Source organism: Melitaea cinxia, chromosome 2 (genome assembly GCF_905220565.1).
Source record: "Melitaea cinxia chromosome 2, ilMelCinx1.1, whole genome shotgun sequence".
Taxonomy (NCBI): Eukaryota; Metazoa; Arthropoda; class Insecta; order Lepidoptera; family Nymphalidae; genus Melitaea; species Melitaea cinxia.
In genome coordinates, this window is record NC_059395.1 from 2624138 (window position 1) to 2696226 (window position 72089).

The following is a 72089-nucleotide window of genomic DNA, read 5'->3' on the forward strand; positions in this document are numbered from 1 at the left end:
ATGAATTCCCTATCGAAAGTGATTTTGGTAAATTAATGCTGTTTTTATCCAATCGAAAGTCATCAAAACGACGTGAAATAAGTGAACCTAGTGAAAAATGTAAAAAAGTAAATACTAATTAATAATCGCCTTTTGTACTTAACTCCTGTTTTTATTTTTGTATTTTTGCTCACTTTTGGTGTACAATAAAGAGTTATTATTATTATTATTATTAATCGTTTGCATACATTAAATACAAAAAAAAAATAGTACTTTAATTGATTTAGTTGTTCTGGGGGCAACTGGAGTTGTAAACGATTTTTAACTTCAAAATTCGCTCGAAGTTAATTGAAAGCTCTTACAAAAGAACCAATTCCATTTATTAGGTAAAACGAACGGTATATAACACGATTGCGAAGTGGGAATTTTTACTCTGAACAGAAAGAAGCCGCAGGCGTATCAGAGTTAATTAGGAAGTTACACAACCGCACCGTTTACTAATTACAGTTTGTAAGGAATTTAGATGAAGACTTAATGTTTCAATACACATATATCACATGATATTATGATATTACTGACAACTGTTTCGGTACAGTGATGTCGAAAACTTCGGTGACTGTGACAAAACTGTCATAATAGTTTTTAATTTCAAGATAGGTTTCATTAAGATCTCGACAATTTGTGGGTGGTGAATATTTGAATACACATCGTTGTTAGTAATATCATATATTATGATATTACTGACAACTTTTCTTGTATAGTGATGTCGAAAACTTTGTTAACTCTGACGATCTTAGATTAGAGCTCTTCTTGGAGTAAGTATTTTTTTCTTATTAAAAAGATGGCAAATAATTCCAGGTCAGGTCCAAAAGAGGTCCTGTAGCTGCGTAACACTTTATTTCACTCTCCTTCACGTAATATAACACCATTGCTGTTGGAACTCATTTATTCAAATAAAAATCCAACCTATATATCACAATCAAAATAAAACGCTCGCGCGATTTAATTACATACTAGCGACATCTGTGTGCTGTGTGGCTACGGCACTAAAGAATTTAGCCACCCCCTCTCTTCCCGTGGGTGTCGTAAGAGGCGACTAAGGGATAACAAGGTTCCACAACCACCTTGGAACTTAAGAAGCCGACCGATGGCGGGATAACCATCCAACTGCTGGCTTTGAAATACACAGGCCGAAGACGGGCAGCAGCGTCTTCGGTGCGACAAAGCCAGTACTGCGGTCACCAACCCGCCTGCCCAGCGTGGTGACTATGGGCAAAACACATGAGTTGACGTTATTTTTGGCGTAAACTTGTGGAGACCTATGTCCAGCAGTGGACTGTATAGGCTGTAATGATGATAGCGACATCTATTAACATTCACACATAAACATGATCTAATTATGTTAGTGACATCTATCGGCACAGTTAGGAACTTAAATCAATATTTTAATCAATTTTGTTTTGGTGGGTAGGATCCTGAATAACAAAATTCAACAAAGCTTATTTTCTGTGTTAAGCTCCTCAGGAGCTCCAACAACAAGCTCTGCCAACCTTAATCACCACGGGAACACAACACTACTTGAGAGAAACAGCTTGATAAATTAGTTGTTTAATTTTGATCTTCTATAAGTTAAAGGTACTTCCCCGGTTGAACTGCTTCAAATTTCAAGGAAGATATTTCTGGCTGTGTCCTATCTCGTTAAATTAAAATGAAGATGATAGACCTATAAGATTTTAAAACATTTTTTATGACAATTTCGTAAGGGTATTTTATTAACTATCTTATGAAATGTTTTTCAACTATTTCATAAAAAGTTCTATGATATATTTGTGACATATTCTCCAACATGTGGATCAAAGTGGCATATTAAACTTAAATTATTTGTTCTTATAAGACAAGGAACTCAAACTTACAGTTTCTGGATTTTTAGAAGACAGAACGTTCTAGTAGTTTAGACGTGACTCTTCAAGGAACGTTTCATTGAATCCTTACAAGTTAATCCTTACATCTACGTCATAAGTTTTAAGTTCTGTTATTACAATAAAAATAATAAATGTTTACTTTGGTCTTAAATGCAATTTGAATAGCCCACAACTTATACCCAAAACTTATTTACAAATTTATGGGTATATAGATAATTTGTAAACCCTTTTCTCGGTAAGTTATGGAAATCTGACGACTGAAATTGTTTTACAATCATAAGTAGATTAGTATGAAATGGTTCTAATATAGTTTACAAGCTTATCATCATGAGCTCGTCATCGTGAATAATGAAACTACAGAATCATCAAGAAGTATAATTTATGACAATCAAAGTGACGTTTAAATTATGCTTTTTTAATACTAGTTTGCGTCTTCGGTGCAACAAAGCCAGCCCTGCGGTCACCAACCCGTCTGCCCAGCGTGGTGACTATGAGCAACACACATGAGTTCACGCATTTTTGACGCGAACTTGTGGAGGCCTATGTCCAGCAGTGGACTGCAATAGGCTGAAATGATGAATACTAGTTTTGCTGTTATTAGACATTTATTTTAAACGGAGCTGCTTTAAAGCTTTTTTCAACGTGAAAATAAAGTAGTGATTATTATTACAAAAATGTTATATCTACTCCTTTTGGCGCTTTAGGGAAAAATGGTGAGAGTAAATTTTTACACACACCGTCACAAAAGACCGACACCCTGAAGTTAGCTAGTCAACGAATAAAAAGTTAGCAACGTCAAGTTAGCTAGTTAATGAAGTATAGCTTCTTACGTGCTTACATAAGTACACACACTTTTTTTGTTTAATCCAATTAAAAAATATATGTAAATTAAAATCATGAAAATAATGTTGTTTTTTTTATTTAAATTTAATTTTGATTTTAATTGTAATTTTTGTCCTTAATTTTTTTAAATTGAGATTTTTCAAACTTAGTTTTTTTTTTAAATTTTATGTAAATTGACTGTAAAAAAATTGACTGAAAAACATCGACGTGAGATTTTTTTACCTGACGTTGACGTCACAGGCGAAAACTTCTAATAGAATGAAGGAAAATTTTAAAGGCGTTTTATTCGTAAATAAGTGACCTTGCACCAAAACATGTTTTAAGGCTTAGGCATTCTAATGGAGTTCTACATCTACACAAAGTCTCATCTCAAAGTTCTCACTTCGTGCCCTTTCCTTCACGATTCAGCCCGTAGCGTCCCACTGCTGGGAATAGGCCTCTTTCTCTATGTAGGAGAAGGATTAAATTAATTAAATAATTTGAGCTACTTTATATATAAACCTTTTGTTAAATAAAACATATAAAAAAATCAACCCTAAAACGTAAACACGTTATTTGATACATTATCTGCGCTTGTTAAAGGACGTGCAATATACATAACTGACTGAGTTGCGTAATGAAAGGATGCGGCGGCTATTTAGATGCAAAAATAACAGACGGAAACAACAAATTTTATACGAGAAAATACTCTCATTTGCATATGTACACCAGTTTTTTACAATTGATAAATACTGTGCAAATTTTGGTTTCAATTCGGACGATTTTAATTACAATTTGGGAACGCTTATTATTATTATTTTGATGGAAATTTTTGCCTTGATTACAGACAGCAGTATAAAACAGACCAAGGTATAGGGCACGTGAATTATAAACAAGAATTTTTAGCTTTGTAGAATTTTACACTAAGCTGTGTTGTGGATACAATTTTGAAATATTTACTTAAATTCGGCAGCTCGTTTTATGTAGAGTGGTGGAATAAGATGCAAAAAGTATTTAAAAATCCTCTGCCCTTTGCCTCTGCCGGTTGCCTGGAAGAGATCGCTTTTTAGCGATAAGGCCGCCCTTTGTGCCTGATGATACTCTGTTTAAGTCCATAATATGTATTATTTCTGTTTTGGTGTACAATAAAGTGTATTGTTATGTTATGTTAAAAAATAACTGTGTGTGAGCAATTCACACACGGCAGAAGTGAAACTTCTAAAAAGTCGTAGGAAGTTAGGTTGCGGTTGGTTCTATCAACGATGATTACGGTCTCGTGAAAAAGGTCGTAAGCGCCATGCAAAACGTGTCGCTTACGCGTTGAACAGTAGTGTATTCTATCGCATTAACTTCAAAAACCTTCCTTGTAGAAGATATCTATGTCCAGCCGTGGGCTTTTCACGGCCGTCTTTAACTGAATACAGGTAACTAGAGTAAAATTTCTGATGTAAGAATCATTTAATCTTATTTGTATAATGCGTTGATTGAATATATCTTTGATTGATGTTTTGATATTCGTAATGTTCTTTTTAATTCGATTTTAATTTAATTTTAATTTTGACTTTAATTGTAATTTTGATCCTAAATTTTTTTAATTGTGATTTTTTAAACTTGTTTTTTTTTATTTGTTTCATAATGCCCGTATAGATTTATGTATTTCTTTGTTGATTACTTTTTTTCTCTCTTTCTGGCTGTTAATCAATTTGTGTTTTTAGTATTATTATTAAGTTTTTTATATGGTACTGTTATTGTAAAGCACCTCGTCTGAACTTTGTTATGTGTTCTTTTTTAATATCAGAAACTATTTTTGGTTAATTGATACTATTGTGTTTTGTATTTCTGTATATTGATCTAATACCGTTTTTTTCCAATAATAATAATAATAATAAAGTATTTATAGCTGTTTAGACGTTTAAAGTCATTAAAATTTTTGGGCAGTAAAATCGTAGCGTCTTGTATTCCCCGTGGAGACATAAAATTAAAATAAACAAAATATTTCACTCCCTAATTTTATAATTTAAATTAATACCTCTCAAGTGTGATATATCATTAAATAAGTCAAAGCCACACCCAACTTAGCTTTAACCCACAACGTGACAACAACGCGAGCTATTTAATATTAATACATATGACCCGTCTCGTGTTCCCGTGTATAATATACATGACAATTAATTGTTAGCCAAAATTACGTGTTAATCGTGAAGTCGATAATGTCACGTCACTGGAATTGATATTAAATGTAATTTGATTGTGGTTCAAATTTAATATATTTTTGGGGTCATGTACTCGTACGTGCTATTTTTTGAAAATCATTTTCCGAATTGCGATTTATATTACAAAAACATTTTATTTAAAATACAATTGTATATTTATAAATAGAGTCATTGATAATATTAATTTTGACGAAATGTCGTACATTTAAATCGAAATGAAAACACGTCGTTCTTCGAGAATTAATTTCTTAATTCATTCATGAACGTACGGATTTGACATACATACAGTAGAAAAAAATATGACAACCAGTGTTATCATTGAGGGAATTGTGAGTAGGGTCGTCAACGCACTTGCGATGCTTCTGGTGTTGCAAGACGTCTATAAGCTACGGTAATCGCTTACCATCAGGTGAGCCGTACGCTTGTTAACGACTTGGTTATTTTAACAAAACTGATAAAATATAATGATATGAATATTTAGTAATAATAATATTTATTCTAGACATAATTCAATTTAAATTCGAAATACACTCTATCTTCATGTTTCGGTATCACTATATCATTGTTGTATCACTTCTTTGTGAAACGTCACGCATTGCCAGTGTATCGATATCAAAGAGTCTTAACTCTTTCTTTTTTGTTTCTGTTCGTAATTCAGAATTGCTTGTATTGTATGCGATTTCAAGATCAATCGGTATTAAAACTATTAACGTTTACTTTGCTTTGAAATAAAAGACGACTCGTATAATAGAGATTTCGTGTATTGTCTGACCAAATAACAACGAATAATGAATAAGAAAATGATGAACGTTACAATTTTAAATATTTTGAATAAGAAAAAAAAACGTATGAAGTTAGGCGAGGTCCCCCCGCCCGTCGCCCTCTCATTGGCTGATAAGCGGCAACTTCACATTAGAAGCGTCACTGCCCACTAGATGTCGCTTGAACAGTTTCATTTAAAATTTTACAAAGAAAACCATCGTTGGCTGGTATTTTTCAAGAGTTTGTAAATATTTATCGTAAACTAGATAAGTTATTTTTAATCTTTGAAGTTACGCAATGATTATAATGAAAACACAACAACGAATAACAATATACTAACTTAAACATCAATATTGATGCAATTATTGTACTAACTTAATATTATAGAAGTACGATTTCAAGAAGAATTCTAGATTAATATGTTTAAAAACACACAGCACTTTTAACGTTATTGTATTACTATTTCAAATATAAAATTAAAACACGTTTCAGTTGGCGAGGGAAGATAGAAAATCAATTATGGGTGTCGCCACATTTCCACGAAGCGATGGATCTTATTCAAACGTCAATTTATATTCCATTTATACTGAGATTGTTCACGGCATCCGTTGATTTATTTGTCTTTGATAATTAGTCTTGACAGATTAGAGTTTGACAATGCTGTGTTTATATAAACGTCTAAATTACAATCGTTGATTCATATTTACACTTACACTCACACACACACACTCACACACACACACACACACACACACACAAATATAGACGCACGCATACACGCAAGCACACGCACACGCAGTCTCACACGCGGACACACGTGTGAGTACAAATTATTAATTTGAAATTAATGTGCGTACTAAATAATGTAACCCAATGTGATTTGGCACTTATGTGGCTTACGTAGCCACTTTTAACAAAATCCAACCATATTGATGACACGTTAAATTACTGTTTATATAGTTATTGGTTATATAATATATACATATAAATGAACAGTAGAGGTCAATAAAGTGATCAAAAGTATGTAAATAAAAAGGGCAAAAACTTAATGAATTCCAAGCATTACAAAGGTAAAAGGCCTGTTATTTTAAAGCCATTAGTGATATTGTTTATTTTGTATTGAAATATAAAGTTTTAGATACCCTTAAACTATTGGATGCGAAATCATTTAAACATAACTTTGCTGGAATTTTATACTACTTAATGAGAATACACAACAATATTTGACTCGGGTCGGTACGTTTAAATAATAATAATCAGAAAATATTAGCAACTTAGTCACGATTTTGTGGTTATAAATTTTTTGTTCTTGTAGTGGAAAAAGTTTGCGTGATTATCCGCTTGGATTGGCTCCGGTGAAAAGAAATTGCACGCGCAAACGGAAATTTGCTTGTTCCATTTCGTTCCGTTTTGTTTATAACTTATGTCACATACACATGTTCTTAGATTTGGTGAACATATAGAATATATAGTCTTTAGATATTTTTTTTTCTGAATTATTAAGGGTTTTGACCCTCAAACCTGTTGGAAATGGAACAAACTTACTTACAGCAAAAGTATTTTCGACTTTTGTGTAAATAGGTATTTAGTTACTTTTTAGTACAAATTAAATATAGTCTTTAAAGAATAAACATTTTTTTTTTACTATAACTATAAAAAAAATCTCAGCCGTCACGTGACAGGTGAGATGTGAAACATTTAATAAACATTTATGCTCTTTATATACAAAAAAAAATTAATTCAAAAATTTCTTTAAAATCGCTACAACTCAATTATTATAATATAGTATAGTACATATATTCCATCATATAGCGCGGCTATGCGTCGCCACGGCCTGTATCGCCACGTCAACAATCAGGTTTACCCTCGCCTATAGATCTTTCACATAAAAAAATCATCATAGCTATAAGAAAGCTAACATGTATTTTGAAATCAGTGTATACTTTTAGACTAGCGGCTACCTTGTTTTAGGGAATCATTGAGGTGATTGATAATCTTTTGTGATAATCTACAAAGTTATTGTAAAGGGAAAAGATTTTATTTCTATATATTTTAGAACATAGAAACCTATCTAGATAGTAATAACTTTCGCCATTACAAACTTACCTTAGATTTAAATAACAAAGAAATGACAAATAATTTGACAAATATTAAAATTTAAGGCTGATAAAATCGCAAAGAGCGTCTAGTAAATTACGTAATGTAAGCAATCGTGTAACTTTACTATATTTAAATTTAAATTAAACACAAACAACGTTCCACTTTCAAATTATCGATAAAAAAAGAACAACGCATCGAATTATTTGAATGCATTTGATTAGGTCGATTTTTTCCTCATCAACGTCCCTTCAAAGTAACCTTATTGATTTATCGGCAACAGTCCCCAGGAATATCGAATGAGCAATTCGTCATATTCGACATTTCAGATTTGGGGACTTTAAGTATTCTTTCTCTCGATTTTCCTCATCGTTAAATAAATGACGGCATCCACTGATTCGGATTGAATATGAAGTATGTTTCAATAAGAATATACGAATTTTACTACCTTATTATTGCCTCGAACAGTCTTTACGCAAATGGTAAACAAACGTTTTATTTTTCTTTATTTACTTCAGTTGATTCTTATGGCGTTTTTGTTTGTATGCAGATATGTTACATTACACTATGACTTTTTTATCCTGATATAACTAAATATAATTATAATGTAATTACGTGTGTAAGGTTATTTACAAATACGCACATAGTTTTTACTGGAATTAAATAGGCTTATATTATTATCTATTCCAAGCGAAAAACTTTCGTACAGCATCAAACATTAGAATAAAACTAGCTGACACCGCGAACGTTGTTTTGCCATATATGTAATTAACCCCCCCCCCCCCTCCTTATAACTTAGGGGTATGAAAAATAGACGTTGGCCGATTCTCAAACCTACCCGATTTGCACACAAAATTTCATAAAAATCGATCCAGCCGTGTCGGAGGAGTATGGTAACTAACATTAATGGCACGAGAATTTTATAGATAAAATTAAAAATAAAAGAAAAAATTCAAAAATTCAAAGAAGTAATTTTCTGAATTAAAATAAAATACATAATAGCTTTAACGATTCTTTTATAAAACAAAATGATTTAAATATAGAATAACAACTGTCCGAAAATTAATTATAATCGAACGACTCGAAAAAATGCAATTTATACTATAATATATTACGCAGAGATTTAAATTCGCTGACGTTACCGAAGGCTTACGAGTACGTTGAATCAGATCTGTCGGAAAAAAACCCGTAAATTAATGAAAGAAAAAGGTTTTCAATTTCATAACATATTAACTTTTGTAATTAAAAACGTATCGCCATTGTAATGCTTTCGCCGATATACGATTCTCGTTTTTATAAAAAAAAAATTATACAACTAGGTTGGCAAACAAGCGTACGACTCTCCTGATGGTATGTAATTACCGTAGCTTATAGACATCTGCACCACCAGAATATCGTTGCCAACCCTACCTCTAATCCCCCCAGGAGCCCTGGTCACCTAACTTACCACATGAACACGACACTACTTAAAAACGGTATTATCTAGTTGTGATCTTCTGTAAGGTCGAGGTACTGCTCCAGTCGGGCTGGTCCAGATTTCGAGCAGGCTATTTGCCTTGACGTGACCTACCTCAGTTTAGTCACTTCAACTAGTAATTAATTTGAATGAAATCCTACTTATGTTATATTCTACTTATATTATAATGGTTTTTTTTTTATGAATGTATTTTTGTTATTCATTCTGTATGAACATTTTCGAGAGTGAATGTATGAATGATTATCACTAGTTCATATAAAACAACTGGTCTGATTGCAATTAAACTGGATACATAGTATATTTGCGCTCCAAAAAGATTCGAAATTAAGTCGACCTCAGGGGATAAAACCATGCATTCCATTTCCATAGAACTATTTACATCCATCTTAATGATCCTAGCAGTAAAACCGAATAATTACGATTTTCTATATTATTTTAAAACATCACTGAAACTATTCGAGCAATCAATAAATAAGAATTTTTTTTCAAAAAAAAAAAATAGCAGTTATTTTTTATTTCATTTTGTCTCTAAAAGCATTGCATTGAGACTGAAATTGCATGCTTTTCTTTTCAAGCGACTTCAAAAAAGGATAAGGACATTGGAATGTGTTTTTTTTGGGCGTTAGCTCATCATAACTTTTTACCGATAGTGGACTGGTTAAAAAAAAACATTGAGGTTTTTTTTTAATCGAAAGGTGATGCTTGTCACGTGATTTCATTTAAATTTGCTTAAGATCTGACGAGTGCTTTTTGAGTTAATAGTTTGTATTTACTTGACTATTTTTTGTCTACCTAAGTTTTACTCGTATGTACTTGAAGTACGTACTTGAAGTTGTAGTAGTTGAATCGGTCGATGTACTTGACGTTTTTTTGGTTCCGTACCTCAAAGAAAAACGGAACCCTTATAGGATCATTTTGTTGTCCGTCTGTCTGTCAAGACCCTTTTTCTCAAGAGCACGTGCAGGTATCAAGCTAAAATTAATATCAAACTTGAAATTAATATTAGTCTACTGTCCCTTAGAGCTGTAAAAAATTAAACATCTAAGCCAACGCAATAAAAAAATATACAGCCATTTATGCTGCAAATTTTTGAACACTCGCAAGGGAATTGAAACCTACCTCCCCGTCTAACCTAACCTTCCCGTGACCTCAGAATTTTGAAATTTTTATATTATATATATATATATATTATTTTTAATTATAGCAATTCCTTTAGGAAAAATTGCGAGAAAGCATAATTTTTTGGTTAAAATAATATTTTTAATATTTTTTTTTTTGTACGGAGCGCGAGTCCGACTCGCACTCAGTCGACTTTTTCCTTTGCGAGCAAACGCAATATTATTTATTCTACAGTATGTAATAAAGTGTATCTAATTTCTATTCACTAAGTAAGTAGAAGGCTATTAGTAGAAAAGTGAAGATATTAGTTGAAATTTTTTTTAAAAAGAAAACAAAAAAATACTTTCAAATTTTAGGGTAAACAAGAAAATTTGAACATATTTATTGAAATAATTTCAGCGTTGAATATCCACGAAAAAGGTTTACGCATTTTTTAGTCATAATAAATTTACAGTAACGACAGTATAACCCCGAACGGTATATCCGGTTTTTTGAACCTTCCTCTTTAAAATTCACGCGTAAAATATCGCGAACAAAACAAGAATGTAAATTCTAAAAATCTTTTATTATGATTATATGATCACTTGTTTATATTATATACAATGGTATTGTGAGCTTAACTTGGGTATTAAATTTGTTATTCGTTACACGGTTACGTCTGCCTCTTCGTAGTGTATTTAAATTTTAGTAGAGTTTCATTTAAACACATTCACTCACAAATTAGATTAAATATTTTTTTTTTTGGGTGAAAAAGTTCTGGCAATTTCCGTCCAACTTCACAAAAGTAAAACTTTTTTTTGGTGAATGCGTGCCGAGAGCATTGCGAAAAGTGTGATCGGTCGAGGCAAACGGAAGTTGAGAGGGAGATAGAAGTTAGTGAAGATAGAAAGAGAGAGAGACGTTTTACTTCAGTCGTGTGGCCTAAACCACAGTCGTTTTTATTATTTTTATCTGGACTGTATTTTGCTTTACAGTTATTTGGACAAAATTTAAAATTTACTATTTATTCGATATCGTTTATGCGCATCTAACAATCTCAGTAACATTCTATCTAATAAACTATCTAAATAAATATGTTATCTAAATAACTTCGACATAAACTCGAACGATAAAAAAGTAGATAAAACTTCTTTCTAGTTCTGTCGTAAAATATGCGGCGACGAAGTCTACATTTCATTTCTTTCAACTACTTAGACTACTTAGATTTATTTTTTTACTAGCGACCCGCTCCGGCTTCGCACGGGTATAAAATATAATTATAGCCTATGTCATTCACTGAAAAAATGATTAAAATCGATCCAGTAGTTTTGATTTATTCATTACTGCCCGTGACCCGCACGCGTTAACTTAGAGTAAAAGCCGGCCGGAACCGCCGCAAACGCTACGTACCGCAATTTTTAAATCTGTAATATCTTCGAAAATATTCATTTAAATCATTTGCTGTAAAGGGCCATATAGATCTATATTAAATAAAAAATACATTTAAGGTATTTAATTGGATAAGGATTAATGCTGTATTGGTTAAAATCGCTTCGAAAATTAGCCATTATTTGTCGTAAAAAGTAAATGACAAAAAAATGTTATTGTGGGATATCCATAAGAGATAGGTATATACCATCGCGGAGTTTTCTGTAGACCTTTTCAATGTGTACAATACTTAGTACATTATTTTGATAAATCTCGTAGGGTTCAGCCTGCGTTTGCAATTTAAGCGAAAAAAAAATAATTATTTACGACATAACATTAGAAAACTCAAAAATAACAGTATTTCTCTACTATTTAATGGATGTTATTATACATATAAACCTTCCTCTTGAATCAATCTATCTATTAAAAGGAACCGCATCAAAATCCGTTGCGTAGTTTTAAAGATTTAAGCGTACATACATGTGCAGGGACAGAAAAAGCGACTTTGTTTTATACTATGTAGTGATCTATAATATATATAAAAGCGAAAGGTCACTCATTCATCACGAAATCTCCGAAACTATAACACCTACAAACTTGAAATTTGGCAGGTAGGCTCCTTATAGGACGTAGACATCCGCTAAGAACGGATTTTACGAAACTCGACCCCTAAGGGGGTAAAACGGGGGTTGCAAGTTTGTATGAAAATCCTATGTTTTTGAAGTAAGAGACATGAAATTTAAAATGTATGCTCTATAGATGATGAGAAGGCGTCTAAATAATGTATCTTTAGAAACCAACCCCCTTTTGGGGTTAAAACGGGGGATGGTAGGTTGACTCACTGATCACAAAATCTCCGAAACTATAACACCTACAAACTTGAAATTTGGCAGGAAGGTTCCTTATAGAGCGTAAACATCTGCTAAGAACGAATTATACGAAATTCGACCCCTAAAGGGGTAAAACGGGGGTTGGAATTTTGTGTGAAAGTCCCATGTTTTTGAAGTATGAGACTTGAAATTTAAAATGTGTGCCTTATAGATGATGAGAAGGTGTCCAAATAATATATCTTTAGAAATCAACTACCTTTTAGGGTTAAAATGGGGGATGGTAGGTTGACTCCCTTATCACGAAATCTCCGAAACTATAACAGCTACAAACTTGAAATTTGGCAGGTAGGTTCCTTATAGGGCGTAAACAAACTCGACCCCTAAGGGGATAAAACGGGGGTTGAAAGTTTGTATGAAAGTCCTATGTTTTTGAAGTAAGAGACTTGAAATATAAAATGTACGCTCTTTAGATGGTGAGAAGGTGTCCAAATAATGCATCGTTATCTATATATATAAAAGAGAAAGGTAAATAACTCACCCATCACGAGAACTCAAAAACCGCTGGATGGTCTATCCATCCAGGTTGGACAAAGATAAAATTTGGCAGGGAGGTAGATTATAGTTAGCAGACGTCCGCTAAGAACTGATTTTACGATATTCCACCGCTAAGGGGGTTTAATTGGGGTTGATAGTTTGTATGAAAGATATACAGCCTGAAAACAAAACTAAACATGTGGTGTATAGAGAGATTTTATAAAAATAACTATTAAATTATACTAAATTGTGCCTTTTAAAAAGTTACTCAGTTTGATAAGCATTTCAAGTGACTGAAATAAAAAAATAATTTGCGTTAAACTTCTTAATAGTAATGCATATCTTTATAACCGCGCGGACGTAGTCGCGGGCAACAGTTAGTGTATTATAAAATAAAGTCCCCAAAAGTGTATGTGATCGATTCGCTCAAAATCTACAGAACGGATTTTCATGCGGTTTCACCATTGGAGAGAGGGCTCCACCATTGGCAAGAGGAAGGTTTACGGAACGGCTAAGCCGATTTTGATGAGTGTTTCACTGAAATTTTGCCGGGAACCGGGAAAACTTTGTAACACACTAATTTCAACGCGGGCGAAGCCGCGGGCACAGCTAGTTATATATATGATTATGGGTAATTTCGTCGATTATGAACCGATTTTGATAAAAAAATTTTGTTGGAAAGGAGATATCCCAAGGGTGGTATCCTGATTATGAACCGATTTTGATAAAAAAAAATTGTTGGAAAGGAGATATCCCAAGGGTGGTGTCCTGATACGGAAACCCTAATGATCTAATCCCAGAGAAATCGAGAAGAACCCTCGAATCGTAGTGACGACTAGTGCGTTTGTTAATTTTTTTCGTCTACTTACGTTGTATTACTTGTCGATGTAATTGAAATCTTTTTTTTTAATTTGCTAGAAAACTCAATTATATTAAAAAAAAGAAAGTTGTACCTCACGCACTCACTAGTAAAGCTAAAAATATTTTTAATGAAATAATTTAGACAGAGTTCCTAAAGAAATTAATTTATTTTTTCAAATCTAAACGTAAGTAATAATTTGAGATATCTACAAAAATTGTAATTAAATACAAGGAATAAAAAAAACATGCATTTATTTGATAGCACTAGCTGGATTTAATGACATATGACGTCATTATTTACTAATATTTAGCAACCGGTTTAGTGGTAGCTGCACGCGCCTTAACACCGGCGATCACGGGTTCGATCGGGTTCGTTGTGAATGTTCTGACAATAACAAACACAAAAAAGTGCGCGTGAGCAATTCACACGCGGCAGAAGCGAAACTTCTGAAACGTCGTAGGAAAATGGTTTGTAGCGATTTGTTCTATCGACGATGTTCATGGTATCGTTAAAAAGGTCGTAAGTGGCATGCAAAACGACGCTTACGCGCTTTGAACAGACAGAATGAGATAGACTGCATTATCTATCTCATTCTCTTCTATACTTTTATGCGTTTCTTTCTTCTAAGTTTGATGTCGTGTAGTCGTTTGGAATTTATGCGCGATATACATTTCTGCGATTCTTATTTGTTTATGTAGATGTTGATATCAACAGCGTCATAAAATACGCGTATAAGGCGATGGCCGATATTCATAGGAACGTTTGTCCCATTTATTAAATATAGTGAGCACTGATAGTGTTGGAAAAGTATTTGATGTAAAAAAAAAAAAATCTGTCTGTGCAGTTTTGACACTAAAACCTCTTTAGGCACGTTTGACTTGGAGAGTGAGCTGGTGAATGCGTGACGATAGCGGTACAAAAAGTGTGATTAGGCGAGGTGAATGGAAGGGAAATATAAGTTAGATTGAGCTAAAGAAGTCTTTATCACACTAGTTTTTTTTTTTTTTTTTTTTTTTTTTATAATGCAAAATGACGTTCACAAAGTGCCATATGCTTGTTGAATTTTATAAAAGCATAAAAATGGAAACCCGTTTGTGTTTATATCCTATAACGACCTGTATACTGCTAGCTAAACTGAGCAAATAAAAACAACCTAACTATCTCGTTTACACCCGTATGTTTTTTTAATCATCTTTGTGACCATACCGTCGATGATAGTATTGTTTAATTAATAAAGGAGAAGCGATTTTTTTAATGAGTAGGGTAGACGCAAAACTTTTCTTAACGAAAAATTGTCTTAGTATAAATGTATTTATGTAACTATTGTAGTTGTAAATGTTATAGCAATATATATAAGTGTTAAATAATAAGTGTAAGATTGTTACTTGCGGACCAGCCAAAGGGCCTTTGCAAATAAATGTAGTGTATATATGCTTTTCTTGATGTTAAAAAAAAATTAAAAAATTAGAGCCTTCTGAAATGAGATAATCAGGTTTTGGATTTAAAAAAAAAGATTAAAGTGTAACTTAGTAACAAGCCAGTATTTGTATGTCTGATTAATTATAAATTTGTTCTCCTTACTTATATTTTATTATTTTAATGTTTTATGTCTTCGAAAAATTAGATTACTTGAAGTATGCAAAACGTCGCTCTGGAGTTACGTTCAATTTTTGTTTTATATTTATTTGTGAAGTTGTATTCGACCACTTTCTTTACAGGCTAGAAACTAAATTTAATAAATCAATTAACTTTAATTCTACCTGATTTTTAGGAAGCCTGCCACAATTTATTCTCATTATATAAAAGTTTGTTTACCTACAGTAAATTTCATTAATCCATTAACTTGTCAGTTAAGTTTCGAATAGAAACTCGAGCTTAGTGGACTTTATCTCGATACTCTTGACAGATTTAAATTAATTGGATTTGAATACAATTAGAACTATTCCCTTGTTTCAGGTACAGTTATGGACAACATTAAATCAACTGGACGACGAACTAACTTCTGACAGAATGATCGCGAAAACGATGCAATGAAAATTATAAATGTAACGGAAATATATAAATTATGAAATGTGTTCGCAAAGGTGATATACGAAGAAAATGGCCATCAATAAACTGCCATTACACATCTGCAATTCTATAAAGCAGTATTGGTCGACGAGAGTGAAAAATTTAATAAATATTGTAATAAAAATTCAACAGAGGATCACAGTGCAACGAAAATTCAAATTCCAAACTCAGGAGAGATGTACATTAGTGATACTATTAGTGTTACTGCTAAGTGTGAACTCGAGCGGAAATAATTTTAGTGGTGGTAGAAATTCAATGTTACGGACCAGAATTATAGGTACAAGATACGGTAAATTGCAAGGTGTGATACTACCGATGGATCAACATAAGTATTTAAAGCCAGTAGAAGCGTATTTAGGTGTTCCATACGCGACACCACCTACAGGATCAAATAGGTAAGATATACAGTTTTTATTAAAAATAGTGCTTAGAACTGAATATAGACAAAAATAAAGCAAGAACAACAAAAAAATGACAAGAAAATGTAGTTTAAGTATCTCATTAAAAAACAATTTGTTCCTGAAGATTAGCATTTCCATGTTACATTACGACAAAATGTTCTAAATAAAATATGACGTACAAAATTATATTATAAAGAAATTTATTATGAACGTAAATGATTTTGATAACTACATGAGGAATTTCCATAATTTGTTAACTCAACACCAACCAATTACGAGTAGAACTATTTATTTCCTTTATATCTATTGTCATTTAATAAAGTATATCGTATCCAGTTAATATTACTATCTTTCCTAGATTTTGAAAATTCAATTAGATCGAGAATAATTTATTGCTGAGGGTCTTGAAACTATTGAACGTGAATTGGAAATTTCCTTTGTACAATCAACGCCCACGTCTTTGTCCTTGTCGATTTCAGATTGACGATGAATGAAATAAAAATTTATTTCGTTTCCAATTTTAAGTAACAACCAACGTCACGCAGTCAGATTTTCAGTTAGTTATTTACAATAAAATCAAAAATAAAATCTGTGTGAAATAAAACTGAACAAAAATAACGTAAGGGAAACCATTTTTATTAATACATAAATAAAAATTCGATTTATGAAATATTTAAGTATTTGAAGCATTTGTATTTAATCCCTAACATAATATTATAAATGTGAATGTAATTTTATTTGTTACGCTTTTACGCAAAAACTGCTTAACCGATTATCATGAAACTTTGTAACATATTCTTGGAGGTAATATTAGAAGCAACAAAAGACATATTTTACTAAAAAAAAATCAATGTGAGCGAAGCCGTGGATAAAAGCTAGTAATAAATAAAATTAATTACCATTAAATATGGTAGATGTTTTTGAAAATATACTATAATTTAAGTCTAACTTTCCTTTAAGTCGACAGGTGGCAATAAATAAGCAAATAGGAATTTCAGGGAATACTGGACTGAGTATTTTTAAACCATTACTAAAACTTATAGCAATAAAGTGCTTCTTTAGAACGATTCTTAGAATCTAATCTAAGATGTTCTATTTTTCTGAGAATTTGACATATTTTTTTTTTATATTCTTATAAATAAACCTACCGAGTTGGGCGTGGAATTTAAATTAATACAAATAAAAGTATAAATATTAGTATGCCAATTCTAAAATGTCTGCTGTATAAGCTGTTATTAAAAATCGGTTTAACAAATTCCAAGATAACAGAAAAGAAGCTGAGCTTGACTGTGTATCAGGTGTGGTGTTGACACACTGTTCGGTAACTTTACGTGTAATACTTATTTTTTTTATTTTTTTATATTTTATAACAAATGTTTGTCCATAGATTTGCCCCAACTCGGGCGCCAGCACCGTGGGACGATGTAAAGACTGTCGACCAAATGGGACCAGTGTGTCCTCAACGATTGCCAGATATCTCGAATGAGACTATTACTCTTGAAAGAATGCCAAAAGGAAGACTCGAGTACTTGAGGCGATTATTGCCTAGATTAAAAAATCAAAGCGAAGACTGCCTATATATGAATATTTATACACCAGTTCAAGGTAATGAAATTTATCAAAGTAAAAAAAAATTAAGATCATATACAGAAACATTTAAAAGTTTCAATTAGGACTATATTAGGCTTAACAATTTTTTAATTTTTCGATCTAGCGGGTACATCGTTCCATAGCTTAATTGGCTAAAGCACCGACACGGTAAGTCAGAGATGCAGGTTCGATCCCCGCTGGAACGGTCGATTTTTGATATGATATTAAAAAAATTGTTTAGAATATCCTCATGTGGGTAACGCAAAAAACAATGTACGAATTATATTAGGCTTCGTATTTTCATATAGATAGAAATATAATTATCATTACCATTGGGGTATATCTGTTAAAATTATCGGTACAAACTTGACGATGTAAATAATTTTCTCTGTGAAGTGGTTTAGCACGAATAACTTACTTCACAGAAAAATAATTTTGTCAAATTTTCAATCGTAAATATAAGATAAGTCGATGTGCAACCACAAGTCATTCAGTCATCAGTGGTAATAAACTGAACTTAGTTAATAATCAATAGTTTCTCTTAGAATCACTATTAATTCTAAGATTCAATGGGGACACCATATCTGTCGATTGATGGATAGACTCCGTTTTGCAGTATACGTGGTTAAAAGAATACGGCTGATAACGGATGTCGATATAGCTAGACTAGATTATCTCAGTTTTTTCCACAGTATAATGTGCTATGGCATTTTGCTATGGGACAATGCTGCTGATATTGATGCTATTTTTATTCTGAAGAAAAGAGTTGTCCATCACGTATATAATAGGATGTAAAAATGACTGAGAGAGAAGTTTAAAAAGGTCAACATCCTGAATTTTGTATCGCCGTATATGAAAATATAATGTACATACGTAAAAATATGCATTAGTTTGTTACCCATAGTGATCGACATGCGTCTCATAATATAACACTCGGGAATGAACAAATTAACATTTCTTAAATGCCGGGTCAGAAAAAAAGTCGTTCATTTATAAGAATGTATATTTAATGTATAATAAGATTCCGGCTGCGCTTCAATCTCTGGCTTTACAAAAGTTTAACGAAATTTATTTAATAAAGCTCATTATAACATCTGTGAATACCTTAATGATAAAACGGCATGAGATTGAATAAAGCTTGACCAGTCTAGGTCTATGACTCGCCCCGTCAATCGATATAGTTATAAATATTTTGAGCAGTTGGCATGTGGTAATTTCAGCATACACGATTTGCTCTTTTTTTGACATAGTAGATAATTTTGTGACATTCGTTATGTGTGCATAATCATTTTATTTACGTCACTGTCAAAAAAAAACAATATCTAACTTTGAAAATTGTCAACCCAAACGCAGTAAACACTTAATCTTCAAGAAGACGGTTCGATAAACAAATCCACAAATAGGAACAGTTCCAAATAGGGTAAGATCATAAAATACAAAAGAAAATCTCTTACCATTCTGACTGAGACTTATCCAATTCTCACGTTCGACGTTTGTTGCACTTGCATGTTTATATTAAAGTATATTTTCGAACACTTGATATCGAGAAAACGCACAATTTTATTCAATATATTTCTACAAATGCGATAGAACGTTCTCACTCCACTGGGTTCGGATATTTGCTGTGGATTAAATGAGAAATACAACTTAGAATCAAAGGTAGAACAGGGAAAAGAAATGGTAAAAATAAATATCAGACTTAGGAATATTATCCTTATACATTACGATTTTTATACAGAACCTACAATGTAGAGCAATGACAAAAGAAAAAAAAATGGAGAAACAAAATTTAAAATTGTCGAATATATACTTGGGTTTAATTTAGTTTTGAAATATAGACACTAGACATAATATTTATTTTTGATACTAATCGCGCTGCAATATTATATTTAAATACATTTCATAGAAGTTAAATTAATTTTTTTAAACGAAAAACATATGAATACCACTAAATCTTTGTCATTTATTAACAAAATCAGGTTGTAAGTAAGCAGTTATATATATATATTCACTTAAACTTACCTATTAATTGTACTGACCATTAGTAGCTTCGGTTAAAGAATGAAATGAAATGAAAACATTTATTTCGTCATAAGGTGATATACACACTTAACGAAAGTCAAAATAATGTTATTTGCAAAAATAATAATACAAATTAATTTAAAAAAACTCGATAATAAAGAAAGTTTAGGTAGCAAGAAAATCAAACAATAAAATAAAAAAAATTGTATCTTAACATTGGGTACATTGCAGACTTAGTTAACCCAGAGTTATGTGCAACCTTACGACAGATCGATGATAACAAGCAAATGCTTGAATTTTGCATTAACCTAAATTACCCTTTAATTAGTGTAGAGTATCATTGTTTTGATTTGCATTGGATTATTTGATAATGGTCATTTAATGGTTATTAATAACGCACTTGGCCGTTGATCAAGTTGCATAACTACATGAAGTAAATTTGTCGACCTCGTTAAAGCTATGACAACGACACATTGTTATGTCCTTGTCTCACTTAGGAATAACATTATGTTTTGTCTCTTTTTTTCCTTAGATTATCTAGTAAAAATATCACAGATATTATACACACAAATTTTTGTGTTAAACTGTAAATTACGTAAGGAGAATCAATCTCATTTGGCTGTTACTTTTTTATCTTAATAACTTTTCACCTATAAATTTGTAACCCATTCATAATTGTTAAAATACAAGGAATAACACAAATTTTATAATATTTTATTCATGGAATGGTCGAATTCTCTTTCATAAATTACAAAATTCAACGACGATGCAATTCCGTAGCTTGAATTTCGATGTTATAATATTTCATTCTGCATGTTATGAGTTTATTTTATTTGTATTATATACACGTGAAACTGACACGGAAATATGTTTTACGTGTAATGTATGAAAGCAATGTATATTGTTTGTATTGCATTTTATACGTAAATGCCTTTAAATTGCTAAACATGAATCCTTCTTCCGAACAATTCACATACACCATTAAAACTTTCCGAGATATCCTCGATATTTATTTTATTCTGAGTGCTGTTTGTAAGAGTTCTCCTACTGCGAAGAGCGCTTAGAGATGTTTGTTTTTATTATTGGTTCGAGTTATCAATATCTTTGGTAATTCTGATGCTCTGGTACAAATTTTACGAAGACATTATTGATTCCAGAACATATAGGATACCATTTAATATTTTCTGAAGAATTTGAGGTATCAATCGTGTTGTTTATATCTTGATAAAAATATCAGGTAAAATTAAATTGTTTACAAAGTTCAAAAATTAACACTTAGATAACCAAAACAAGTTAATAAATACCCATTACACATTAGAAGGATTTGTAAGATTCCAGCCCAAACAAATCTTGTTAGGAATAAACGTCTTACTACACTGTTTCAGGATAACTCAATAATACTATCTCATTTGCGAAAGTTTAAATGAGTTTGTTTATCAAGATTTTATGCCCCCGAAATCGAGAATCTTGAAAACTAGGTTAGCCTGGAATGTAATTGAAAGATAAAGGGTTTACTGTCGTAACTGTCCAAATCTGCTACCGACCACCACAACTTATCAACTGGCTTTTCGACCATGTCACGAGTTCAAAACTTGTAAAAGGATTATACAGGTTAGAATTATTGCGGTTGTATGACTATTTATACATATATAATATGTATCTGAATCACGCGATTTTTAGTTAAAACGTTGAATCGGAGACTGATAAATGACTGAAACATCTTGGTAAGCAAAATAAAAATGTCCCATCATATGAAATTATACTAGAGGAATATTTGAAAATATAGAAGAAAAAAAACTTTAAGTCATGTAGTTGGTGAAACCAGTTATTTATGAAAAACAGAATAACATCCGGTCTGTATTTACTAAATACATAGAAGTTGGTAAGCATTGAGTACTCGTGTGGAATATATTTCAAATAAAACAATAGATTGAACCATATTTCTTGAACAAGCGAACTAATAAATGAATTTTGGTCTAATTTTAAATGAAAGGGGATTCCATTCTGATTTATCTGCACTAAATTTTAATACTTGATGTCAATAGACTATTGAAAAGCGCCATCGGTCGTTTTAAGACGAAAAATTTTAATCAGAGTTTACAATGGCTGCGACCTCTTCCGGTATCTGGTTTTATTAAGACTTCCTTTTATAGCAGTGAATGTGGAGATTGGAAAAAGTTGTCTTTTTTATGATTCCAGATCTAACGGTAAAGCAATTTTAGTTGATTGTTCGTCCAGGACGAAGATTAAGTAAGAGTTAAATTAAAACACCTGGATATTTGGCGTGAACTTGGGAAGGCCTATGTCCAGCAGTAGACTGCGATAGGCCAAAGCGGCATATTAATCAATCTTAATTTCATTACGACTCATAATATTTTATTAATATAACATTGCAAATTGTTTATACCTTTTATTTATTTTATTTTTATTTATGCCGTTTATACAGTCAAATAGACATTCGTATACAAATAGAAAGTCGTATGTGCTCGAAAGGAGGTTGTCTTTAACTGAAACTGAACCTGACTTGACATTTAAAATGAGTTCGGTCTCGTTCATATAATGATTTTAAAAAAAAAACATTCTTAATAATTATCGCAGTCTCTCAAAAAGAAATTAAAAAAACACTGTACTAATAAATTCTAGCAGCTTTTGCGTTTTTTTCAAATGTATTTTTTTATCAGGTATTGCATTAAAAATAATATTGAATCTTGTAACCTGGATTTTAATTTGACATATCACCGAGATGTTGGACATAACACACTTTCCGTAATTGGTTGTGTACAAAGGCACTCTAACTCAGGCGTGCAATGTGGGTCACGTGACGTTGGTTTGTTCCACATTTACATACAGATAATTCTGAGCGTCACACTCGTACTTTCCGTTCCCCGCACGTCACTTTATTAAATTTCACTGACTGACTCGTGTTGTGCTGACGGTACATTGTTCAGTTGAAACTTCGAGCTGCAACCGCGAGTCTTATTAGTTTTCTAGCGTAGACTTTGTTTATATATTGCTCAAAAAGTTGAATAGTATTTAACATTTACATTAATCGTAGCTAGAGATATAATAAGCATATATAAAAAAGTACCTTAAAGCATATCTTTATTAACCGATTTCCAAAAAAGGAGGAGGTTCTCAACTCTTTTTACTTGATGGACCGATATAAATGATTATTTCTTTAATCAAAATTTGGTACGTGGCACATAATTTCATTTAAATTTAATTGAGATCTAATAAGTACTTTTCAAGTTATATCTAAAAATGCGTATTTACTTTACTATTTTTTCGTCAAACTACGTTTGTGTTATATCTTATCATCGGGTATATCGATTTTGATGATTCTTATTTTAATCAAAAGCTGATTCTTGTATTGTACTCCCATATAAATTTGATTGAAATCATATGATTGCTTTTGTAATTAAAGTCAGTTTTTTTTCGTTTGCGAGCAAACACTAGTATTATGGAGTAAGAAACTTATAATTTTTGTACAAATGCTACAAAATGTTTTTAAAGTTATTAATTTTTTTATAATCATTTAGTTTACAGGCAAATACAGATAGCAAAAATAATTTATAGAAAACGAGCTAGCCCAACGAATTCTGTACCAATATATATTTTTTAAAGTTTAAAGTCGCTCAACGTGCAATGGAACGGGCTATGCTTGGGGTCTCTCTCAAAGATAGGATTAGAAATGAAACTATCCGCGAAAGAACGAAAGTAACCGACATAGCCCATAGAATTAGCAAGTTGAAGTGGCAGTGGGCTGGTCATCTGTGTCGCAGGACCGATGGCCGTTGGAGTAGTTAGGTCCTAGAGTGGAGACCGCGTCTTGGCAAACGCAGTGTGGGACGTCCTCCGGCCCGTTGGACCGACGATCTACGTAAGATTGCTGGTGTAGGCTGGATGAGGATTGCGGAAGACCGGGGTCTGGCGCGAACATGAGGAGGCCTATGTCCAGCAGTGGACTGCGATAGGCTGAAGTGTTAAATATTTTTTGTTTCGGAATTATGTATATCGTTTCTTTTTTTCAATCTCTTTTTAATAACTTGTCCTTATTACTATGAATATACAAAAACTACTGGTCAGTTATTATATAATCGTTCAGAAGCTATACGCGTACATAACATTAATCAATTTATTTCTTGTTTATATAGGTCGAATATAAACACATATTTAAAAGTTTACTGTATTTGTAAGGATATATAAATTCAAAAAAAGTAAAATAAAAATGTAAAATTTAATTTATTATATTATAATGAAACAACTTTTTCGGATTTTATTGCGGTTTATTAAATCTTTTAGATGTCCGTCGTTTCGGATACTTGACAGCAACTACGGTCACTTACAGCAGCCTTAGTCAAGGGTATTTTTTCTATCACAGTAATAATAGAAAGATGTTCCTTAGTTCCAATCTTCTAGCTTAATAATATTAGTATAGATTCGTTTAATATTTAGCTTGTATTAAACAATATCTGTTAAATTTTATTCAACTTTCATAGCAACCCCTGTATAAGCCAGAAATTTAATAAACCACTTGACGTTGAAGCTCGAAGTTTCCACTAAACAACGTAGCATCAGAATAATACGAATCCGTCAGTGAAATTGAATAAAGTGACGTGCGTGGAACGTAAAGTACGAGTTGACACTGAGACTTATCTGTATGCAAATGAGGAACATACCGAAATCACATGACCCATATTACACGTCTGAGTTAGAGTACCTTTGTACACAAACAGTTTTTGAAGATGTACGTTTTCACATTATCTGTAAATATACCTGTATATTATAATATCTTGTGTCATAAAAAGACAAAAGTTATTCCTTTAAACGAAATGGCCTCATAAATTCAATGGTATGACGGAAACTTTATTTCCTCCAGGGATAGGGTGTACCGCAATTTCGTATTTATATTTTAAGACGTATGGTAAGAAAAAAGATAGTTGGCTCCCGTGAATTATGTAAATGTTCTGTTAAAGAATGGGATATAATCTGTAATGGTTGGCACGGAAGTGGGAGACAATTTTATCGTTAACATTAGTTAGAGAGATATATTGCCACAATATGTTACTAATTCGCCTTTTAATGGCCGAGAATAAAAGTCAGTGAAATACGTGCAAGTAAATAAACCCTTGTATTTATTATTACATTAGGTAATAAAACCTCATAAAATTATATTATTATGAAATAAAGCTACTAACGTTTTCGCTCCAATTATCTCTTCAACGATATAATTCCCAAAATTATATCCATGGGTATTCTCGCATATATTTTTCCTTTCAAATCCGAGGTTAACCCTTAATTAGGCGCATGGGGTCACGGCCATTTCAAATTGAAAAATATATATCTTTGAGTGATTTGAGCGCGCCCACGCTCACTCTAGCTTCCTAACTTCCCTCAGGGTACGCAAATCAGTCGCTTCCAAAACATCTACGCATATGCACTGGTCGCTTTTCTCTAGAGCGCTGACCCCATGCGACCACTTACGTGATTTTTTTTGCGGAGGTAAGTTTTTATTTTTATGTTTTTACTTCGTTTATGTTCGTAAATTAGTAATTTTTTACATTAGTATATATGTATTTATATACCGGCTATTTAATTTACTTATTTTTGTGTTTATTTGCACAGACTTTTTCTTTTATTTTCAGTTTATTGATTTTTGAAGTGACTAATGATAAGCAGTTATAGGAATGGCTGGAGGTTTCCAACGATGAGCAAGATGTTGCTAGTTCTGCTTCGGAAGACAAATTAGTAAACGGCAACGCTGTGAATAGTTTCCATGATTCTGGTAGTGAAATTGAAGAGTTCGCAGATATTCAAGTTATATCATCTGAATCATCGGTGGCAAAAGCGATGTCGATTACAATGAACAACTTTGCACTAGTTATAATTTTGAAAGAGAAGTAGAAATCTGGTTATATTTTGTCATCTTCTGAAGTTATCTGGCATCAACGCATTTGTCATACTCAGATCGAATGCTAATAACAATATTACACAAACAAGATAGATTTTTTTTAATTGGCAGCAGCACTTGTAGAAAGTCACTAAAAGCATCGTATTAGCAGCTTTCTGCCCCTGTGTCAACAAAAAAAATGGCTCCGTGAAGCACATAATATAAAAAAGACGGTGCATCAGTCAATATCTAAGCGCGGACGTTGCTCATTGTGTCCTAGGAATAACGACAAAAAAGTACCAACCAAATGTCATATGTGTTGTAAATTTGTTTCTCAACAACACTTTAGAGTATACTGCGTCGATTGCAGATAAAAAAAATCGGCTAATGAGACTGATTATTTTTTGTTTAAATAAGCGAATCGGCTAAGCCAAAAATTATGTAGTTTTAGGAGTAGTTAGAAGTTTGTCATTTTTTGCTTAAATTGTAAGTCAGAGCTATATTTGTGTTTATGAAAGTTAAAGATAATAAAGAACACTAATATTTTATATAATCCAATTTTTGTTTTATTTATTTCATACACTCCTTTTTCAACCTTGTTTTTGGGGTCACCCGAGACCCCATGCGACTAATTGTGTGATTTTCTTCATGCGCCTAATTAAGGGTTAAACAACCTCGTAGAAAAGATTGTGAAAGTGGAACCACTTAAGATAAATAGTGAAGAAAATAAAGGATATTTTCAGAGAATAGAATTGGACAACCGCATAGCGACTGCGGAATTCACAATTTTACGTCCAAATGTTTTGTTTGAAAACGTCTTAAGTAGGGCAGGAGTCCCACACTGGCGATGCCAGAACAAATGTTTGTTCTACCTCACTATTGAGACCTAATTTTCTTTCATCCCGTGTTGTATTTAAAAAACGTTGTTCTTGTTACTACTTAACAAAATTTCACGTTTTTGATGAAGGTAATTTCCTGCTCAAAATATGGAGCAGCCCAACTGGGGTAGTACTTCAGCCTTACAGAAGATCATAGCTAAATAATAGTGCTTTAAAGCAGTGTTATGTTCCTGTTGGTGAGTAAGGTGACCAGGGCTCTTGGGGATAGGGTCGGCAACGTGCTTGTGATGTTGCTGGTGTTGCATCGTCTATAGGCTACGGTAATCGCTTACCATTAATTGAGCCGTACGCTTTCTGCCGACCTAGTTTTGTAAAAAAGTAATAATTTAAAAAAAAAATAAAGTTATTACGGCTTGATAGGCTATTTAGCCATTGTCAAGTCATTATAGAAAAGCTATCATGACATGGCTTTTGGTATAGGATACACCTACTCAAATGCAACAATTTAGCTTAGACTTTATTTGTAAAAAAAATATACTCTACTGCGCAATCGTACAAAAGTAAGAATCTCAATGAGACAATAAGTAGCTTCTCAACTGTTACAATCTTCCTTCAGGACATTTACTATGCAATAGTTTATATAAAAATGGAGTCACCTCAATAAACATATCGGATTTTCCATAAAAACCTATGAAAATACTTTCAAAAGCAAAATTACCTTTTTGACAGCGTTGTATTTTCATGCACCATATTGAATTTACTGATATTTTATATTCAGTAAACTGTGACTGGTTGTAATAAACATTTTTATTGACTTCAAAGCTTATACATATCGGATAGTGCATGCGGAAATATGTTTTGTATATGTATATTTTTTCGTTGGAAATGTCATCGGCGATACTACCACGTGATTTAGTATTTTCGATTTTACGTTACGCTTATCAGGAAACAGCAGTATTTACTTCTCGGCTACCGATATTTATTTTGTGAATACAATATTTTTTAAATTGATATAGGGTGTTTGTCAATTCTTTTTTTTTAGATTTTATTAACCTTTTATCAATATGAAAGTTGAAACTTTTTGCCGTGTTATACGTATTTTTTTATGTATATAATTGTGTCCAATAAAGATTATTATTATTATTATCTATAGACCTACTGTACAACAATTCAAAAAAAATAACAAAAAAAATAACAAAATTTTTATTTATATTCATTGTTTTTTCTAATGCATTTCTAATAAGACTTTCAAGATCAAAAACTTTTAACCAAATTAAGTAATAAGTATTGTTAAGTAGTCAAAGCAAAACATTAGAGCTTGATCGAATTAAGGTTACAAATTAGTCATGCTAGCATAACAACCACCATATAAATTAATATATAACAATTTATTAAGGGTAGTTATCTACATGTGCAAATACAACCGTTAGACTACACAAGATATAACTGTAGTAAAGCGTTTCTGTCGTAAAGAAAAATGTTTCCATAAACAGAATACAATAACACGTAACCTCCAACAAAGATTTCCCAGCACGTTGTCACATAATATTAATCCAGCCGTATTTTCGAAAACAATATGAGCTCTTTCATTTGTATTCAATGAGAAAAACATATTTCATCACCTTGGATTATGTCCAAAGGCGGAATTTATCTGAGCGCTTTGGAATCTGTCATCCGAAACACTGATAACGTAAACAAAGCCTACCATCTCTGAGAGACGCAAAGACATTGACATTTATCTGGGTCGCGTATTGCCTTAAAGTGTTATACTTTATCGGATGGTTGAATCTGTTTTATAAACTAGACGCAGTTTTCCATTTGAACTCAGGTAACTTATTGGACACAATTTGTAAACTGTTTCCCTGTTTATACTGCGGAAGATTAGGTTCTTTCTGATGGATGTTATTCAATTTTGAATGCTGTTTATTTTTTTGAGAAATAAATAATGTAGACGCATAATTTACAACAACGCATAAATATATTACAAAAATCGGCACGATACTTCTCGTTTTATCACTTCTTCTTGTTCAATGATGTTTGAAAAAATTCTTCGAAATTCTACTAACCTTGTATGCTGAGGCTTAAATTACATTCAAATGAGATTGAATTATCAAAATAATACAGAAAAAGACGCTGTTTTTTTGCTAACATTGATAATGCTATGACAAAATTTAATAGGTTTCGTATTATTTAAATATTAATTCGTGCTCATTACTTTAATTATAAACTTAAGTTTAATGTCTAAAATTATTAAAAATAACAAGCTATTATACAATTAAAAAATCATAATTAATATTATTTTAATTACAATTTCGTAATAAGAATCGAATAAGCTACAATATCAGTTAAAATTAATTTAAGAAGACAATGCATTAAAATTACCCTTTGCTGCCAAGAAACTTACAATATCGCCTTGCAGTTGGCCCGACTCTTCAAGCGAAATATCCAGTGGTGATATTCATCCACGGCGAATCGTTCGAGTGGAATTCGGGCAACGTGTACGATGGCGCCGTTCTGGCGAGCTATGCGGGCCTTGTGGTCATCACGATCAACTACCGCCTCGGGATATTGGGTATGTTAAACACACGCTCCAACTATACTTCGGTTATGGACGAATTTTTGTTTTCTTTTGATTTGTGTAAAGTTTTCAGTAAATTCATTGTGAATATACAGTTGTTTAAAAACAAGCTATCAAAATTGTTGTTTCAATTTGCTAGCGTTTCGTACTAGTCTTAAATTTATACTGTTTCTACTTTTGTGCATAAAGTATGCCTATTAGAATTTGATATAAAAGTCAATGCACAATTTTGCGTTCGGTCACGCTCGTTTATAGTATTTCTTGTTATAATATGAGAGTTAGGAGACGATCATTTTTGATCTTTCTTTCTAAAAAGTGATGACTTCATCCCTTAATTCAATCTAACTTATGAAATTACCGAGTAAAAAAATATTCTTAATTTATGCGTTTAGTTCGACCATATACTGTACTTTTTTTCAATATTTTATTGTAGGTAGTGGACGTACAGACAGACAAAGAAAATCACAGACAAATACGCTTTAACTGCAGACTTATATTTTTTTAAATAAATAATACAAAGCTGTAGTTAAACTATCAAAATGTAGTTACAATAATTAAGTTGATAAGCTCCAGTTCAATTTTAACCAAATTTCGTTTGTATCTGTGTGGGGTTAATTCGATGACATTTAAATTAACTGGTTGACATTTAAGCGTAATGAGATTATTAACGTATTTTATAGATGGACGTGATATTTAAATTTTATAGTAATCAGGTCATTTAGCATCCAAAGGATGTGACACCCTAAATGCACACGTTCTCTAAATTGCCACGAAAATGAATTCATTAAAATTGTAAAATATAATTCAACGTCGAACTAAAATGTACTCTATGAGCAGGAGATACAACAGTATATCCCATGTAGTGGGAGAAGTTTATTTTGCAATAGAAAAGCGCTACAAGAAATGTTTAATTAAGTAAAGTGAAACGTGACGAAGCTATGGCACAAGCGCTGTGCATAATTAGATTGGAACCAAAGAAAATAAATCTATGTAACAGTTCGTTTTTAATTTTTCTTCGTGGAGATCTTAACTGTTCTTTATAATGTAAATAGAAAAATATTGCGGTAAATAATAACTTCATTTTAAAATTACCAAAACATTTTCTGAAGATTAAATTGTCCAACACCACATTTGTAAATGTGCTAAATATATGCAATACATTCACAGGTTTCCTAAATGCAAATCCTATACCGCATTTGAAAGCAAGAGTAGCGAATTACGGTCTAATGGATCAAATAGCGGCCTTACATTGGGTTCAGCAGAACATTGCTTTATTCGGTGGAGATCCTGCCAATGTAACTATGCTCGGACATGGTTCTGGTGCTGCTTGTATTAATTTCTTAATGATTTCACCCACTGTTATGCCTGGTAAGTATTTTCGTGTATTGTTTATGTTCTGAAAACTTGATGCATTATAATCTAAAAGCGCGCGTTCTTTTTAGGTCTATTCCATAGAGCAATCCTATTATCAGGTTCAGCCCTAAGCTCATGGGCACTAGTAGAAGATCCTGTTAGTTATTCCGTCCAACTAGCCAAGCAGTCTAATTGCACACTTCCTGAAGATATCGTTAAAGACCACGAACTTATTGTAGACTGCCTTAGAGAAGTACCACTTCAAGAACTAATGTCCGCAGAAATCAGTACACCCAGCTACCTAACCGCGTTCGGTCCGTCAGTAGATGGTGTTGTAGTTAAGACAGATTATGCGAAAGAACTGTTAACATTCTTCATACCGAACGATCTTCAAGGATTCACCAGCGTATCCGGTGTCAACAACATCAAAGCAGACAAAAGGAACGGAGATAGGATTTTCGGGATAAGAGGCGGACAAAATAAATATGATCTCCTATTCGGAGTGGTAACGAGTGAAGCTCTCTGGAAATTCTCGGCTCAAGACATACAAAACGGTTTCGAGGGCGAGAGGCGGGACAGAATAATAAGGTAATGTTTTTTTATATGGCAAATTGGAATTTACGTTATTCAACGGATTACATAGATTACAATTACCATTCATTGAAGTTTCATAATACGGTTGATGTGACGTAACTTTCTTTTAAATGATAATACACGGTCGAAATTGGTCTAAATTATATTTTTTTCAGGACATATGTTCGAAACGCCTACACATATCATTTGAGCGAAATATTTTTCACAATAGTCAATGAATATACAGACTGGGAGAGGACAGTTCAGGTGAGATATCACTTTTGTATAAATTTTCTTATACGCGCAACAATAAATCCCGTCAGAGCATAGATCGGCAATCCCTTTCATATCGTATTATTTTCTTGATCAGAGTATTTCTATCGGCTTCGCATTAGTTACATACGTGATTGGAAAAATAAACCGAGATCAGGCCTTTTTAAATTGAAGTAATAGGGTATTGGTAGTAAATTGCAATAAAGATAGTTTTGGTGAGGTATTTGGATGTAAAATACGACCAAATTACTTAAATGAAAATTTTATTGTAGCTTTTTGTTTACATAGTTACAAACTCAAATATAATGCTAAAATTGTTTTTTTTTGTCATACCTTTTATATTGAATCGAATTGAACTGCTAAAAATGAGTTTTGTCACCAATCTAGATACTGAATGTAGATAATCTTTAGTTTCGTGTGCAAACTCAAATCAAATTTTATGAAATATAATTACTAATTGCTAGATTTATTGCTGCTATTTGTTATTTTTTTTTTTTTATATTAAATATCTGTAGAAATAATTGTTCTTTATCTCTAAGATATATGTTTTCTCGCAGCATCCAATCAATACACGAGATGCGGCAGTACTGGCGTTATCCGATGCACAGTATGTAGCTCCTCTGGTACAAACCGGTGATTTTCTGAGCGTCAGCAAAAGTTCCGTAGGAACCGGCCCGAATACCTTCTTTTATGTATTCGATTACCAAACAAAAGACGGAGACTATCCTCAAGTAAGTATTTTATTACACGTCAACTATTTCTATATTGTGAACTAAGTTACACGAAATTTTCTTTATAAAAATAAGAGAAAATATTTTCAAAAGTACTGAAAATAAAATTATGGTATATATACACTAGCCGACACGAGCCCACTTCGTTGCGCATTAATTATTTTTGTAATGCAAATAATATGTATTAAAGTTTTTATCTCGCTCGCATTTCTACGACTTGATCTACATAACTATACTATTATTTTTCACTGATTATTTTTTTGTTCATAAACAATAAAATATAGGCTATGTCACTCCTGAATAGTGTAGCTTTCTGTTAGTGAAAGTATTTGCGAAGATTATCCCCTACAAACAAACAAAGTTAAAAACTTTACCTCTATCTAATATATAAAATTATCGTGTCGCGGTGTTTGTAGTTAAACTCCTCTGAAACTGCTTGACCGATTGTCATGAAATTTCGTGTGCATATTAGGTAGGTCTGAGAATCGAATAACATTAATTTTTCATCCCCCTAAATATTAAGGGTAGTCCACCCCTATTTTTTTTTAATTTTTAGAGATATTATTAATTTTTAACCGACTTCCAAAAAAGGAGGAGGTTATCAATTCGACTGTATTTTTTTTTTTTTTTTTTTTTTTATGTATGTTACATCAGAACTTTTGACCGGGTAGACCGATTTCGACAAATTTTATTTTAACCAAAAGGTGGTGTGTGCCAATTGGTCCCATTTAAATTTATTTGAGACCTAACAACTACTTTTCGAGTTATATCTAATAATGCGTTTTTACTTGACGCTTTTTTCGTCGACCTACGTTTTATTATACCGCATAACTTTTTACTGGATGTACCGATTTTGATAATTATTTTTTTGTTAGAAAGGGGATATCCCTAGTTTTGTACTATGATAAGGAAACCAGGATCTGATGATGGAACCCCAGAGAAATCGAGGGAAACTCTCGAAAATCCGCAATAACTTTTTACTGGGTTTACCGATTTTGATAATTTTTAATTTAATCAAAAGCTGATGTTTATCATGTGGTTACATATAAATTTTATCGAGATCTGATAACTACTTTTTGAGTAATCTTTGATAACGCGTAGTTACTTGATTATTTTTTCGTCGATCTACGTTGTATTACTCTTCGATGTAATTGAAGTCGGTTTTTTTTTTCGTTTGCGAGCAAACACAATTATTTATTTTATTATGATTCGGCATTGAAAAATACATACAACCCTAAATTTTCACCCTTCTACCACCAACCCCTATTTTTAAATAGCGTTTAGCGGCAAGACAACGTTTGCCGAGTCAGCTAGTAATATTATAAGTATAGATTCGTTTATTTTTAATGGTTTTTATATATTTTCATTGCCTTAGATAACCAATTCATATTGTGAATATTGTTAAGACGTAATGTCATGGATATTAGTAGTAAAAACTACATTATCCTACTACAGTCTACTTTCAAATTATGTACAAAAAAAAAATTATTGATAAAATAATATTGATACATTTTTACTATTAATAATTTCAAAGCTTAATTTGCTAAATCTAAAACCTACCAATTAATTGATTAATGAATAACCTCATGAGATGAAAAATAACAGAGCATTTCACTTTGATTAATCGAAAATACGTGCTTTCATTGTTCAATGAAACGTGAATTGAAATTATTGAATTTATTTTAGTTTCATTGAAATAGTTCAATGATTCCTATCGCAAAATGATAAAATATTTAAACGAATAATTCGTATATAATATCCGAGCGAACAATAAACCTTTTATTTGTCTTTCAAATAGTTTAAACTTTTTATTTAAATATTATGTGAAAATTTCGTAATAAATAATAAAATGAAATTTGAGGATACAATAGCTATAACAGTTTTTGTCTAGAAATGATATTATGTAAATAATAGTGTTTTAGTTTTATTTTTTTTGAAGCTTAACTTCGAAAAAATCAAAATAAGGTAATTTTTTATTTAACAATATAATCCATTTAAAATTCGACGAGTTTAAGTCAATAAGAGACAACCGAAAATCTCTCGAAAATTCCACAAGAATATCAACAATTTATGAATAATGTGAATAGTATATTGACCCAAGTAACCCAAGTGTAATGGTATTGACCGTACGAGGTCAGCTAATAATCTGACACGAAAGGCTATTCTATTCAAGAAAAGACCGCTGGTATTCAATAAAATTTCTTTTTCATGTTGCTTAGTTTGGCGGTTACTCCTATTTTTTTATTTTATTTTTTTATACAACTACCTTGCTTGGAAAACCTAGTTGTAGCTTATTTATACAGGCCTGCAACAGCTGAAGTATCGCAAGCGCATTGCCAACATTACCTCAAGGGCTCTGGTTACCTTACCACAGGGACTCAACATTACTTGAAAGTAGTATTATTCAGCTGTGATTTCCTGTGAGATCGAAGTAACTTCCACAGTCGGGTTGTTCTTTTGAACTGGATATTTCCTGCTGTACTACCTCAGTTAAATATATTATGGTTTTTTTTTTATTTATTTTTTTGTGAAAGTAAAGAAATATTATGATTTTAGCGCATGGGTTCGGTCCATGGAGAAGAACTGCCGTATCTATTTGGAGCACCACTGGTTGAAGGTCTTGGTCATTTCCCGAAGAATTACACAAAATCTGAAATCGCATTATCGGAAGCTTTCATTCTTTACGTAGCGAACTTCGTGAGAACCGGGTAAGTCATAGCTATTTTTGTTACGATGTAAGATGGACATCTTTGGTGTGTTTTTAGATGTGTGATTAGATCCTTTTTGCCAGCATGATTGGTCATAGATGATCGGCATATGATTTAACCAATGAAATTCCTAAAGGCCAAGAAATAATATTTCTACTCCTCCAAGCTAATAAGTAATAATTAAAGATAATAAAATAATATTAGTCCAAAAAACTAAACGCTATACAATTACGCTCGCGTACATTTTATTTCTCTCTTTGTCTCATAGCCACTTAGGTTTCGTATATCTAAGACACAGTGCAGGTCTTATACAGGGCTCTTGCTAAAGAGGTTTTACTTCAGTCGTGTGGATAAAGCACACTTTAGTAACTATTTTTCCATAGGATATATTATAATGATTATTTCTACTACTGGTACTGGTACTAGGTACTGTGTGGCTACGGTACTGAAGAATTTAGCCACCCCCTCTCTTCCCGTGGGTTTCGTAAGAGGCGACTAAGAGATAACACAGCTCCGCTACCACCTTGGAACTTAAAAAGCCGACCGGTGGCGGGATAACCATCCAACTGCTGGCTTTGAAAAACACAGGCCGAAGACGGGCAGCAGCGTCTTCGGTGCGACAAAGTCAGTACTGCGGTCACCAACCCGCCTGCCCAGCGTGGTGACTATGGGCAACACACATGAGTTCACGTTATTTTTGATGTAAACTTGTGGAGGCCTATGTCCAGCAGTGGACTGTATAGGCTGTAATGATGATGATTTCTAGATATTACATCACGTGTGAAAACAATAAAAATGTATTCAGTGATCTTAATCTTCCATAAATAAATAAAAAATATTTATTACGCGCAATGAGAAGATTAGGCAATGATTAAATCTTTTTACCACAAGTTTCTTAATCCGAAATGTACATACAGAACTCGAATTATAGAACAAATGGAACGACCGAGTCGGAGTCGTCGCGACAAAGAGACAATGGCCTTCCTGTGTGCAAGAAAATACGAACTTGCTTGACGCAAAGGAACAATGAACAGTTTGCTTAAGATGTATGAATTTCAATAATGCAAAAATACATTTGGAACGTAGTTTTTACGAAACATTTTAGCTTTTAATGTATTTTTGTGTAATATTTATATTCAGTTCCTTGTTCGGTCTCCCCACCGTGCCTCTGAGAGCACTATAAGCCGTCGATCCCGATTGTTACCTATATAATAACAAATATTTCTTTGTAATGATGGTATAAATTTTGACTAGCTCGTTGCCGCAATTTGTAGTGGCTGCTCCGCGGATTGCTAGTTCGATTGCCACCTGTGTTGGGTGTAATATTCGTATTTATATATGTAATATTTCTATATATATTTATCAAAACAAAAAGTATTTAGCTATATCAGCCGGCTGTTACCTATAACACAAGCATTAAGTTGCTTACCATAGGAACAGACGACTGTGTGTATGTTATAAGATATTTATTTATTTAAATATATTTTCAAGAGACCATTTTATCAAAATAAAGGTAGATATTCAGTTTCATATGTTAGAATTAACGCTCTCAGAAGTTTCGATTACGATAAGCACTTGTCAGTTTATTTGATGTTTACGATTATTGCTTCTCTTCTGAGATATAGTGTGACTTTATGGTCTATAACGTTCAGACAACAAGCGAGCTATCGAATACAGAAACATTGGGTTGCTCGGCTGAATTCTATGACTAGATTGTTCATTAACTGTATTATGTAATATGCAATAAAAATAGTTTTGGAACTTATTAAAACATTTGAGTCAAGATAGTATTTAATTATCCAAGAAGGTTATGTATTTGTTTTTTCTTTTCAGAACGTACTGAGCTTAGCCACTTAATTTGATTTTAAATGAGCCCAAAAAAAAAAGAAAATAATAATAAAGAAAACAATTTATAAGTACGACAACGGAAAAAATATTTGTAAGAAATTAAACTGAAAAGTTGATTGTATTCAAGAGGCTACGTAATTAAAAATTTACGTTTTAATAATCCTTTTATTAACTTTTTTTGTAAGCTGTTTAAATTAAAATCCTTGTTTATCATCTCGACAACAAATTATAGCTCTATTTTATCTAAGATATGAATAAATTTATTAAAATAACGTCGTAAAACTAATAGCCAGTGGCTATCCTAATAGCCATGCCTAAACGGTAGCGTAGGCATGCCGTAGCCCCGATGTAAAGGTGGTTCACCGCATTCTCGCCTCTAATATAATGTAATTTATATTGCCGGTTAGTCGGTGCTTACACACAACTGTTGCAGATTTTGAATTTTGATGGTGAAATATTGGACATGCGGTATTTTAACATTTTGTCTTAAACTTCCTTTGTACTAAAAGGCTTAGATCGTCGTTAATAAAACCTTTTGGATGTTTCCAATATTTTCATAATATAAGATCGTGCCTCCGTTATTCGGGTGATTCACAATATATTTGTTCTAGGAACCCGAATGAAGCTCAAAGGCAAGAGGCCGTATTACCAATATCAAGAGAACGTAACAAATTCAAGAGTATTTTCTGGGACGAATATGACACACTACATCAGAAGTATTTGGAAATTGGTGAGTTAATTTTTTAATAGAAACAGCTAGCAAACCAGCATCACACGTATTAATATTTTAGGTTCCGAAGAAGCTACAAAGTTGCTAACGAGATCGTTCAGATATTATATGAAGCAAAGCTATTTCGTGTCTATTTTTAGGGTTCCGTACCTGAAATGGAAAAACGGAACCCTTATAGGATCACTTTGTTGTTCGTCTGTCTGTCGAGATTCTTTTTCTGAGGGACACGTGGAAGTATAAAGCTAAAAATCATATCAAATACTCAGGTCTACTGTCCCTTAGAGATGTGAAAAAATCAAAATCCTAAGCCAACGCAATCAAAAGATACTGCCGTTTATCGTATCGATCAAACCCTACAGGTTACTTCCCGTGGACTCAAAATCGTGAAATTTGATACGAGCAATGTTACAAAACATATATTTAAATATTATATGAAGCACCAAATGATTGACTACCATCTATAGTTAGGCTTTATCATAATAATACTATGAATGTTCCATTTTCGTGTATGCGTATTATTGAATTGATTTACTGCTTTATTCTGTAAACCTTTTCGACTGAACGATTCACCACAAATATGTATGGATTACGTGTGATTCTTAATTCATTGATAAAATATACACCGCAATAACAATAATTACATGTCACGATTCACGAATGTTGTTTAAATCGGACACATGATGAAATATTACATTATATGTTGAATTAATGACGGTTACGATCGCATAAATAAATATTAATGACGTAAATTGATGACGTTGAATGCAATTACTAAATAACGTCGGCTCAGTTAAACGATGATTTTAATATTCAAACACATTGGTGACATTAATTAATATTATTGGCATTTCAACTACCCTATATTACTCCAGTTCATTAACGTACTTCAATATTTTCACGAAACATTAAAAATTGTATTTTCATTTGAGTTTATGTGAATATTTTGAACCAAATAGCCTTATCAGAGAATTCAATTGCAGGAATGAAGCCTCGCATGAAAAACCATTACCGAGCTCACCAGCTGTCGGTGTGGCTGCGGCTAATCCCGGAAATCCATCGGGCCGGGATGAAGGACGTTGTCGCGAAACACAACCTATTTCGCAACCACAACGACCCGGAATTGTACGATGGCTTAGTCCGCCCCGATCCGCTCACCCGGGCGAACTACTACGATCCTACGTTGGAGCTTTACCGTCGACCGTACAATATCAGCCTAGACATAGCGTCGACTACTACAGAGACCTACGTAACGACTTGCATCAGCGTCATGTCACCCCGACCCGACTCACTTGTCACTCAAAGTCAGACGAACAGTTCTCATTCTCAAGACGTTTCCAATTTAGAGGTCGCCGGGTACACGGCGTACTCGACAGCCCTTAGTGTCACAATAGCAATTGGATGTTCCCTATTAATCTTGAATGTACTGATATTCGCCGGGGTTTACTACCAACGGGATAAGACTAGATTGCAAGTAAAAGCTTTACAGCAGCAAAAGAGAAATCACAACGCTACATTCGATAGTGTTTCGTCGAAACATCCACATTATTTCGTCGGACATTCGCAAAGTTCGAGTACGATCGTCGACATCGATCATCAAGATAAAAACGCGATTATCGCTATGACAAACCGCGTGCCTCATTTCACGAGTTCGAACTGTCCGAACGTCTGTCACACGGGTATTCAAATGTCGAATTTAATGCAGAAATCTAGTCCGACAAATAGGGGTCAATGTACGACGTTACCGCGAAAAGTTGGGTTCAGCTATCAGAATCAAATATGTAACGCGTCGAATTGTATGACGCTGCCGAAGAATGCCACTTTTGTGAGTAGTAGCAACTTGCCTGATGTCCAGGCACAGACGGGTCAGACACAAACCCCAGGGAACGGTTCGGTACCATCGTCGTCTCCACCGTCTCAGCACTTCTCCCAAAAATCACGAGTCCCTCAAGCGGCAATGTCGGAAATGAATGTATGAGAAATGGAAGATATTTACAATTATGTGTAAAGTGTATGTGATGTGGACACAAAATAACATTGTCACTGGACAAAGCATAGTTGTGAATATCGTATAAACCTCTGTAAATAACTGTATCTAATTTGAACCTTAATACCCGAATTTAAGGTTCATAGTTGTATCGATTAATGTGAATTCATAAAATACGTATTTTTAAAAAAATCCTGTTACCTTGTAAATACAATCATCTCCATTATAAATGGATTTACGAAAATAAAAGTAATCATTGTTAATTTAATTTTAAAATTCAGTGTTTATAAAATTCGTGACGACATTTAAAAAATTAAATATTTATATGTTTTGCCGTATTGTCATTTAAAAGATGTCAATAACTATAGTTTAGTAACTAAACACTGTATCGCAAAAGGTTACTGAATCACATTTCAAATTTTAAATTTTCTGTATTTATCATTCGACACTTCTTAGTTATAATTATTCAATGAATGTTTCATTAACTGTAAAATATTATTTATACGTTTAAAATTATAACAGAATATTCGCTCGTTTCTATTTGATTTTCGATATTTAAAATTTAAAAATTTATAAATAATTTTATATAATAAATCGTAATTCGAATATTTGTTGTAAAAGATATTGTTTGTTCTTTTTAAGTGAGTCATTATTTATTATGTGTTTATAAAATTTTGTGTATTAAAATATTGATGTAATTCAACGCTAACTTGATCGTTAAACTTTCGTTTGGACAGCTATGTTATATTACCGTTACTAAAATCTTATGAGTATTAAGTAACATGAAATAAGATGGAATAAAATCATAACAAATTTAAAGGTTTATTTTTATTCCTTCGTTATCATTTAAATTTCTTTCATTCAATCATCTCATCAATCTTTCATTTCATTTTTTTCTTTCATTTCAATTAGGATTCGTAACTTTTATTACAACGTTTACTTATATTAATAATAAACTTTAAAGATCTAGCTAACTCTATGTAAATCAAATGAAAAATTAAATGAAATTAATAAATAATTTTAAAAAATTCAAAAAGAAACGAATCGTTTTTATATTCACAAAATACCACATAAGCTGAAAATATAAAAAAACTAGTGTCCTTTAGACCACACGACTACGAAACGTAACTCTCTTTCTATCTTCATTAACCTATATTTCACTCTCAACTTCCGTTCGCCTCGCCCAATCACACTTTTCGTAACGCTCTCGTCACGCATTCACCAACTTATTCCCCAAGTCAAGCGTGCGTAAAAAAGTTTTACTTCAAAAATATAAAAATATTCTATAGGAAAAAAATCTAGTAAAGCGTATCTCTATACACCATAATACACTAATATTATAATACTATACCATAACACACAGACTTTATAAGATTGAAATCCAAAACGCTTAAAATCACTTACGGGTAACCCTACTAACTTTTTATTATCACCATAATGTAAAAATATATGTTACCTTGAAAGGCTGTGGACTGAAGGACGAACAGATAGCGGACTCCGATTATAGTGAATCTTTCCATTGACATCCTTTGGATATGGAACCGGAAAAATCATCTTCGTTATGTTTAAATTTTCGTTCTTTTACTGTTGATGATTACACGACTATGAGTTCAACCATAAAACAAAAAAATAAGACGAGAACTATTTACGTACAATTAGGTTTACTGATGTTTGTTACGTCCTGAGTATTTGTGTTTGTATAGTTTGTATTTTTGAAACTTGGACACATGATTTTATCACACTCAAGACGTGTTTATTTAGATAAACTTCACAAAAGATTATAGGAACATAATATTGATCTCAAGTAGTTTTTTGTTACTGAGGTCAGTAAGTCCAGAGTTCCTGATAGTGTGCTTTTATCTACGGAGGTAAGCTCAGGGTACACAGTACACAGAAAATCCTGATATAACCCCAATATTACTAAGATGCAGTTGACCTTCCCTAATCTCTTTTACCACTACGCGTTGGCGCAACGGTCATAGCACTGGTTTGTGGGTACTGCACTGGCTGTTAGGGGTTCGATCCCCGCACATGAAAAACATATGCATTGGCTATACATGATGTTTGCCGTGGTTTGGGTGTTCAGTCCTTGAGGGTCTCCCCGCCGTGCCATGGAGAGCACGTTAAGTCGCCGGACCCGGTTATTATAATGTTCATCTGATAGCGATCGTTACTCATAGTAGAAAATATATCCACCAACCCGCATTGGATCAGCGTGGCGGATTAAGCTCTGATCCTTCTTCTACATGGGGAAAGAGGCCTATGCTCAGTAGTGGGATATTATAGGCTGAAGCGATACTTAGATCCACAATAATATTTGAGTTTGTTTGATTGCATTTCCAAATTTAAATATATATTTATAAATCGAGCGGATTTTTAAATCAAAACTAAAATTCACATAAAAATAGGTAAAAAAACTTTTTAAGTTAAACGGTTTTATGTTAAACATACATTGCAATGTTTAAGATAAATGTACTAAAAACCAAAAAATAATAAAATAGATACAGTCGTGGGAATTATAAACATATGCATAGACTAGACTAAAATAAAACCGTGGGGCACGTCAATTGTCTACAATCGTTGATTAAAATGTTTGTTTTGTAATGTTACACTATAATTAGGCAGCTGTTCAACCGACAACGATGGACGTGTGATAAGTAGGGCTAGAATGTGGAAACAAGCTAGCAAGCTCGATTATAAGCGAGTTTTAGGGTTTCATAGTGGTGAGCGAGTAGTACTTTTATCATATGTTTTGTCGATTAAAGACAAACTACGAGCAGTGAAACGATTCCTCGCCAGCCAGCAGTGTGAATGTCCAACGATAAACTAGTTGAAACATCTCTTTTATTTACATGGAGTGTATATCTATTGGAATTTCCATGAGCAAGAAAATAGTAAGTAATTTCCTCACCGTCTGCGGGCCAACTGCCTATTTTAACGACGAATTAAACGATTCTTCTATCGCACATTAAGTCGATAATTTGTAGACAATTGACGTGCCCCACGGTTTTTTTTTAGTCTAGTCTATGCATATGTTTATAATTCCCACGACTGTATCTATTTTATTATTTTTTGGTTTTTAGTACATTTATCTTAAACATTGCAATGTATGTTTAACATAAAACCATTTAACTTAAAAAGTTTTTTTACCTATTTTTATTTTCTAGTTTTTAGTTTTTATTTCGCATTCTGTTTAATTCATTTAGTGCTTCATTATTGCAAGGCCCATCTTAAATATTGAGGTTGTATAGTGCACTGTATTCTTCTTGTCAAGCCCTTTTATTTGATACCCATATTGGTGGGATTGATAAAAAATTGTTATCAGACATTTGGTAGCGGCGGCCAGCTTAGATTTCAATTTTGCATAGTAAATTGTATTCTACTTGTTGAGACCTTTCATTTGATACCCATGTTGATGGGATTGATAAAACCTAAGTTATCCGCCATTTTGTAGAGGCCGCCATCTTGGATTTTAATTTTATATAGTACATTGATTATACTGGTTGAGCACTTTCATTTGATACCCATATTGATGGGATCGATAAAACCTACGTTATCCGCCATTTTGTAGCGGCCGCCATCTTGTATTTCAATTTTTTATAGTATATTGTATTCTGCTTGTTGAGCCCTTTCATTTGATACCCATTTTGATGGGATTGATAAAACCTACGTTATCCGCCATTTTGTAGCGGCCGCCATCTTGGATTTCAATTTTTTATAGTATATTGTATTCTGCTTGTTGAGCCCTTTCATTTGATACCCATATTGATGGGATTAATAAAACATAAATTATCCGCCATTTTGTAGCGGCGGCCATCTTGAATTTATAATGATAATGAATAAACATAATTGTATTGTCACCAAAATCCAAAGTGTATACAAAATTTCAGATTAATCGGTTGACAGGAAGAGGGTGAAATTTGAATTACTAAATTTGACCCAAGAATAAATAATAAATAAAAAATAAAACAAACGGGGTGAGCTAAATAAAACCGTTTAAAAATAATTAAAATTCTTGAAAAAAAATCAAGAAAGAAAAATTATCAAACACAACAAAGGAATTTCAATGAAAAATGGTAGTGTCTGATACAAGTTAACTAGCCGAGAGCCCTCCACAGAATGATGTTCCAACGTGTTCGGTACGTTGCCGTCGACCTTAGGCTTTACCTTCTGCATGCATCGCCTGACGATCGCGTGATAATCGCGTGATGTTGTAACGTAGAAAACAAGTCGCAACATGTACACGTCGATCGCTTCACCCCCTTCTAACTTGAAGTTTAGTCACTTCTTCCAACAATGTAGTATTTATTTATTTTTTAAATTTCTTGTAATAGGTTTTTCATGTACGTGACAAACGTTGAAAACAAATATTTCTTTCTTCGTAATTTTTATATTTACATGTTTTTCGGTCACAAAATTTCATAAAATACAATGAAATTGTTTATTTGAGTACAAGAATTCCATCAATTTGTTAAAATTTCTTCAAAAATTTCTATAATGTAGCTAAAATTAACTCAATAACTTAATTTAATTTTTGCGTATTTTAATTAACATGACTAGAAACAAATTTTTAACACTAATTTATTTTTAAATATATCTAGGTTGGCAAACATGCGTACGGTACACCTGATTGTAAACTATTACCGTAACTTATAGACGCCTGCAACACCAGAAGCATCGCAAGCTCGTTGCCGACCCTATCCCCAATTTCCCCCAGGAGCTCTAGTCACCTTACTCACCAACAGGAACACAAAACTGCTTGAAAGCAGTACTATTTAGCTGTGATCTTCTGTAAGTTCGAGGTACTACCCCAGTCGGGCTTCTCCATATTTTGAGTAGGAAATTTCCTGCCCTATCTCACTTAATTATTCACGTCACTTAAAAGTTATACTATACATTTATAGAGATGTCATCAAATAAGAGTTAAAAGCTTTGCTGACATTGATACGTAATAAATACTCAGTAGAAATAGTAAAAACGAAATTTTTTTCTTCTTCTGATACAAGTACCTATTAATATAACTGTTCTGTCACATTTTTCCTTAAGTACAGCGAACGTAATGAACCATAGTCGTGAGCTATCAGCGTAAGATGAAATACGTCTAATTTTAGGAAATGTGGTATTATTGGATTCGAGGAAATATGCTAAGGATTACAGCTCTGTTATATAACAAATTCGTTTTTATATTTATATTTAGGTAAATATATAATGTAATATCTTATGAAACTTTTGGATTTATATAAAGTATATTTTATACGTAAACAAGTTATTTTCGAAATATTTTTGTTTAGTTAATTTTATAAATAACTCATGTGACTTCACACACGCGAAGATCAAGTGTCGTCAAAAAAGACCACTGACGTGAATAGTAAGGTAACGAATTAATTTATCTATTTACGAATTGACATAGGTATATCTCTGGCTTTATTCTGCTCCGATAAGATCAGATAATAAATTGTCCTTAAGGAAATATTAATATTTTTTTTTTCTGACTTACAAAAAAGGAGGAGGTTCTTAATTCGTTTGTTTCATTTATTTATGTATATTACCTCATAACTTCTTAATTGGTGGACCGATTTCGATAATTATTTTTTTAATCAAAAAACTAATGCGTGTTATGTGATTCTATTTAAATTGAATTGAGATCTAACAAGTATTTTTGAAGTTATATCAAATGACGCGTATTTCCTTGACTATCTTTTAGTGTTTATAAAAACTTTTGATGATTCTTGTTTTAATTGAAAACTGAAATTTATTTTGCTATCCCATTTAAATTTGATCGAGTCCTGATAACTACTTTTGTAATTGAAGTAGGTTTTTTTTTCGTTTGCGAGCTAACACAATTATTTAAGTACTAGCTGTGCCCGCGGCTTCGCCCGCGTTGAAATCAGTGTGTCACAAAGTTTTCCCGGCACACTTCCAGTTAAACTCTCATTATAATCGGCTTAGCCGTTCCGTACACCTTCCTCTTGAACCGCATGAAAATCCGTTCAGTAGATTTTGAGGAAATCGATCACATACACTTTTGGGGACTTTGTTTTATAATACACTAACTGTTGCCCGCGACTACATCCGCGTGGTTATGAAGATATGCATTACTATTAAGATGTTTAACCCCTTTTTTTTTGTTTCAGTCACTTGAAATGCTTATCACACTGAGTAACTTTTTAAAAGGCACAATTTAGTATAATTTAATACTTGTTTTTATAAAACCTCTCTATACACCACATTTTTAGTTTTATTTTCAGACTGTATATGTTTCATACAAACTATCAACCCAATTAAACCCCCTTAGCGGTGGAATATCGCTAAATCTCTCTACTCTACTACTATTATCTACTAACTATAATCTACCTCCCTGCCAAATTTCATCTTTATCCATCCTAGATGGATGGACCTTCCAGCTGTTTTTGGGTTCTCGTGATGAGTGAGTCAGTGACCTTTCTCTTTTATATATATAGATTACGATGTATTATTTGGACACCTCCTCACCATCTATAGAACATATATTTTAAATTTCAAGTCTCTTACTTCAAAGACATAGAACTTTCATACAAATTTCCAACCCCCGTTTTATCCCCTTAGGGGTCGAGTTTCGTAAAATTTGTTCTTAGCGGATGTTTACGCTCTATAAAGAACCTACCTATCAAATATCAAATTTGTAGCTATTATATTTTCGGGGATTTCGTGATGAATGAGTCAATGTACCACCCCCCGTTTTAACCCCGAAAGGGAGTTGATTTCTAAAGATACATTGTTTAGAGACCTCCTCACCATCTATGGAGCATATATTTTAAATTTCAAGTCTTTTATTTCAAAGACATAGAACTTTCATACAAATTTCCAACCCCCGTTTTATCCCCTTAGGGGTCGAGTTTCGTAAAATTTGTTCTTAGCGGATGTTTACGCTCTATAAGGAACCTACCTATCAAATATCAAATTTGTAGCTGTTATAGTTTCGGGGATTTCATGATGAATGAGTCAATGTACCATCCCCCGTTTTAACCCCGAAAGGGAGTTGATTTCTAAAGATACATTGTTTAGAGACCTCCTCACCAACTATGGAGCATACATTTTAAATTTCAAGTCTCTTACTTCAAAATCATAGTACGTTCATACAAACTTGCAACCCCCATTTCACCCCCTTAGGGGTCGAGTTTCGTAAAATTTGTTCTTAGCGGATGTCTAAGCCCTATAAGAAACCTACCTATCAAATGCCAAATTTGTAGCTGTTATAGTTTCGGAGATTTCGTGATGAATGAGTCAATCTACCATCCCCCGTTTCAACTCCAAAAGGGAGGTTATTTTTAAAGATACATTATTTGTACACTTTCTCGTCATCTATAGAGCATACATTTTAAATTTCAAGTCTCTTACTTCAAAAACATAGGACTTTCATACAAACTTCCAACCCCCGTTTTACCCCTTTAAGGGTCAAGTTTCGTAAAATCAGTTCTTAGTAGACGTCTACGCCTTATAAGGAACCTACCTGTCAAATATCAAATTTGTAGCTCTTATAGTTTTGGAGATTTCGTGATGAATGAGTCAATCTACCATCCCCTGTTTTAACCCCAAAAGAGAATTTATTTCTAAAGATACATTATTTGGATACCTCTTCACCATCTATAGAGTATAAATTTTAAATTTCAAGTAGCTTACTTCAAAAACATAGGACTTTCATACAAACTGCCAACCCCCGTTTTATCCCCTGAAGGGTCGAGTTTCGTAAAATCCGTTCTTAGCGAATGTCTAAGATCTATAAGGAGCCTACCTGCTAAATTTCAAGTTTGTAAGTGTTATAGTTTTGGAGATTTCGTGATCAGTGAGTCAACCTACGAACCTCCATTTTAACCCCAAAAAGGAGTTGATTTCTAAATATACATTATTTGGACACCTCCTCACCATCTATAGAGCATACACTTTAAATTTCAAGTCTCTTACTTCAAAAACATAGGACTTTCGTACAAACTTCCAACCCCCGTTTTATCCCCATAGAGGTCGAGTTTCGTAAAATTTGTTCTTAGCGGATGTTTACGCTCTATAAGGAACCTACCTATCAAACGTCAAATTTGTAGCTGTTATAGTTTCAGAGATTTCGTGATTAATGAGTCAATGTACCATCCCCCGTTTTAACCCCGAAAGGGAGTTGATTTCTAAAGATACATTGTTTAGAGACCTCCTCATTATTTATGGAGCATACATTTTAAATTTCAAGTCGTTTACTTCAAAAACATAGGACTTTCATACAAACTTCCAACCCCCGTTTTACCCCTCTAGGGGTCGAATTTCGTAAAACCCGTTCTTAGCGAATGTTTACGCCCTATAAGGAGCCTATCTGCCAAATTTCAAGTTTTTAGGTGTTATAGTTTCGAAGATTTCGTGGTGAGTGAGTAAACCTACCATCCCCCGTTTTAACCCCAAAAGGGAGTTGATTTCTAAAGATAGATTATTTGGACTCCTTCTCATTATTTATAAGGCATACATTTTAAATTTCAAGTCTCTTACTTCAAAATCATGGGACTTTCATACAAACTTCCAACCCCCGTTTCATCCCCTTAGGGGTTGAATTTCGTAAAATCCGTTCTTAGTGGATGTTTACACTCTATAAGGAGCCTTCTTGCCAAATTTCAAGTTTGTAGATGTTATAGTTTCGGAGATTTCGTGATGAGTGAGTCAACCTACCGTCCCCCGATTCAACCCCAAAAGGGAGTTGATTTCTAAAGATATATTATTTGAACACCTTCTCATCATCTATAGAGCATACATTTTAAATTTCAAGTCTCTTACTTCAAAATCATAGGACGTTCATACAAACTTGCAACCCCCATTTCACCCCCTTAGGGGTCGAGTTTCGTAAAACCCGTTCTTAGCGGATGCTTACGTCTTATAAGGAGCCTACCTGCCAAATTTCAAGTTTGTAGGTGTTATAGTTTCGGAGATTTCGTGATGAATGACCTTTCGCGTTTATATATATTATAGACTAGCTGTGCCCGCGGCTTCGCCCGCGTTGAAATCAGTGTGTCACAAAGTTTTCCCGGCAAACTTCCAGTGAAACTCTCATCAAAATCGACTTAGCCGTTATGTAAACCTTCCTCTTAAACCGCATGAAAATCCGTTCAGTAGATTTTGAGGGAATCGATCACATACACTTTTGGAGACTTTGTTTTATAATAAACTAACTGTTGCCCGCGACTACATCCGCGTGGTTATAAACATATGCATTACTATTAAGATGTTTAACGCAAATTATTGTTTTATTTCAGTTACTTGAAATGCTTATCACACTGAGTAACTTTTTAAAAGGCACAGTTTAGTATAATTTAATAGTTGTTTTTATAAAACCTCTCTATACACCACATTCTTAGTTTTATTTTCAGGCAGCAGTATAAATAACCTATCAGCCGAACTTATATGTTTCATACAAACTATCAACCCCAATTAAGTCCCTTAGCGGTGGAATATCGCAAAATCCGTTCTTAGCGGACGTCTACTAACTATAATCTACCTCCCTGCCAAATTTCATCTTTGTCCATCCTGGATGGATGAACCCTCCAGCGGTTTTTGCGTTCTCGTGATAAGTGAGTCAGTGACCTTTCTCTTTTATATATATAGATTACGATGCATTATTTGGACACCATCTCATCATCTATAGAGCACACATTTTACATTTCAAGTCTCTTACTTCAAAAATATAGAACTTTCATACAAACTTCCAACCCCCGTTTTACCCCTTTAAGGGTTGAATTTCATAATACCAGTTCTTAGCAAATGTCTACACCCCATAAGGAAACTACCCGCCAAATTTCAAGTTTGTATCTGTTATAGTTTCGGAGATTTCGTTATGAGGGAGTCAACCTACCATCCCCCGGTTTAACCCCAAAAAGGATTTGATCTCTAAAAATACATTATTTGGACACCTTTTCACCATCTATAGAGTTTATATTTTAAATTTCAAGTCTCTTACTTCAAAAACGTGGGACTTTCATACAAACTTCCAACCCCCGTTTCACCCCCCTTAGGGGTCGAGTTTCGTAAAAACCGTTCTTAGCAAATGTCTACGACCTATAAGGAGCCTACTTGCCAAATTTCAAGTTTTTAGGTGTTATAGTTTCTGAGATTTCGTGATGAGTAAGTCAACCTACCATCCCCCGTTTTAACCCCAAAAGGGAGTTGGTTTCTAAAGATACATTATTTGGACACCTTTTTATCATCTATAGAGCATACATTTTAAATTTCAAGTCTCTTACTTCTAAAACATAGGACTTTCATACAAACTTCCAACCCCCGTTTTACCCCCTGAGGGATCGAATTTCGTAAAATTCATTCTTAGCGGTAGTTTAAGTTGTATAAGGAACCTCCCTGCTAAATTTCAAGTTTGTAGGTATTATAGTTGCGGAGATTTCGTGATCAGTGAGTCAACCTACGATCCCCCGTTTTAACCCCAAAAAGGGGTTGATTTCTAAATATTCATTATTTGGTCACCTTTTTATCATCTATAGAGCTTACGTTTTAAATTTTAAGTCTCTTACTTCAAAAATATAGGACTTTCATACAAACTTCTAACCCCCGTTTCACCCCCTTAGGGGTCGAGTTTCGTAAAATCCGTTCTTAGCGGATGCCTACGTCTTATAAGGAGCCTACCTGCCAAATTTCAAGTTTGTAGGTGTTAAAGTTTCGGAGATTTCGTGATGAATGAGTGAACTTTCGCTTTTATATATATTATAGATTATAGATTAATATTAATTGTTAATTTATTTATCTCTTTCATACTTTATAAATTGTGCCGTAGCGAATATCTCGCTTAATATCTAAAGTCGCTCGCCTGAAAAACTACCACTAATAAAACACTTTTTCCGGATTTTATCGCGGTTTATTGTTAACTTTTGATTCCCGACGTTTCGGATACTTTACAGCAACCATGGTCACGGGAGGACTAAAAAGTGTTTTATTAAATGAGTAAAATTCACGTAAACATTAGAAAACAATAAACTACCACTACCTTATTACAGTCAGAGGACTGTGTTGACAAAGGAGGTTGCGTTGACAGTGCTTGTGATAACCCTTGTGTTGCAAGTTGCACTAAAGTACCGATGCATGTTAAAAAAAAATAACAAAACCACGGGCATGATAAGCCTGTGGTTATATCTCTTACATTAAAAAAAACCCTTGTGTTGCAGGTGTCAATAGGCTATCGTCACTGCTTCAGGCAGACCATAAATCTTATTTCCGACCATTAAATTTTGCGATTTTTATAGCGATATTTATTTAGATGAAATAACTCTGACATGTTAACAAAATGCTTCGAATCCGTGCATTATTACCCATTCTTTTAAATATGACATTAATCAGCAATTCCTTCGAAGATTTGATTAAGAATATAATTTCTTATCGCTAACTACATAAAAGCTACTTTTCTATCACAGCAACTCAACTTACGACCTTGTTGAACTTTGAAACCGTTTCATATTCTTTACACTGCTTTCATATGAACAAACGGAACACGGGCTATTTATGTCACAGAGTTAAATAAAGGCCGTCTCATTTAATGAGACGTTTCTTCGTATAGTAAAACTCGCTTAGTCTCTCATCAGATGGTCACACCTATTTACTAAGTACCAAGTTTTAGAAATGAATTCTAATCATGAAAATCTGGTTTAAAAAAAGGTTAATAGGTTCCTTACAAAGGACTTATCTGCTACGCTGACCAATTAGCGTTCATCGGACGTATGTTTTGCAGAAATTGGCAAGGTTTGTTATAACTTTTTAACCGACTTCCAAAAACGAGGAGGTTCTCAATTCGACTGTATTTATTATGTATGTTACTTCAGACCTTTTGACTGGGTGGGCCGATTTCGACGATTTTTTTTTAAATCGAAAGGTGGTATGTGTGCATTTGGTCCAACTTAAACTTATTTGAGATCTAACAACTACTTTTTGAGTTATATCTAATAATGCGTTTCTACTTGACTATTTTTTCATCGACCGACGTTGTATTATACCGCATAACTTTTTACTGGGTGTACCGATTTTGATGATTTTTAATTTAATTGAAAGCTGATATATATATATCATGTGGTCACATTTAAATTTCATCGAGACCTAATAACAACTTTTTGAGTAATCTTTGATAACGCGTATTTACTTGACTACTTTTTCGTCTACCTACGTTGTATTACTTGTCAATGTAATTGAAGTCGGTTTTTTTCGTTTGCGAGCAAATACAATTATTCTTTTTCACTTGTAACAATTATAAGGTGTTGGTACACAGTAGTTGTAGGTTCATCTATAAAAGAATAATCGAAAAGTATGTGATCGAGTACGAAGTTGAGATACATATTATACTACTCTATTTTGCCATGCAATCACTTTATATCTATACAAATAAATAAAATTGGAGTGTCTCTTTGTAATATAAAAAAAAAAACACTTTTTACTAAATACAAATGGATGTATACACGGTACATATACCAAAATAACATTTTTTACCACTTTTGTCTGTCTGTCTGTTTGATTGTTCATTGACAAAGAGGCCTATAAAGTGGATATTACAGGCTGAAGCAAAAAAAAAGCAAAATATTAATCTAGTTAGAATGAGCTACTTAGAACAATACAATGTTAATCCTTATGTACAATTTTAAACGTTTAATTTCATGAATACTACGATTTTTTATAGTATTTACCTTATTTATACTATAATATTTACATTATTCATTTATAATTTAAACTAAAACTAGCTGTCGTCAAATAAAAGGTTCACGTGGCTCATCCCGTCGGACCGAAACTGAACTGTCTGGGTACGGGTCTCGAGGCCATACCTTTATAACCAGGACCTTTTTCGCCGGAGCTCATCGCATCCGGGATTATTTTATTTTGACTCGATGAACCACGATCTTGAAAAAGTGCGTGAAATCGCAGGCCTTATACAATGATGAAACTCGCTTGAAGCTACCAATCTCGTACCATACTCCTCGCTGCTATTACGGTCATCATAATTATAATACACGTGCAAAACCGGCGGCTGATCGCTAGTCTATACGCAAAATTAAGTCACTTTTGCCTATTTAGCATCAAAATAATATATTTGATTATGATTGATGATGATATGACACTTACCTAGAATAAATAAATGTTTTTTCATAACAGAATACTTGAGAATATAATTTTTATAATATATTTTATCTGTGGCTCGTTCCCTATAGCTGTCAGAAGATTAAAGCAGTTAGCAATTGCTTAAGGGATTATGCCAAATTTGGCGTAGAAGAGACACTGGCAATGAAAAATTCTCGTTAATACAACAAAAGAAAAAAGAGTTATCTAGGTCCTGGTTAGCATAGTTTTATAATAATAATAATAATAAATAAATAAATATATCAATTAATCAATTCATATCTTCTAACTATGGTAAGCTTAATGGTTGTGTTATAAGTAACAGCCGACTGTAATAGGTAAATACTTTTTTGATAAATATGTATAGAAATAATACCAATGTAAATAAATAAATACAGATATTACACTCAGACTCAGCTGGGAATCGAACCCGCAACCCGCGGAACAGAAAGCAGGGCCACTACAAATTCCGTCAACGGGTTAGTCAAATTATATTTCAATAAGATCCGAGTTATAGCCCTCATCTTGTTATTACTAGTAAAAGATAGGGAAACTTGTCATGCTTTGTGGAATCTTCGTCTATATTCGGGAAACTATTTCAACTTGCGTTATAACAATTAATTATTGTTTCGTGAGCAATTTTCTAAGTTTAATTGATTAAGTTTGACAGCCTCATAAGTAACTTGTAGAAATTGGAGTGATTAGTGGTATCGAGCATGAGAACGATGTTGTTTAAATTTATAATAATTTAAATACATCATTAAGCAAATTGACATTTATACTACTATCTATTTCACATAGGATGGGTACGGTGACATTTGATATGTTCCAATACACGCTCACTATTTTCAACAAATCGGATAAATATACATTTTTAAAAATCACCAATTAGTTTCCAAAGCAAATATTAATGCTTGATTAGATTGGAATTGTATTTATATATGCGTTTTTACATTTTAAACAAAATAAAAAAGGTACAGAAAAAATGATAACTTAAAATTATAGGCATGAAACGAAACGTTTAATGATAGCGATTGACACGTAGTAATCGGCTAAAATAAATAATCGTAACGGCCATCTTGTGAATCGCGTCATCTCACTGACTCGAGATATCTCAATCAGTACTTTCTGTCCCTTGTATGCTTCCCGTGTTTTGGTTTTGCCAGTTGCTATAGTTGTATTTGTTGCTGTTTTATTGTTATTACGTTCTGTTATTATTTTTTTTAGTTATTCATTTTGTGTGTGTGTTCTGTTCTGTAAAATGCCGAAAAGAACAAAAGTCTTCTTTTTTTCCGTTTCAAACAGTCAATTGGTTGTCCGTTTTCGGAAATACTTTGAACGGGAGTGAGAAAATAGCGGTCTATTATTATCTGTCAACCACATAGTGGATCGAGTTGCACAGGCACTTGAAATTAGGCGTAATACAGTGTCAAAAATTACTTCAGCCTATCGCAGTCCACTGTTGGACATAGGCCTCCACAAGCTCGTGCCAAAAAATGGCGTGAACTCATGTGTGTTCCCTATAGTCACCACGCTGGGCGGGTTGGTGACCGCAGGGCCGGCTTTGTCGCACTGAAGACGCTGTTGCCTGTCTTCGGCCTGTGTATTTCAAAGCCAGCAGTTGAATGGTTATGCCGCTATCGGTCGGCTTTATAAGTTTCAAGGTGGTAGTGGAACTGTGTTATCCCTTAGTCGCCTCCTACGACACCCACGGAAAGAGACGCTGTTGGCTATATTCTTTATTGCCGTAGCCACACAGCTTAGTGTCAAAAATAAGTAAAGAAAAGTATGGTGATACCAATATGGAAGATAATAAGTTATCGACTCCCAAAAAGAGGCAAAGGAAATAAATGTTTGGTCGTTGAGGTTGAATATGATTATTAGCGGAGAAATGAGTTGCCCACAGTTTTACAATAATTAATGTCTTTGAAAGGTGCTAAATTATTTAATGGAAGTGTGACATCGTTATGGCGACTTTTAAATAAAATTGGATTTCCATAAAATAAAAAAAAGTTAACAAACAGAAAAGTGCGTGAAAACTTTGTGACATTCTTAGAAAAGGCGAAAAACATTACGGATTGGAACAACGTAGTATTCCTTGACTAGACATGGTTGAACGCTAATCATACTGTTGGCAAAGTACGGACAGACGACACTGCACATTCTTCGACTAAAGTACCGTAGAGTAAAGGCGAACGACAAATAATTTGCCACGTGAGCTGTGTTAATGGGTTTGTCGATATTCTCATTTCTCGCGTTTAACACCACCCTTAAAATATTATTTATTCACTATAGCGATGATTAATTTTTAATAAGCAGTTAAAATTTTTTTTTATATAATCGATTAAAGGTTAACCGCATTTGTACTCGATAATCGAATTACATCAATTAATTATGCATGGTCACCTCACTATAGAGTTAATTTGACATGTGTCATGGTACCCATCTTACGTGAAATAGACTATACACGTAAAACTTATGTGTCAAATTTGACAAGTGACAAAAGTTTGTGTCAAACTTTCTTCTCTTATATAATTTAAAGAAAATTGTCACGTTATTGTTATTAGAAAATTCTTAAGTGGATTTATGCAACGATTTTTACAACATTAATATAATTTTCAGATTATAAATACCAAGATGCTTTAGGCACAGGTGGATATCCTTGCGATAAGGAGGTCAGTTCCTTCAGATAATACGATTTATTTACAACGAGAGTTCAGGTCAGCATACTTAGTGTATTCATAAATAAATTTATTAAAATCGAATACCAGCATTTACTTTACCGATATCTTTGAAAAGAGAATTGCTGAAAAAGTGAACTTGAGAACTTGAGAGGACAAAACCTGGATCAAAGATCGGAAGAGAGATAAGGACAGTTAAAGACTAAATGACATGCAAAATAATAATTAATACAAAAAGGCAACTGGCATTGTGATGTCCCCTTTTGGAGACATAGTTGACTTTTATATACATATCACTTAATTACACAGCCCCACAAGAATTTATTAAGATCTGTATTAAATAAAAATAGGATATTGTAAATGAATAAAAATTTTATGTGGAATTTAATTTTCATCAATTTAACAATACTTTCACGAAATTAAAAGTGCCTTGTAAAGCGTGATTTCTTTACAAGGTAATGAAAAGAAAATTTAGTAGCTAATTTTAAACTCATTTCAGTAGAAAATAAATTGATTAAAAAGCTACTTTTATTGGTTATAGTTCCCAGAATTCTAAGAATTTTATACTTAATTTATATCCATAACATATAGTATACACCCGTTAAACTCAGAAGAAACCCAAAAGCAGTTATCAGAAATCAGGTCAAGAACAACCCGCTCTTTTGAACGCCACATGTTATATAAATAGGAATAATTTGCCTCAACGGTTGCTCAAAATGTGAGGTGTAATCAAATTCAATTTTTTTGCTAGATATAGCCTTATATTCTGACCCAAATTACAAACCCTCGGGCAAACTGAAGGATGCTTAAAATGTTGCAACGTATGCATTTCGTAAGGGTTGCTACAATTATGGCTTTTTTAGCAGACATTTTTGAAACTGAATTTGGAAGTTCAGTATAAATTTTTGTTTTACTTTTAACTATAGCCTTCGCTCGTAATTGTGTGCAGTTAGAATACAAAGAACGTATAGGGTTACGGTTTTTGAGTGCGCTACTTTTAATTTTTTTTTCGAAGTATAACTTCTTTACGCACACTTAACTTGGAGACTAAGCTGGTGGATACGTGACGAGAGCGTTACGAAAAATGTGATCGGGCGAGGCGAACGGAGCAAGAGAGAGAAGTGCGAGTTCACATTTTCTTTCTTTCTTTCAGCTCGGTCTGTTACGTTTCGTATATCTAAGGCACAGTGTAAGCCTCTTGTGCAGGCCTATTGCTGAAGAATTTTCACTTCAGTCATATAGTCTAACGCATATTCGTTTTTTTTTTTTGATTTTTTTAAGAAGTAGAAGTGGTAAAGCCCTATACTACAGACACAAAAGATGTATATTTTTACGTAATCTAACTGTAAATAACCTGCTTACATATAAAAAATTTATTGAATCGATTTTTACTCTCTGTATCTAATCAAATTACGAACAAAATTACTAAATACAATTTAATATGTGGTAATTTATTTTATTATAATTTACACTATTGTGGTAAATAAATGATATCACTATTCTTCGATTCGTTATTTTCAATACTAAAGGACGATGACCACTTACTCCTAACTTAATAAAAGAACGTCATCTGGATCTTTTGTCAGCTAAAGGACATCGCTTACAGATTAGTCTGAGCATTGTGTACTTAATGATATTATAGGCACTATAAAATTCTTTACGTCCTTGTGTCTAATATTTATAATTTCTTTGAATTGTCTGAAATTTAGTTGGTTTGGTTTTGCTACTTTTTTTCTACAATACATTGGTTAATAACACATTGGTTAAAAAACACACTGGTTTATGCGTAAAAACAATATAAATTTATTTTACATTGTTTTCATCTTATTAAAAAAAAAAAACTTAACGTGTGCTTAAGGCCGCACGGCAAAAGTGAAAACTTCAATGAGAATATACTAAGCACCCCGATACAGTAACAAAGAGCAGCTGACTGTATCTTTCTCGTTCGGGTATAGTCGGTGGTCCCGAGTTCGCCCGATCTAGCCTTTCACCTCAGAGCGTGACGGATCAGCCTAACTTACTACCTACGAAAAAATATGTGTGCAGTGCGCCAAAAGAGGTTTTCAGTTACGAACTCGATGAGATGAAAATGCACCACGGCAAAGAAACAAACACGTAAATAGGAGATAATGAAATTACTGGTCAAAACGCCTTTCCACAGCGCTTACTACGTTTTGTACCGTGATCATTTCAAAGAAATCGCGATAACTCATGATTATGAAGTTGCATAAGATATTATATTAATTGAAACGGAGTGTCAGTAAAAAAATCTCTCAAAATTTACAATTTAGAAGTTTCACTTCTGTTTCTACTTTCTTGTCTGTGAATTGCACAAACATACTTTTTTCTCTGTGTGGGTTTTACCATACTGTTTGATAATTAATCAAGTCTCAACATACACATAGAAATAAATATAAATATGTGTATAAAAATGTTTGGTTGGAAGTCACTGTTACCGAGATTTGAAGAAAGCGACAAAAAAGTAAATTCCAAAAACCAAGGTTTTTTTGCTTATTTTGCGGTTTAAAGTTTGATAGGTTTGATATTAACATTTTTAGGGTTTACTGAATCATAGGTTCACACTGTGTTTAATACTCGTATATAATTTTAAGTAAATATTGAATTGAAAATATATATATATATATTAAAATATTTGTAATATACGGCAGCTACTTTTAGTAGAACGATGACCCTACAATGATATTGAAGATATGCGCATGAAGAGAGACTCTTGAAAGCTTTTCAAGTAAATAACGAAGGGAGCGTGTATTTGCGTTTTAACATACATGTGTAACTAACACATATGAATTATTAATGGTTATCTTTAGCAAATCCACTAATATAAGTTAACCTTGACGACTCAGGTGTAGTGTTGCTTGTGGACTGTCGACGGCGCCTAAGCACCGACGCTCGTGGGTGGGATTCCCGCTCGGAGTGGATATTTGTGTCTATACAAATATTTATTTCTGGTCTGTTTGTTTTTCCTTCTGGGTCTCCCCACCGTGCTTCGGAAAGCACGTTAAGCTGTCGGTCCCGGTTGTTATCATGTACACCTGATAGCGATCGTTACTCATAGTAGGGAATATATCTGCATTGGAGTAGCGTAGTGTATTAAGCTCGGAGCCTTCTCCTACATGAACAAAGAAGCCCAGCAGTGGGATATTACAGGCTGAAGTGAAGTGAATCGTTAGGTGCCAATAGAAAATTTTTGTAGAATTAGTTGAGTAATAGTATTTCTAAATTTAAATTCTATTTTTAACACTAATTAACTAACGGTCTAAACAAATTTGCCTTACAATTAACTTGAATCGATCTTTCTTTCAATTCGAGCTTTTGACGCATTTTTTGTTTAGTAAAATCTTTTGTCCGTGTATAATTACCACGAAAATAATTACTTTGCGCCCTCAAGCGAAGGGAGGTGTCGTTAAAAGATTTAATTTTACGACCACGTTAAGATTTCTTAAGTCATTCTTAATTTAAAAAAATATATATTGAAAAAAGTTGCGTGTTTGCTCTGTGGAATGTAATTTTGTAGCTCTATGATTATAGACAAACTTATTCCAAAACACTTATCAAGACTTATGACGTATGATAGACGACCTAGACGGTTTTAGTTAAGTTCATTTACGAAATTTGTTGTAGGAGTTATTATTCTTAGTAAATTGTGAATGTTAAGATTACTGTTTAGAGAAACTCATATATTTTTATTTAGATTCTGACAGATCTGTCAAATAACAGGCTTATTTAACACTAATACATCTTTCTTCATTTATTATTTTTTAAACGTCAACCACGCTGTTCCAATTCGGGTCGGCAGATATATTCCTTACTATGAGTAATATGCCACTTCTGGGCATAGGCTTTTTTCCCCATGTAGGAGTAGGATCAGAGCTTAGTCCACCACGCTGTTCCAATGCGGGTTGGCGGATATATTCCCTACTTTGAGTAACGATCGCTATCAGGTGTACATGATAACAACCGGGACCGACGGCTTAGCGTGCTCTCCGAGGCGCCGTGGGGTGACCCACAAAGACTGCACAAACACCCAGACCACGGCAAACATCTGTATAGCCAAAACAAACGTTTGTCATGTGCGGGGATCGAACCCGCAACCGCCAGCGCTACAGCCACAAACCAGTGCTGTCACCTAGTATCATAGTAGTATATCATTATTATTAGTATATATTTATTATCATATCATTATTATTTTATTATTATTAAAACACATTGAAATATATGTATATAAATAATAAAGTTATCAAAAAAAGTCCTTATTGTTTGTAAATAATAATTTGATTACGAAAAATTCTTATTCTATTTTCAAATTTACATAAACTGATTAAAATTCGTCATTAAAAAGTCTTTGTTAACTAAACGAAATTGTTTTAACAGATGAGAAAACGTACAACTTTCTGTGACAAAGTATACAAATTATCTTTGAAGCTTATTAAAAATAAAGTTATTACGTAAAGTAAATAACAAAGTTACACACAATGTAGCTTTAACACGCTATAAAAGTCGAAATGGCGTCAGCTTAACGGTGCGAATAAAGTCTTTAACGACCAAGTTTGGAACACGTGAACTTGGTACAGCTGGATAATAATATAATAATATAATTTTATTATGATTAGAATTGTTACAATTTAGGTTTTAATAATAATAATAATAATTACGCACCGTTGACTTTCTTTAAACTACTTAGTAAAATTTATACTCGTAAAATGCACGTTATTTTGTGATATTATTATAAAGAAAATATTATGTACGGTACACTTTACATTAAAATCATCATTATAATTAACCAGATAAAGTCAAAGCTTAATCTCCAAAAGCTACATGAGATTAAATTATACTAAATTTTTAGCTGTTATTTTAACTAAATGATTATGACATTGTATCAAAATTGTTAATATGCATACAACTGCAATCAAGTAGAATTCAGTTAAATTTCAGTTTAAATTGTAATTAGAAGACTGATTATGGTTCTATATATGTATTACTAGTTTTTACCCGCGGCTTCGCTTGCATTAGTTTTTTAAATAAAAAGCAGCCTATGTTACTTCTAATACCTCCAAAAATATGTGTAGAAAGTTTCATGATGATCCGTTAAGTAGTTTTCGCGTGAAAGCGTAGGTAACAAACAAACTTATATTCACATTTATAATATTAGTAGGGATTACTTGTGCATGTATCAATTATGTTACATCACATTGTAAGATACGAAGACACGACGAGAGAATAAAAATTTCGAATATTGAAAACACTCTAAAAATTATTTTGTACAGTATTAATCGCTTCAACCTATCGCAGTCCATTGCTGGACATAGGCCTCCACAAGTTCGAGCCGAAAATGTCGTAAACTGTGTCGTAAAATGTGCGTTGCCCATAGTCACCACGCTGGGTTACGCGGGTTGGTGACCGCAGGGCTGGTTTTGTCGCAGAGAAGACTTATTTTTTAAAAATAAATACAAGCAAGTATCAGCGAAATTCATTGCTGTGTAATAAACTTTCGAAATCGGTCATTTTATAAAATGTGGAAAAATAAAAGTTTCACAGAATTTATAAAAAAACGTTAAATTGAGCGACGTATAACAGGAAAATGTCGATTTCACCAAGTTACGTTATTTCTAGGAAACTAAATATAAATTTTGTTCATAATTTAATTGTTGGATGTTACACATTAAAAATAGTTTTACTACTGATTTTTATCGTAACTGGGTACAGTTTTTTTTTTTTTTTTTTTAATTTATATTTTTCATTGAAAATCTAACGTGCTTAATTTTCGGTATAAAATTTTTTGACTAGCCCGTTGGCGCAGTTTATTTAGCGCAGTTGCCTTGCTTTCTGTTCCGCGAGTTGCGGGTTCGATTCCCGCTTGATCCCGGTATAATATTTGTATTTATATATTTATATATGTATTATTTCTATCTATATTTATCAAAAAAAAAAAAAAATAACAGTCGGCTGTTACCTGTAACACAAGCATTAAGTTGCTTATCATAGGAGGAGGGAGGGTAGGGAATATTATTATTAAAATATTATTATAATCTATTCTAATCTATTCTAAAATTCTACGTGTACTATATTATACAAAATATGATTTTTAACCTTTAAGTATGGACGTGGAGTCTCACAGGCTACTCGATATTTTCGTTTTCTTAGTTTCACCTAATTGCCCTAACTCCCAGCGGTTGAGCGGCTCAGTAGCTTTTGTTTTAGTTGTAAAACTACCAACGAGAGAGGAATTTGCGTCTTCCAATGTCTATCACTTAAGTTATGACCAGAAGATTTTTTTATTTTATATTGGAGTCCAAACTGATACAAAATCATGAAAGTGACAGTGATGATGACCAGGACCAAGTCATAGGAGAAGAATTTTGTAGTGATAGAGATAACCTATGGTGTTGCTATATCGTGTCCTAGACTTGAGTACCATGAATGCGTACATTTTATATAAGATGCACCAAACAAAAGCTGCGGAAAGAGATTTAAAAAATTAACACATGTGCTTGTGGTGCCTTATATGCAAAGACGTTTTATAAATACACGACTGCCAGGAGAGCTGAGGTTGACCACGACTCTAGTTTTAGGTAATTTATATGGTTACAGAAGATGTCTAGGATCAAGAAACCAGCCAAGGAAACAGAAGAGCATATAAAATCTGTTCCACGAAAAAACGTAGAATGATTATCCATTGTAACGTTGTGCTGGAACGTTACTCTAATAAATAAGATCTTGTAGTAAAGGTTAAGTTTTTTCACTTTATTTTTATCATGCTTCTACTTGTAGCGCCATCTATCGGCATTCTTCAACAATTCGTGACTATTGGTGTTTCATATCGGCGTTTTTTCTCTAACGGACTTGATAGATGCCGCTGATGTTTTTTGGTAATTATTGATCTTTCTTTAATAAAATCAATTTAATTGTAATTAGAAATTCTAAATTTAATATTCCTGTCTACTCCTTAAATTATAAAATAATTTAATATCTAAATTTAAACTTAATAATTTATAAAAATACAGACTATGCTTAACGCATAGACTTTTGCTTGTCAATATTCCCGAGCGCGGGAAGGAGCGCCTTGCTCGCGTGTCTTTGTTTTTTTTTCTTTGCACTTCGTTGCCGCTGAACCTCGAGACCTAACCTCGACCCTAACTCGGCTTAAATCCCGCTGGGGTAAGTTCTCATGATATCTATTATAATTACATATTGCTGGTGTTCTTAACTTAACGAGAAAATTGTAATTATTTATTATTTTGCTAATTGTGACACTGGTTTCTGAATTGTTCTTTTCCTGACTCGGAACTTTCTTCGTTCCAGGATTTATTTTTAGATTTATATCTTTAATTATACTTTGCTACAAATCGAGTCACTGCCCTCGATTAATAACGGGCTGACTGATTACCGGCATTTACACCGGTGGAGATCTCCGCCGGTCATCGGACGAAGACGGAACTGAAGACCATCATCGCCGGGAATTAGTCAGGCCAGTGTCCTTCCATTTTACTTTCTAAGGTACGTTGTCGCGTCGTGGGCCAGCTAAGGAAATAAAGGCTGAAAATCAGGTGCCTAACGCGCCTGATTCCGAACCTACCCCGTTTTCTGACCGCGTGCTACTAAAATTTTATAACTTTAAAATTAGCTTATTATTCTATTTCTACAACTTTTAAACCCAAAGCGCGGCACCATGTTTGTATTGGGTGCAACAAACCTGTGTGTCTCCAATATAGGAGCATATAGGAAGGAGGCTGTGAGATTACACGTCCACAGTATTGTTAAGAAAAAATGACGTCCATACTTAAAGGTTAATGTTGTTTCTTTATTTCTCCGATATTCTAATAATTTATTATTTTTTATTTATTTTTATTTATTTATTTCTATTTACTCTAATAATAACATCGTTACTATCGGATCAGAAATACTATATCAATTCAACTGTACTAAATTGTAAAGTAGAAAAAAAAAATACAATTTTTAACAAATATTATAAAACAAACGTGTTAGTTCGTTCAAAAGCAAATAATTTTGGTATCTAGTAATCTAATTGTAATTACTATCATACCATCTAAATGCTTATTGACCTAGGAATCAAGTATCCAATGACAAGGGATAATATGTAATATGACGCTATGATGCGTCGGGTACTGATATAAACAAAACTAGGGAAGTTTTTTTTATATAACTAGGTCAGCTAACACGCGTACGACTCACCTGATGGTAAGGGAATACCGCAGCCTATATAGTAGACGTCTGCAACACCAGAGGCACCGGAAGCACTTTGCCGACCCTATCCCTAATTCGCCCCAGGAGCTTCGCTCACCTTACTCACCAACAGGAACACAATGCTACTTGAAAGAAGAATTATTATTTAGCTGTGATCTTCTATAAGGTCGAGGTACTACCCCAGTCGGGCTGCTACATACTTTTGAGCAGGAAATTTCCTGCTGTGCCCTACCTCGGTTAAAAGGCAAAGGTCACTGAGGTCAAGTGAGTTTATAATATTTTATCAAAGGTCAATAACACGTTAGATAAGAGACACGTTTTAATCAAACCAAAAGGTTCCTCATTCTGACCTTAACAAATATAATAATTATACAGGCACCCGCTACAGGCCCACTTAACCCCGAAAGTTTTAAACTAAAATATTGTCAGTGCTTCTGTTATAATTACCAAAATTTGCGATGTCCGGTTTTGTGGAACAAATATTATAATTTCAAATTTCGTATACAGAAGTTATTTAAATGGCTCAAAATTTTTCTTAAACTTGATATTGATATGTATATAATATTTATAAATATTTTTATAGTATACGAAATCGCTGTATTAGTTTGAAAACGACCCACTGCTGAATAACTGCACTGCTGTGATAAGAATTTGACTCTTAACCTAACCTATTCTGTAACCTATTTCTTCCTGATAGAGTAACATTTTTGTCACAAGTTTGCTTAATAAAAAGGAACGTAATTTCAAAGTAAAACTTTTATTTTATTTTATTATGTTTTTGTTCATATATCGCATGTCGCACCATGTCGCCAAGGCCAATATGGCGGTGCCCGTAGCTCGCGTCAGCTGACCGTGTAGCATTTATATTCTCATTATTCGTACAAGTGTTATGGTATTTATTTTTGATCTGTGTATTTACGTAATTTTTTTTAATCTCTAAACTTTTACTTGCATCGTGGTTTTATAAAACCACACAATCTTTTTTTTTTTCTTACATTCTTACGTATTGTCTTTGTTTTGAACTTATGACATTTTGATTATAATACGTAATCCGTATATACGGATACCTGCTGCATATTCTATGGACTGTAATATCTCATATTTGGGACACATAAACTCTAAAAACATTTTTTTAAAATAATAAATACATAAATAAATATCTTATAACATACACACACAGTCGTCTGTTCCTATGGTAAGCAACTTAATGCTTGTGTTATAGGTAACAGCCGGCTGATATAGCTAAATACTCTTTTTTGATTAATATACATAGAAATATATATACATACATTTATAAATGCTGCTGTGTGGCTACGGCACTAAAGAATTTAGCCACCCCCTCTCTTCCCGTGGGTGTCGTAAGAGGCGACTAAGGGATAACAGGGTTCCACAACCACCTTGGAACTTGAGAGGCCGACCGATGGCGGGATAACCATCCAACTGCTGGCTTTGAAATACACAGGCCGAAGACGGGCAGCAGCGTCTTCGGTGCGACAAAGCCAGTACTGCGGTCACCAACCCGCCTGCCCAGCGTGGTGACTATGGGCAAAACACATGAGTTCACGTTTTATTTTGGCGTAAACTTGTGGAGGCCTATGTCCAGCAGTGGACTGTATAGGCTGTAATGATGATTTATAAATATAAAAATATTACACCCAGACTCAGGCGGGAATCGAACCCGCAACCCGCGGAGCAGAAAGTAGGGAGTTATAAACTGTACCAACGAGCTAGTCGATTCTTCAAGGTCCGAGAAAATTACCTAGAAAGCTTATCTTAAATCAAAATCAAAATTAAAAACTTGGAAAACTTTATAGACAGCACAAATACCTATAGCTCGTTTTTAAGCTGACTATCCAAATTACAGGAGTGAGTTTTCGGCTAGATATGAAAAGTTGTTTACGAGACGAGGCGTTTAAGTTTCAACTCGTTACACAGTTACGGCTGTTTCTATTTCGAGCAAAAATAATTTACTTGGATGCAAAACACTGAAATTCTACTTAAAAACTGTCCTCTCTGTAAGCTCTCGTAAAATTTAACCAAGCAAAATTTAATTAATTTCACCGCAAAATTTTTATTAATTTCTTTTACCGCGAGTTTATAATTGTGCAAAAATTATTTCAAATTTCAATCACTACTAAAGATGAACGAATTTTTAAACGATGGAAGCGGGAAAGCGTTTGCAAACACCAATTTCACGGAAATCAATATAATAATAATAATAATAAATCAATATAAATAAATAAAATTGGAGTGTCTGTTTGTAATATTAAAATAAACGGTTTTTACGAAATGCATAATATGGATTTCTACACGGTACATATGCCAAAATATATTTTTACAATTTTTGTCTGTCTGTCTGTCTGTTTATTCCGGCTAATCTCTAAAACGGCTGGACCGATTTTAACGGGACTTTCACTGGCCGATAGCTGACGTAATAAGGGGTAACTTAGGCTACTCTTATTTAAGAAATTTATTTATTTTATAACTCTGCGAACTGAACAATAACTTTTTGTTAAATTCAACGCGGACGAAGTTGCGGGCACAGCTAGTTATCGTAAAAAATTTGAAACAGGCATACTTCATTAATAAAAATTGATAATCTATTTAGTTAAAATTAAAAACAAAATACTAAAAAATACGCAATTAAATTTTAACAATTTTTTAAAATTAACATTTAACTTGGCGAATAACAAAATTCGACCTTCAAATAGCTACATACAACCCACGAGTAAACTTAAAAATTATAGAACAACTTAGTAATATATTTTACCAACAAAAGAAGTTAATTCCTTCGAAAACTCGTTTCTGTAACTTAAATTGTTCAATTAAACTAGATTGGAAAATAAGAAAGGAATAAGTGGTAAGAGTATGTTACTTTTTTCAATTGATCGTACTCTTATTGCACTTTCAGTATGGGACGGTTTTAAAAGGCTTTCACAGATATGCCTGTCCATTAGCTCTGGCGCGGAAACACTAAAAGCAATATAGATAAAAAATACAAAGGCTCTCTACGTTCAACTTAAATGGATCCATCGAAAACTACGGTGGGAATTTTTGGTAGCACCTTTTAATCTTTCTTTGAATACCCTTAAAAGTTAGTTTGGGCAATCATTAAATCGATTCCTTTATATTGAATATTAAGGCTAAGGGAAAAAATACCATTCCTATAATAATTGAACTTATATCAGCAATTACCAGAATGTAAAGCAGTCTGTTACTATCATGATTTGATGATAGAAAAAAATACATTAAAAAAAATAATAACGAAATCATGTATTTTTTGTTTGTGTAAATATAATCCATTTTTATTTCTTTCTAATTTCGTGTTTATAAATTACAATAAGTATAAGAAAGTTGCAAGCCCTTTTATGTTTACAAACAACTAGAAGTTTGTCGTTTCACGGAACTAAAAATAACTTTGGTATACTAGATAAATTGGGATACGCGAAGTAGTTACATTCGTGCAGACAAAGTAAGACTTTAACAATATAATGAATAGAGCCAAATCCGCGTAGCATTTTTAAACAACTCACCCGACCATTCTAAAAATAAGTATGTCCCAACTAAGAAAGTGGTAGTAAGTTTCGTTTTGTAAATCGCTTCTCCCCTAATCTCCAAGCGTAATGGAAAAGTTAGGTTTTGGCCGCTCGCCAGTAAATAATTAGAAAGTGATGAAGAAATCAGCATCTGCTAATTTAATTAATACTCGCAATAGATTTGCCGATAAGGTTGTTTGTCTAATGAAATAGAGTCTGTTGTTTATTTTATGTTTTGGAAAATATTTTACTTCGAACTTGTCTCAAACAAACGTTCTTAGTAGAAAATTAATTTGTTCAGCCAATTAAGATTTCAGAATTTATTTTTCTTTACACGTCATTTTTAAGTTAGATAATGGGATGGAATGGGATACCTGACGATGGAAAGCTGTCTGATGAATATTCGTGACGCGATTAGGATTTAGCCTGTAACATAGGAGAGATATTGGAGAGCTTAATCTACCACGCTGCTCCACTGCAAATTGACAGATAGATATATTCTCTACTGTGAGTAAAAATCGCTATAAGGTATTTATAATAACAATCGGGCCCGAATGCTTTACGTGCCTCTGACGCTCGATAGGGAGACCCATGAGGACAGACATTCAACCTCAAAAGTAATATTTATACAAATACATATATCCATCCCGAGATCGAATGGAACCCGTAAACGGTGTTTTAAGCAACTACGCACTACTACATCAGCTGCAGTGGCGGTGACGTGATAGCCATTACGATTTGAGGTTAATTTTAATATGCAGCTTGAAGATGACCAGTTTTTCGTACAATGTACCTGTACTAAGATAACATTCTTATTATAAGAAGAAAGAAGGTTAATCTTTATTGGACGTACTTAAAAATTGAAATACTTCTTATTGTAAAATAATCAACTACAACGATTTATTTTCCAGGCAATCATAAAGTTGTACAGAAAAGGCCATAGCTTATACCAGAAGTATCGCTAGCGCGTTGTTGATACCAACCCAACTCCCCCCGGAGCTTTGCTCATCTTACTCAACAACTGGAACACAACATCGCTTGAAAATAGTATCATTTAGCTATGATCTTTTGTAAAGTCAAGAAGCCCCAGTCGGGCTACTCCATATTTTGAGCAGGAAATTTCCTGCTGTGCCCTACCTCAGTTCAAATTCTCAATTCTTCTTCATCGAATATGACATTATAATAGAAATCGTATGTTTCTCTTCAACTATTATTTTAACATTATTTTTTATGGAATTATTTAAAGTAGTTACCCCAATGCCTTCTTGAAAATTTACAATATCTCAGTTCTGTTACCTAAAAATTGAAACGATTCACCAAGGATCAAAAGAGTGATGGTTGGTAGAATCTTCAAAAGATAATTATTAAACATTTAACCTGCTTCCAACAAATTGACTTGAAACTAATCCGGTTTGTGTTGACACAGTCAGCAAGGCGAATCAGAGCTACTTTCAGAAGTTAAATTGGAAAATTTTAATGAAATGCCGTTTACATTTTAATCGATGGACTTCGACAGTTCGCTGCTTCTTGCCTAATTTGGGTCAAATAAAATATTGCCGTGGTTTGCTAGCTGCGAAAAAAATGTCGCTTTAAGAATTTGGTGTAATGATAGGAATAGTTCTTTTAAAAACAGTATCCACAGCAATTGTCAGTCTATTCTAATGAAAAGTTCCAACTTGATAAATCTAATACTTGGATAATCTAATAATTTGGAATTATAATAATTAGAAGGAATAATGTTACGAATAATTATATTTTTTCTCGAAAAAAAAACTATACAAATATTTTTTTAACAGATTATCAAAATAATTACCCAATTAGGCTTCTAAATACACCTTATTCTAAGAGTATTGAGAAAAAAGTCTAAAGAATCCACAAAAGATTGCCTTAGTTTTTAGATAAATTGCAAAAGATAAGCTGATATGTTTTCGTACTACCACGACCGATAACGATCTTTTTCAAGCACCGGATTGTTTGCCAATAAAGTCAATCTTAATTGAATTGAATAAATTAAGCAAACAAAAAGATTTGTCTTACACTGCTTTCGGGCTTAGTTGTATGTACGTTTTTATGATTTAAGTCTTTCATTTACTCATAATCAATCATTTTTTGAAAATGGTAATAGTCTATATGTGTATTTTTCTATTTTGGTGTTAACTAATTTTTATTTGTGAATTTTAATTGTGATTGTGAAAAAAATAGTTTTTTAAAGTGATCATAGGATCACCAAATCAAAGTAAGATTTTTTTTATCTACATACTACAATATTATTAGATACTAACTGATAGTTGGTATTAAAAAATTAAAATTATTCATAACTTTTTACTAATAAAGGTTATTGCGAATTATGCGTAAATCTAAACCAAGTACCGTGAAAATGAAACCTCAAATGATAAGACTGCCATTTATTAAGATTACACATTTCTTGTTAATCTTATAAAATCTTGCATTTGCATGTGTGCAATAAAAAGTAAATAAATGTTGTTTGCGCACTCTTCCCCGGACATGTTTACTAAACTACTTTCATTAAAGATTTCCTGGAAGAGATAGCTATAAACGATAAGGCCGCCTTTGCATACTTATTTATTTCGTATTTAATGTTTCTTAATTGTATATTTCTTTTTCTTTGCAATAAAAATATTAACAAATAAAAAATTAATAAAATAAATAAATTAATAAATGTTCAGTGTAAATGTTATAGGAAATTTCAATGTAAGCTTTAGTTATAGAACTGGAACTCCACCTTACGTTTAATTGTAGTCAAATTAGCTCTAGTCTGCTAACAATGTAACTGAACTAAGACGCAAACAATGACCTCTACAGTTCTCAGGATTGGGTAATTTGAAACACACTGCTATTGTTTTCAGTATTTAATGGTTATTTTTTTTTTAAATTAACTTTTTTATGAAGATAAGTAAGATAAGTTATTACATTTGCTGTAACGTTAACTTAATATTACACGTTTTTTTATGATGCTTATATAATTCTTATTTCTATATATTAATAAAAATAAATGTTCCTAAGCGCATAACTCGATAATGGCTCGACCGATTTGGCTGATTTTTTTGTATGTTCCTTAAGGCCCACGCAAAAATTTAATACTAAAAGAAAAAATTTAAAAAATACTTTTTTTTTTACTACTAACTTTTGACAGAACGAAGTCTGTCCGGGCAGCTAGTATAAAATAATATTTTTATAATATACAGTTTTTTTTCACATTGTCACAAAAATGCCAAAAAAATGGAGAATAAAATATGTTTCTGTAAGTTTTGTATCCCTGGGCCGGCCTCGTATACTATCACCTATATTCAGCATTCTATTAATAACGAAAAAAAAAAGTCTTTGTTCATACAGTAGCATTAATTTTTTTTTGTTTTTTTTTTTAAGAGTCATGTTCGAAAATCAAAATCTAATATATAGATGAACGATTTCAATTTTCGTCAACCATTTTTTCTCGATAGGGTGTAACAGATAGATACCGGAGAGCGTAATAAAAAACCCACTTTAGAAAATTTGGTACGGAACACTAAAATCCAATAGTTTTCTTATCTTTGTAATATTTAATATCAATCTTCACGACGAGGCATTTTTAGAAAAAAGGTCAGAACATAAAAAATTGAATGGTAATAAATGATAGTTTCTTGTCGGCAATAGACCGAAATTAGTTATTGATATCAGCTACTTGTCCAGAATAAATTATACATTGATTAAAGAAAAAGAATTTTTAGAAAAGTTATATGATTTCACAAAATGTAATGTTGCAATGTAATGTTCTTTTTTTTATAAATCTATGTCAGACGCTTATAATTCCCGTGCTTTTGTTATTCCAATTTTTATTTTTGTTAGTGATCGTTACTTGGTACACTACTGCAGCTTACATGAAGAAAACTAATTAGTCTATCTTAGTGTCCCTGATGCAGACGTGTATCCACCGTCCAAAATTATGCTAACTTAATTGATAGCAATGTAATGTTTGCAAATTGAGACGTATCCTTTTTACATTTTAAAGCAAACGTGAAGTTTTATAAATAATACACAATAGACACTCAGGTCGGAAACAAATATTTACACAAATACAAATATCCACTCCAAGTGTTTATTTATTTTTACATTTTATTTATTACGTTCGCTAACGAGTCAACATAAAAAAATACACATTAACAGCCACTAATACATTGAGACAATGCAAAATCGTTTAAAAGCAAACATTTCTTGCACATTTTATAGTAAAATCTTACTCAGTGTGATAAACATTTCAAGTGACTGAAATAAAAAATAATTTGCGTAGAAACATCTTAATAGTAATGCGTATCTTCAAAATCACGTGGACCTAGTCGCGGGCAACAGTTAGTGTATTATAAAACAAAGTCCCCAAAAGTGTATGTGATCGATTCCCTCAAAATCTACTGAACGGATTTTCATGCGGTTTCACCAATGGAGACAGAGCTTCAATGGGTATGTTTACGGAACGGCTAGCTGATTTTGATGAGAGTTTCACTGGAAGTTTGTCCGGAAAACATTGTGACACACTGATTTCAACGCGGGCGAAGCCGCGGGCACAATTAGTAATATTATACACGGCTCTAAGTTATAAAATAGTTTGTTCGTCTTTCAACTTCAACAATTGTAACTATGGAATTTCAATTCAAACCACGTACTCAAGTTTAAGTAATTCACACATTCACAGTCGAACGTGACGCAATTAGTACAAACTGTTAAAATATCCTAGAGAGCTATTCATATTAAAAACCAGTTTTATGAACGAAATTTATTAACTTATCAAGGTGTTTTTATATAGAATTAAGTCGGCAAACAAGCGTACGACTCACCTGATGGTAAGTGTATACCGTAGCTTATAGGTGCCTGCAACTTAAAAGGATCGCAATTGCGTTGCCAGCCCTATGCCCAATCCCCCCAGGAGCTCTGGT

At 33.0% G+C, this 72089-nt stretch overlaps 1 protein-coding gene across 1 annotated transcript; it reads left to right on the plus strand.

Moving 5' to 3' along the window:
• Positions 1 to 16124: 16124 nt before the first annotated feature.
• Positions 16125 to 39605, plus strand: LOC123659670 (neuroligin-4, Y-linked-like). Its single transcript, XM_045594869.1, has 11 exons — positions 16125 to 16187; positions 16227 to 16489; positions 17883 to 18100; positions 29256 to 29408; positions 30582 to 30782; positions 30857 to 31355; positions 31517 to 31607; positions 32171 to 32344; positions 34901 to 35052; positions 37512 to 37630; positions 38611 to 39605. The coding sequence occupies exons 1-11, from the start codon at positions 16125 to 16127 to the stop codon at positions 39603 to 39605; spliced, it is 2928 nt and encodes a 975-aa protein (XP_045450825.1).
• Positions 39606 to 72089: the final 32484 nt, after the last annotated feature.

Coding starts and splice junctions, on each gene's coding strand:
- LOC123659670 (XM_045594869.1), top strand. CDS start 16,125: ATGGCCATCAATAAACTGCCATTACACATCTGCAATTCTATAAAGCAG. Junction 29,409..30,581: donor CTACCGCCTCGGGATATTGG/GTATGTTAAACA, acceptor ATACATTCACAG/GTTTCCTAAATGCAAATCCT. Junction 30,783..30,856: donor TTCACCCACTGTTATGCCTG/GTAAGTATTTTC, acceptor CGTTCTTTTTAG/GTCTATTCCATAGAGCAATC.